The sequence below is a fragment of the Mizuhopecten yessoensis genome, unplaced genomic scaffold (assembly GCF_002113885.1).
Source record: "Mizuhopecten yessoensis strain PY_sf001 unplaced genomic scaffold, ASM211388v2 scaffold10401, whole genome shotgun sequence".
Lineage (NCBI taxonomy): Eukaryota > Metazoa > Mollusca > Bivalvia > Pectinida > Pectinidae > Mizuhopecten > Mizuhopecten yessoensis.
The window spans coordinates 35,354-97,187 of NW_018408528.1; the positions used below are offsets into that span (position 1 = coordinate 35,354).

The 61,834-nt window shown below is 37.3% G+C and overlaps 1 protein-coding gene across 3 annotated transcripts; it reads right to left on the reverse strand.

The window, feature by feature from the left end:
- Positions 1-29,212: 29,212 nt before the first annotated feature.
- On the reverse strand, positions 29,213-60,614 carry LOC110460445 (solute carrier family 26 member 10-like). Of its 3 annotated transcripts, XM_021513345.1 has the most exons (3): positions 60,528-60,614; positions 60,305-60,394; positions 29,213-32,535 (listed from the first exon to the last, which is right to left on the reverse strand). In XM_021513345.1, the coding sequence occupies exons 2-3, from the start codon at positions 60,324-60,326 to the stop codon at positions 30,455-30,457; spliced, it is 2,103 nt and encodes a 700-aa protein (XP_021369020.1). In that variant the 5' UTR covers positions 60,327-60,394; positions 60,528-60,614; the 3' UTR covers positions 29,213-30,454. The 3 variants fall into 3 exon arrangements, with proteins under 3 accessions (XP_021369020.1, XP_021369021.1, XP_021369022.1); XM_021513346.1 differs by lacking the exons at positions 60,305-60,394; positions 60,528-60,614 and adding an exon at positions 34,287-34,510; XM_021513347.1 differs by lacking the exons at positions 60,305-60,394; positions 60,528-60,614 and adding an exon at positions 32,634-32,702.
- Positions 60,615-61,834: the final 1,220 nt, after the last annotated feature.

The window sequence follows — 61,834 nt, forward strand, 5'->3', positions numbered from 1 at the left end:
CTATGACGTCATAATAATGGATTGTCGACGTGACGTCATTTTATTGTTTCCGTGATGTAATACAATTGTTGTGAATGGGGAATCATCCATCTCAACCGTAGTGCTTAGGGTTTGCCGGAAGAATAAGATCGATGTTTATTTCGACTTGAATTTGTTTATTTGTATGTATGTGAGAAAAATAACCAACCATGGGTCTGTTCAAATGACAGGGATATCTCAATCCTCGTGTAAGAGTTTTGCTTGTCAGCCAAACTCTTACCATCGGGTTGAGATATCCCTGTCCACGGAACAGACACATTTAATATTCTATTATTCTCTTACCCTGGACAGGTGTATCCGCAATTTTACCGATGTGAGATTTCCTTTTCTTGCATACTTTACCGAGATATTCGCATTTCCGGCGGTGCTGGAAAACTTTATCCGGCCCACGGGTCTATATCGCTTACACGCGCAGACTTGCTGGGGAATTATAACGACCTTTCGGGGTCACGCTATTGTTCGTGACGTAATTTTATCGGGATAAAATATTGAGCAAAAGGCCCTCGGCAAAGCCTCGGGTCTCCTGCTCAATATTTTATAACTTGGGTTTGAATAACCTTATCCATACCTCACATCAGGTATGGATTCTATTAATCCATACTCCACATCAGGGATGGATTCTATTAGCCTCACCCTAGGGTTGAGACGGGGGGATTCCTCTATTCATACCAATGGTATGACGTCACTTCAACAATACAATGACGTCACGTCAACAATCCATCAACGTCACGTCACGTAAACCCTGAATGTAACGAGTGTGTATATGATACACATTGGGAGAACAGGGTAAGAGAAAAAGAATCATTCAACTCCTTGTGGGTAAGATAGGAGAATTACTCAACCATCGGGGAAAGATTCTTAAGTTGCCAAACACTCGGCAAATCCTCGTGTTTGGCAACATTAGAATCTTCCCCCTCGGGTTGAGATTCCCCTATCTCACCTCCAAGGGGGTGAGAGATTCTATTAGTCCAGGGTAAGAAAGGGGTGTAGGAAATTTCTATCTTACACCCCATTTCACTTGACGTGACGTCACAATGGCTCGACAATGACGTCACGTCATGAATTTGGAACTATCTGATGTCGCAATGCGGAAAAATGCGACGTGATGAAATTAAAAACCTTTTACGATATATTTACCGTACATGTTAGAAAGATATGATTAAATTTCCTGCGCAAACTCTGTTTGCAAATATGGGATACGCTTAATCCGGCTGGCTGATTTGTTTTCGTCTAAAAAAACTCAAGGTGGGGATGGGGGTGGGGGTTGATATTTTCAAACTCGTTGGTGGCCAGTCCAAACGCATTTTCATGGTTTCTGAGCTTATTCTGGTGGTTGGAATGAGAGAAAAATATTCTTTCATGCCCAAGGGAGTAGGATAGGGAAATTCCACCCTCGGGATTTTCAAATTTGGCAAAACCCTTGGTTGGAATTTCCCTATCCTACACCACTGAGCATGAAAGAATCTTTTATTATTTCCTAGTTGCTTGCTTCGCAACACCTTATTTTTGGCTTTAATGTTGAGCGTTCGCCCAGGTGAGGAAAGCATTGGGTTCTGTCCCCAGGCCGGGACATACCATAGTCCTTAAAAATGGTGGTAGGAATTCCATTCTTAACGTTCAGCATTTAGGGGAATGGCAACAACTGGTTCACCTGTTGTCAGTATAATGTGACCGGGCGGGATGCTGTGCTAGGTGCGTTCGGCATGGTATTTCAGTGAGATATTTCAGTCGGCATTAGATCCGCGCTATCATAAGGAGGCAAGCACATCAACACACCGTGTCTCCTGCATACACACACACACAAGCACGCATACACTAAAACACATGGAGACACGTCCTTTAATGACATTAGCTGGTAATAGGACGTTAAACAAAATTAAACCACCCTAACATGACCGACTTTGCTCCCATCTTCAGGGAGCAAAGTCGGTCATGAAAGTCATAAAACTATACCATATATCTAATATTTTATAGTTTATATGAAATATCTTACGTAGTATATAAAATATCTTACGTTGTATATAAAATATCTTAAGTAGTATATGAAATATTTTATAAATGAGATCTCATTCAATTTTCTGTATTAGATATCTTATATAGTAAATATCCCATCAACTATATAAAATAGCTCTTATGACGTGAATCTCGTCACTATATAGAAACGGAATTAGTCAAAAATGAAGCCTTCCCAGCCGGTATCTCTCCAGGATCTAGTACATCGAAATATGTTGTCAACAACACGTGATCCAGTCGCCATCATGACAAACCTCACGGGTGCGGCCTATCTTAATGCCACGAAATTTTATTTTATATCAGATATCTCATAAAGTAACGAAATGTCAAAGTATAGAAAATATCTTATATAGTATAGCAGATATCTAATAGAGTATAGCAGATATCTTATATAGTCATTTAGGGGAATTATATAGTATAGCAGATACCTTATATAGTATAGCAGATATATTATATAGTATAGCAGATATCTTATATATTATAGCAGATACCTTATATAGTAAAGCAGATACCTTATATAGTATAGCAGATACCGTATATAGTATAGCAGATATCTTATATAGTGTAGCAGATATCTTATATAGTATAGCAGATACCTTATATAGTATAACAGATACCTTATATAGTATAGCAGATACCTTATATAGTATAGCAGATACATTATATAGTATAGCAGATACATTATATAGTATAGCAGATATATTATATAGCATAGCAGATATCTTATATAGTATAGCCTATACCTTATATAGTATAGCAGATACATTATATAGTATAGCAGATATATTATATAGTATAGCAGATATCTTATATAGTATAGCAGATATCTGCTATACTATATAAGGTATCTGCCATACTATATAAGGTATCTGCTTTACTATTATAAGGTATCTGCTATCCTATATAAGGTATCTGCCAAACTATATAAGGTTTCTGTTATACTATATAAGGTAACTGCTATACTATATAATATATCCGCTATACTATATAAGATATGTTGTATACTATATAAGGTATAGGCTAGACTATATAAGATATCTGCTATGCTATATAAGATATCTGCTATCCTATATAATACATCTGCTATACTATATAGTATAGCAGATATCTTAAATAGTATAGCAGAAACCTTATATAGTATACCACATATCTTATATAGTATAGACTATACCTTATATAGTATAACAGAAACCTTATATAGTATACCACATATCTTATATAGTATAGCGGATATCTTATATAGTATAGCATATATCTTATATAGTATAGCGGATATCTTATATAGTATAGCCTATACTTTATATAGTATAGCAGATACGTTATATAGTATAGCAGATGTATTATATAGTATAGCAGAAACCTTATATAGTAAAACAGATACCTTATATAGTATAACAGATACCTTATATAGTATGGCAGATACATTATATAGTATAGAAGATATCATATAATATAGCAGATACCTTATTTAGTACAGCAGATATCTTATATAGTCTAGCCTATACCTTATATAGTATGGCAGATACCTTAGATAGGATAGCAGATACCTTATATAGGATAGCAGATATCTTATATAGTATAGCAGATACCTTATATAGTATAGCAGAAACCTTATATAGTAAAACAGATACCTTATATAGTATAGCAGATACCTTATATAGTATAGCAGATACATTATATAGTATAGCAGATATATTATATAGTATAGCAGTTACCTTATATAGTATAGCAGATACCTTATATAGTATAGCAGATATCTTATATAGTATAGCAGATACCTTATATAGTGTAGCAGATACATTATATAGTATAGCAGATGTATTATATAGTATAGCAGATATCTTACATAGTATAGCAGATACCTTATATAGTATAACAGATACCTTATATAGTATAGCAGATACCGTATATAGTATAGCAGATATCTTATATAGTATATCAGATACCTTAAATAGTATATCAGATATCTTATATAGTATATCAGATATCTTATATAGTATAGCAGATACCTTATATAGTGTAGCAGATACATTATATAGTATAGCAGATACCTTATATAGTGTAGCAGATACATTATATAGTATAGCAGATACCTTATATAGTGTAGCAGATACATTATATAGTATAGCAGATACCTTATATAGTAAAGGAGATACCTTATATAGTATAGCAGATACCGTATATAGTATAGCAGATATCTTATATAGTATATCAGATACCTTAAATAGTATATCAGATATCTTATATAGTATAGCCTATACCTTATATAGTATAGCAGATACATTATATAGTATAGCAGATATATTATATAGTATAGCAGTTACCTTATATAGTATAGCAGATACCTTATATAGTATAGCAGATATATTATATAGTATAGCAGATATCTTATATAGTATATCAGATACCTTATATAGTATATCAGATATCTTATATAGTATAGCAGATACCTTATATAGTATAACAGATACCTTATATAGTATAGCAGATACCTTATATAGTATAGCAGATACCTTATATAGTATAGCAGATACCTTATTTAGTACAGCAGATATCTTATATAGTATACCAGATATCTTATATAGTATAGCAGATACCTTATATAGTATAGCAGATATCATATAATATAGCAGATACCTTATATAGTATAGCAGATATCTTATATAATATATATCTTATCATATGATATACATCATATCTTATATATTGAGATATCACATAGTATATAAGATATTTTTTATATTTTATAAGATCACTAAGATCGTTCATAAGATATCTCGTATATGATATGATATTATCTAATATAATATACAAGATATCTGATATAATTTGATGAAATATAGAATCATTGTTTCCTTTTTTTGACTTTCTACATCGACAAACTGATTGTTCAATAGAAATCTATTGAAGCCAGAACTTGTTAAATGGACACGTTATAGAAGGTTTTACACCAACTTTGATATTTCTATTACAATCCTTTAAAGTACCCCCTCTTAGCAGAAACGCACTTTCACAATCGAGTTAACCATGACGTTATATACTGACAGACATTGGAAGCTTGCACTACCAAGAGCACTCATAGAGGCATGCCGTTTCCCAGAGAGCATTTTCTACAGGAAGAAGTCACAGGGACAGTCTACAAATAGTCCAGGCAAACTAACTTTTGAAATGGAAAAAAATGCAACAGAATTTATTTTGGCACAGAGGTCTTCTATGAAGTGTCCTGAATAACATACTAAAAGTCCTAAGAAATTACTGTTGCGGAAATAGGTTAAATATGCAAAAATCCAAGATGGCCGCCATAAATATATAATGTCTCATATCTCCACTATCACAAGAGATATTTGAATTATTTAAAATGCTATTATACGGTTTTTGGACATAAGGAATAGTTTAGATTAGATTACGTTTTGATTGGATGCAATGGTCATGGACAAAAATCCAACATGGCCACCAAAAATCCATATCTGATCATATATTTGCGTGCAAATCTTCACCAATCACCAGTTTGCTATTAGACTTCGGGTATTTAATACTGAAATACGAATCACAAGATTACCTTCTATTTCTACTTTTAAATGGTACTGACCAACTTCAAGAGTTTGAAGATAAATGTCAGACGAGGAGTGAAACATGGAAAGAGATTGTTTTTATAAAGTAAAGAAATAAACTGGGTCCCAAAACTGACCCCTGGGGTACCCCGGAATGGACATCGACAAAATCAGACTTCTCCCCTTCAACTACTACTGTCTGAGTTCTACCTGGTGGTATCTATTTCCTTAAATGTATATGTAATGTCTTATTTTTGTTTCAAACTGACTGAAGAAGAGATATGTCAACAGTAACGAGACAGACGTGTTGCATATGTGAAGAATCAACCTGCGATGGAAAGCCGACCGTTATTCTACAAACGAAGGGCAGTGATGGGGTAAATCGTGCAAGTCTACAGCGTGGTAGTGATTTGAGAACTGTACCAGGGGAACTAGTACATGTGGAATGTCGCCGTACATATTGCAAACCAGCAAGCATCAGAAAATCGATCTGATCTCCGTTCATTGCAACCGGCATTCAATATTCAAGAACATTGCCTATTCTGTGGACAATCTGCAAAAAATGACAAGAAACGGAAAGACATTGATGTGTTTCCAGTCAGAACACATGAGTTTCAAGCCAGTGTGCTTCAAGCTTGTCGTTCTAGGAAAGACAAGTGGTCTGATGCGGTGTATGGCAGAATAGCATTTGTGAACGATCTGCACGCAGCAGACGCTATATATCACCAGCAGTGTAGTGTCAATTTCAGGACGGGGAAGAATATTCCCAATAAATTATCTGCTGACACTGCAGACACAACAAAAAGGTTCAAACGTGGAAGACCTTAGACCAAGCGAGCGGCAGCATTCCTGGAAGTCGCACAATTCTTAGAAGACAATGACGAGGGACAAGCTACCATCAGTGAACTTGTTACGAAAATGAATGAGGATCTCGTAGACACAGGGCAGGATCCGTACAGTGCCAAATACATGCAAATTAACTACACTACACTGCATTTCGTAACAGCTCAGGCGAAGCGATATGATGTCACTCCAGTCCTGACATTTGACCATCCCTTATATTGGAAAGCGATGATGATTATCCGGTCTCAGCCCGATGACAGTGATCTGAAGTGTATGGTTCTGAGGCTTGGTGGGTTCCATATGCAGATGAGCTTCTTAGGCAGTATCGGACACCTGATGGCCGATTCAGGACTACAGGAACTCCTCGAGATTGCATATGCTAGCAACACTGTTAGCCACATGTTGACTGGCAAAGCTGTGTCAAGGGCAGTCCGTGGTCACCTGCTGGTAGATGCTGCACTCAATACCATTCTTGTGGCCTATACATACAACGTTCCAGTACCAACTAAGCAGGAAGCTGATGACTCCGAAACTGTAGGTGTTCTACAAAATCCGGAACGGTCAGATGATGATGACGAGACACACGATTTAGACACAGACACCATCACGACTGACTTGACTGCAGCTGCGGAACTGTATGACAGAGCAATGTCGTGTTCATTCTCTGTGGAAGAGGTGTGTTCATCAGAAGCGTTAGTGCGACTCCAAAGTAAAGTGAATGCGAAGAAAGAAATGACAACTGGGCGCACAGCAACCTTATGGTTACAGTATCTGGAGATGGTGGATATCCTGCGAAGGTTTCTCAAAGCAGAGCGAACGGGAAACTGGAGATTGCATCTTCAGTCAGTACGTGAAATGCTACCCTTCTTTGCAGCAGCTGGACACAATTTTTATGCGAAGTCCGCATATGTATATCTGCAAACAATGACCCTGCTGCCCGAAACACACCCCGATGTCCATCAGAAATTCGAGGAAGGGTATCATGTAGTGAGGCGCAGTGACAGATACTGGGGAGGACTGTTCACAGATCTCATCATAGAGCAGGTGCTAATGAGGAGCGTAAAGACGCACGGAGGCCTGACACGAGGAAAGGGCATGACCGAAACTCAGCGCCTACTGTGGGTCATGTCCATGCCGGCATGTGCCAACATGAATGATGCCATGCAGAAGTTCACTGGTGTGTCATATGAGACCAGTGACCAACACAAGGATATGTCAAAGGCTAGACAGGCTAGAGATGTCAATGACACCCTGAATCTTATCAGCTACCTCGCACAGAGGGATCCATTCGTTGAGAATCCATCACTGTTCAACATCGCTAATGGCATGACGGCCCAAGAAGGAATCAACGTTGACCGATCAAGAGAAATTGGGGAAGACATTCTAGACTCCATGGTCGGGTTATCTGTAGACCAGGCCACGACACTTGGATCAAGATCAACAGTGAAGGTCAAAGGAGAATCTGTAACGGTGGATCCACAGTTGATATTTCAGAGGTTGGTAACTGTAGGACAGCGTTCAGAAGATGTTTCATTCTTATTCAAGTATGAGTTCTGCACTCATCCACCTGCACTGTTTGAATCAGCTGCACTTCCCCTGCAGGCAAATAAGGCAGCACTGGCCGATATGCTCTGGAAGTCTATGAAGGGAGAGCAACGAGAACCCAATGCAAATGTCCAGTATGTGCTAGATGGTGGTGCTCTACTTTATCGCATACCATGGCCAGAGGATCTAAATTTGACAGTGTGTGTCAAATGTATGTTGCGTACGTCACACAGAAGTATGGAGCTGCTGTCGTTGTCTTTGATGGGTACAAAGATGAGCCCGCAACTAAAGATGCCACACAACTGAGACGAACAGGGGCTTGTGCTGGTGTGACAGTACACTTCGATGGTGACATGATGATTCAATCAAAGAAAGAAGATTTCCTGAACAACAAGGAAAACAAGCAGCGATTCATCCATTATCTGAGCGACAAGCTGGAGAGAGCTGGCTGTAGCATAGACCAGGCAACGCACGACGCCGACGTGTTGATTGTTCAAACAGCAGTTGCTTCTGCCCAAACAAAAGACACTGTACTGATTGGGGATGACACAGACTTGCTGATTCTCCTACTGCACCATGTCGAAATGGACGCACACGAGTTGTTCATGGTACCAGAGCCTAAACAATTCACCAAAAAGAAGAGAGTCTGGTGCATAAAACAATCCAGGGAGTTGCTCGGTCCTAAACTTTGTGATCATCTGCTCTTTGTCCACGCCATTTCAGGCTGTGATACTACCTCTCGCCTGTTTGGTTTAGGGAAGGGCGTGGCAGTCAAGAAAATCAAGAATGACCCTGTCTTCTACAATCAGGCCAAATTGTTCAATCAACCTGATCAAGCGAAGGATGTGATCATTGCAGCAGGAGAGAAGGCATTGGTGTCAATGTATGGTGGTGCCGAAGACGAAGGACTAGACAGCTTACGATACCGGCGGTTCTGTGACAAGGTTTCAAAAAGCACCGCCGCCGTGGAACCCCACAGTCTACCACCAACCTCTGTCTCCTCTAAGTATCACAGCCTTCGTGTATATTATCAGGTTATGGATTGGAAAGATGCCTGCATCAATATGAGACCAGAGGATTTTGGATGGAACGTTGTTGACGGGAGATATCTGCCAAAACAGACCGACCAACCAGCCGCTCCATCAGAACTACTGGATGTCATCTGTTGTAGCTGTAAAAAGGACTGTACCACCCGGAGGTGCACATGCCGAATTTATGGCTTGCCTTGCACAAATGTGTGCAGAGAATGCCGTGGTGTAACAGTTACCAGACTTGTCAAATGCATATGATGACGACGGTTGAGTTGCACCCAGTCCAACGGTGTATCAACTACAATGATCAATCACTGTATTGACAATAGTATCATGTTGTGTCCCCTTTCTGTTATACTCTATATGTGATGTGTATGATTGATGTTGATGAGTGTATTACTAAAGTTCGATGTAGTGAATAAACTTACTTACTTGCCTTGATTATATTAGTATACAATTTCATTCAATGAAATATGTCGTATATCAGAGCAAATATATGATAAGAAATGGATTTTTGGTGGCCATATTGGTTTTTTTTCTATGATTATTGCATCCAACAAGTCGTAACCTATTCGAAATGATTCCTTATGTGCAAAAAACCGCAAAATAGCATTTTAAATCTTTCAAATGTCTCTTGTGATAGTGAAGATATGAGACATTATATATGTATGGCGGCCATCTTGGATTTTTGCATATTTAACCTATTTCCGCAACAGTAATTTCTTAGGACTTTTAGTATGTTATTCATGACATCTTATAGATGACCTCAGTGCCCAAATAAATTCTGTTGCATTTTTTTTCCATATTGAATGGTTAAATTGGCTAGATTGCCTGGACTAAAAGGCGATACACTATCCCATTGCCCGTTTGCGCGGGGGCTGCCTGGTGACAGAACTTACTGAATGGCCCTCGTACCGCGGACTAGTCCTAAATGGACGAAATGACCAGATGGCCAGTACAATGTTCACCTTGTTTGGCTTTCTGTATCGATACACTGAATATTAAATAGGCGCTTCCTTAATTCGTAAATAGAATCTGGTAATTATTAAATAGGCGCTTCCTTAATTCGTATTTCTGGTCATTATTAAATAGGCGCTTCCTCAATTCGTATTTCTGGTAATTATCAAATAGGCGCCTCCTTAATTCGTATTTCTGGTAATTATCAAATAGGCGCTCCCTTAATTCGTATTTCTGGAAATTATCAAATAGGCGCTCCCTAGGATTATCGAAAACCTTGTCCAGTGTGCTAGATCACAGGGAAGGGAATATCAAAAACCTTGTCCAGTGTGTAGACCACATGGAAGGGATTATCAAAAACATTGTCCACTGTGCTAGACCACAGGGAAGGGATTATCAAAAACCATGTACAGTGTGATAGACCACAGGGAAGGGATTATCAAAAACCTTGTCCAGTGTGATAGACCACAGGGAAGGGATTATCAAAAACACTGTCCTGTCCAGTGTGCTAGACCACAGGGAAGGGAATATCAAAAACCTTGTCCAGTGTGTAGACCACATGGAAGGGATTATCAAAAACATTGTCCAGTGTGCTAGACCACAGGGAAGGGATTATCAAAAACCATGTACAGTGTGATAGACCACAGGGAAGGGATTATCAAAATCCTTGTCCAGTGTGCTAGACCACAGGGAAGGGATTATCAAAAATCTTGTCCTGTGTACTAGACCACAGGGAAAGGATTATCAAAAACCTTGTCTAGTATGCTAGACCACAGGGAAGGGAAAAACCTTGTCCAGTGTGCTAGACCACAGGGAAAGGATTATCGAAAGCCTTGTCCAGTGTGCTAGACCACAAGGAAGGGATTATCAAAAACCTTGTCCAGTGTGCTTGACCACAGGGAAGGGATTATCAAAAACCTTGTCCAGTGTGCTCGACCACAGGGAAGGGATTATCGAAAACCTTGTCCAGTGTGCTAGACCACATGGAAGGGATTATCGAAAACCTTGTTCAGTGTGCTAGACCACAGGGAAGGGAAAAACCTTGTCCAGTGTGCTAGACCACAGGGAAAGGATTATCGGAAACCTTGTCCAGTGTGCTAGACCACAAGGAAGGGATTATCAAAAACCTTGTTCAGTGTGCTAGACCACAGGGAAGGGACTATCAAAAACCTTGTACAGTGTGCTAGACCACAGGGAAGGGATTATCGAAAACCTTGTCCAGTGTGCTAGACCAAAGGGAAGGGATTATCGAAAACCTTGTCCAGTGTGCTAGACCACAGGGAAGGGATTATCAAAAACCTTATCCAGTATACTAGACCACAGGGAAAGGATTATCAAAAACACTGTCCAGTGTGCTAGACCACATGGAAGGGATTATTAAAAACCTTGTCCAGTGTGATAGACCACAGGGAAGGGACGATCAAAATCCTTATCCAGTGTGCTAGACCACATGGAAGGAATTATCGAGAACCTTGTCCAGTGTGCTAGACCACAGGGAAGGAAATATCAAAGACCTTCTCCAGTGTGCTAGACCACAGGGAAGGAATTATCAAAAACCTTGTCCAGTGTGATAGACCAGAGGGAAGGGATTATCAAAAACCTTGTCCAGTGTGCTAGACCACAGGGAAGGGATTATCAAAAACCTTGTCCAGTGTGCTAGACCATAAGTAAGGGATTATCAAAGACCTTGTCCAGTGTGCTAGACCATAGGTAAGGGAATGTCCAAAACCGTGTCCAGTGTACTAGACACAACAGGAAAGGGATTATCGAAAACCTTGTCCAGTGTGCTAGACCACATGGAAGGGATTATCAAAAACCTTGTCCAGTGTGCTAGACTACTGCGAAGGGATTATCAAAAACCTTGTTCAGTGTGCTAGACCACAGGGAAGGGATTATCAAAAACCTTGTCCAGTGTGCTAGATCACAGGGAAGGAATTATCAAAAACCATTTTGCAGTGTGCTAGACCACAGGGAAGGCACTATCAAAACATTTTCGAGTGTGCTAGACCACAGGGAAAGGATTATCAAAAACCTTGTCCAGTGTGCTAGACCACAGGGAAGGGATTATCAAAAATCTTGTCCAGTGTACTAGACACAACAGGGAAGGGATTATCCAAAACCTTGTCCAGTGTGCTAGACAACAGGGAAGGGAGTTCCCAAAACCTTGTCCAGCACAACAAAACAACAGGAAACGGGAGTATCCAAAACCTGCCCAGCACACTAAACAATGGAGAAGGGAGCACCAAAAACTTTGCTTAGTGAGCTAGCGCTAGACAACAGGGAAAGGATTCCTGACAGGTACATATAGATTAACCTTGTAAACATACTAGACAACGGAGAAGGGAGCTCCCAAACCCTTGTTCAGTACAGACAACAGAGTTTTAAGTACCCAAAACCCTGTCCAATACACTATATAACAGGGAAGAGAATATCTAACTTTTTGTCCAGTATACTAGACATGAGTATCAATACAGTTTTAATTACATTTGTCTTTCTTTTTCCGATTAAGATAGAGGGAGGTCAGTTAAACAGAGAGAAAAAAAGTTTGGTTTGTTTGTGTTTTACGTTCTATTAACAGCTTTGGTCATCACTTAAATCAATTCACTGTAATGATATTTAACTTATAATTATGGTGTAATGCAGACTTGTTTGCAGTGTATTTATTAATATTTCTTAACTGCTCAAAATTATGCTGCATAATTATGCATCTGTCTGTCTGATTCAATGTATGTAAGTCTGTCTCAATGTATGTATGCATGTATGTACTGTCGGTCTGTGTCTTTGTCTGTCTGATTCAATGTATGTAAGTCTGTCTCAATGTATGTATGTATGTATGTACTGTCGGTCTGTCTGTCGGATTCAATGTATGTAAGTCTGTCTCAATGTATGTATGTATGTACTGTCGGTCTGTCTGTTTGTCTGTCTAATTCAATGTATGTAAGTCTGTCTCAATGTATGTATGCATGTATGTACTGTCGGTCTGTCTGTTTGTCTGTCTGTCTGTCTGATTCAATGTATGTAAGTCTGTCTCAATGTATGTATGTATGTATGTACTGTCGGTCTGTCTGTTGGTCTGTCTAATTCAATGTATGTAAGTCTGTCTCAATGTATGTATGTATGTATGTACTGTCGGTCTGTCTGTTTGTCGGTCTGTCTAATTCAATGTATGTAAGCCTGTCTCAATGTATGTATGTATGTACTGTCGGTCTGTCTGTTTGTCTGTCTGTTTCAATGTATATATGTATGTGTGTATGAGTATAAATGTAGATGTATTTCATGTGTATTATGTTACTTGTGTACACTAGTGCGTTGTTTATTTACCCAGCTTATCCTTGTTTGTAATATTATGTTGTATATGGAATTTGTTGGGGTGTGAAAGAAGTATGTTTTGTGTTCTTTTCCTGTTCTCTATTTGCAAACACTTTATTTTTTCCATTGCCCTTCCTTTTTATTTTATTTTTGACTGATGGATGTTGAATGGGAACCCTCCTGCGTGAGGACGTCATATTGTTCAGGGGCTCACTCCGGGGCTCCCCAACCCTGGCATCCCCTATCAAAAACGTGATCTTGATTTTGCTGTCCGACGTCTGCAAAAGAAAGTTTTTGTTTTATCATCAAAATATTCAAGAACTTTTAATGCACAAATAAACTTTAACAGGTATAGGTGGTTAAATGAGAGTATAATATATTAGGTAACTTGCATTGATTTTGAGAGACACATGCCATGATTATGACTTGTTTTACAATTTTCAGTACCAAAACAATTTGACAGGCTTTTCGCAAAACAGAAATTAGAGTTAAAACCTACGACAATATTACATCTGTAAAATGCTGGATGCTGTCTGTCTACTGCAGATATTAAAAGACGAAAGTCATTTGTTAAATGTTATGGAAATAAATCAGTTTCCAGACATTTTTTTATTTAAATCCAGTGACCTTGACTGAATGTCCATGTAATTTATTTTCATGACAACCTTGAATACCAGCAAAACACTGACAAAATATCAAGACTAGAGTAGTTCAATTAAAGACTAGAAAACGCCTCTAAGACATAACCCCCCAGCCTTGTGGTTCAGCTTTTAAAAGCAAGTGTCCTTGGCTTTGACCTTGGAACCCTGAAATATGAACTCACCCGAGGCACTCCAATATTTGACTTTTGTGCAAAACGATGAGGCACTCCAATGTTTGACTTTTGTACAAAACGATGAGGCACTCCAATGATTGACTTTTGTGCAAAACGACGAGGCACTCCAATGTTTGACGTTTGTATAAAACGATGAGGCACTACAATGTTTGACTTTTGTGCAAAACGAGGATGCACTCCATAGTTTGACTTTTGTATAAAACGATGAGACACTCTATGGTTTGACTTTTGTGCAAAACGATGAGGCACTCCAATGATTGACTTTTGTGCAAAACGAGGATGCACTCCATAGTTTGACTTTTGTATAAAACGATGAGGCTCTCCAATGTTTGACTTTTGTATAACACGATGAGGCACTCCAATGATTGACTTTTGTGCAAAACGAGGATGCACTCCATAGTTTGACTTTTGTATAAAACGATGAGGCACTCCAATGTTTGACTTTTGTACAAAACGATGAGGCACTCCAATGTTTGACTGTTGTACAAAACTTTGATGAAAATTTGTTCACTTGACAATGAACCACAACAGGGCGGGACACACATGGCTATAATGATATCCCCCCCTATCACCCTATAATGTAAGGGACATACAAAGCTGCAGTCAGAGAAATGCCAGGTAGATATACTGTGCCATCACAAAAGTGCAAAGGGATTTCCTGTTAGGTGAGTTAAAGCATTTTTTACTTACCAAGTAATAAAATTTGAGATTTTTCATAGGGGGTAATTTAAGGTCAGGGTATAAAAAGTATCCGGGGATACATTTTGGTCGGGTATATAAAAAGTATCCGGGGGTACATTTTGGTCGGGTGTATAAAAAGCATCCGGGGGTACATTTTGGTCGAGTGTATAAAAAGTATCCGGGGGTGGGGAGTTGAATATAGGTTGGGTAATGAGTATAACATAACTGTAAATGTTTTTATATGACTCCCCAAACCTAATTGTGTCCAGTGATTGAACATTATTTTGGCATAATTTCTTGGCCACAGGGGTGGTTATTGGTGGGGTAGGGGTGGATAAATATTCCCCTGTAATGTCCTGTTCAAGTTTTGAACTAAATTGGATAAAAAAATATTTAAATATAAGATTTTTCATAGGGGGGTACTTTTTGGTCAGGGTATAAAAAGTAAATGGGGGTACATTTTGGACATTACCTGACATTATTTTCTGCATCCAGATTTACAGTAAAAAGTATTGTAAATAGTATACGAGACGAGAGTGTCGTACTATGTAATCTGCATATCCTACCGAAAAACCCTGAATGGATTTGACAATAAAGTGATGCGCCCTCTCTAACATTAATATTTCTGTGTTTGTTAGATTCCAAAGTTCACAGCCGTACAAGGCTGAAGCATACACTTTAGTTTTAATTATTTTACCTGTATGTAGAGTGTTTAAAGCACTAGGATGACAACCAGAACGATTTAGACTCATTGTTCCACTACGAAGCTTATTACATGCACGAAGTGTGCGTTACATACTATTGAATTTATTATTTAACATTACTCCAACATGCGTTACGTTGTCAACTTCCGGAAGGGGGCAACTATAAAGATGAAAGATCCTATTTGCATCAATTTTCTTTCTCCTTGAAAATTTACAATGCTACTTTTTGTCGAAGAAAAAATAAGTCTCCATGTTTTGCTGTAGTTCTCGCATAACTGTAACATATGTTGTAAATCAGTACGCTTAGTGCTCACTAGGCAGATGTCATCTGCTTGGGTTGGAATATTCACTCTTAAATCTGCAATAATTGCCCCTTTCTGACATTGTTCAACTGTATTTAACAAATCATTAATGAATACTAGGTACATTTTTGCCTACGATGCGCTCCCTTGTAAGATTCCCCTCTCCATCACAATCCATCTGGATAGATTGCCATTACTCACTACACAACTAGTAAAATTTGTATAAATTGCTTTCATAACCATCCACAACTCCGATTTCAACCCCATCTTATACAGTTTATATAACAAGCCACCATGCCACACTGTGTCAAATGCCTTACAGCTATCAAGGAAACTTACATACATATTTTCTCCTCTCTCAATATTATAATTCACACATTCTTGTAAGTTAAATGACGTTAGCATACTACATAAACCTGCCTGATAGGCAGACTGGTGGACATCAGGAAAAGAGCTCGAATTTAGGACTGGATCTATTCTCTTCGTTAATATCATTTCAAATATCTTAAAAATGACGGACAAGAGAGTAACCCCACGGTAGCTATTCGGATCATCTCTCGGTTTTCCATTACCTTTGTGTATAGTTACAATTACACCCTTTTTACGATCACCTGGTATGTAATGATATTTGATTAAAGAATTAAACAATTTGGACAAGTGACGATAGCGTAGGAGCTTCCCATATCTTAAATGTTCATAGACTACATTATCAAATCCCCCTGTTTTCTTTGCTCTTAATTTTTCACATACATTCTTAACCTCTGTTTCCGTGATTGGTTCGTCCAAAAATTCGTTTCCATCGTTTAAAGTCGTTTTTTTCAATTAAGGCAACTTGTCTCAAAATTTGCTTTTCAAAATTTGCATCAAACATTGAGTTTGGCTTACTTTTAAACAGCTCTTCAAAATGATCAGCCCATTTCTCGCTGATAACTCTAGGGTCTCTCCGCTATATTTAATTCCGGTTTGTGTATGAACAGATACCAAAATAGCTTTTGGTCCATCTCGCTCGATTTATCAATTTCCAACAACTGCTTACCCATGTATCCGTCAAACGCTTGTCTAAGAGTTTTTCTAAACAAAGATTGTACGTTTTTATAATTCTTAACACTATCAGAAACATCACCTCTAGGCCTCCCCTCGTTTACCCATATTTTCCTTAATTGTTTAATATCCTTATGAATAATTTTTAAATCATTGTTCCAGTAAGGTTTCAGATATTTTCTGTACTTAGCCACAGGGACAGTTTCCTTTGAAGCAGAAATTATTGCAGAAACAATATCATCGTAATAAATATATTTATTTGTCCCCGAGTGACGGCACTCTCTGGTAGCCTTATGTTAGAAAGTTTGTCATATAACGCTCTCTGGTAACATACAAATCAAGTTAGTAGCCAAAGCTTTCTTCCAATTAAATTTTAAGGAATTGTTTACTTTGGCATGAAAAACACTTGCTGGTATATTCATCGAGCATAAAACAGAAACTGCTCTGACAGGTTGGAATCACACTTTTCAAATATAGACACATTTTCAACCAGGTCAAATATACTAGATTCCACAATTATGTGATCTATCAGTGTACAGTTTCCAGTCTCGGGGGAAAAACGTAAAGAATGGCCCTATACACTTAGTTTGTACATTAGTCGATAAGAGATGACATCTATTTAAAAAAATGAAAATACGCTGACCTTTCAGTTGTGCAAAATTGACATCGTGATCCTTTGACTTTTACATTCATATCTCCTATGAACAAGACATTTCCTCTTTCAGAATATATAGAGTATAAACTTTCTATCAATTCTACGTGTTCACTAAACACTTCAAATGCCCTTGACGACGCAGGCATATAAACTACAAAACAATACAAAGTGAAATCATCGGAAATACATATCTCAGCCCCAACAATCCTTGGGCTGTCGACCTGTATCTCCTGTACTTCTAAGGTTTTCTTATAGAGAAGAGCACCACCACCTCTTATACTGCATTTGTACTTAAATGGATCTATCTCGAATACAGGTTTTGCTATAGCATCATTACCTATCGCTTGAAATGTTTCAAAAAATGACATATGAAACTCCCGTAGCCAATGCTATGATATACCACACAAAAATATATCATGCTTTTTTAAACAATCAAGTAGGTAAGGTGTGCCCGACATAATTCCTTCAATATTCCAACACAGTAGTACATTAAACAGTTTAGCCATATTTATGATTACTCAGAAAAACCTCTCTTGGCTCCTAGCTGCGAACACTCATGCCCGCAGGCCGATAGTGTTCATCTTTAACAATATATTCATCCTCAGCCAAGATATTCAGTTGCGCAGAGGCCGTATTCTTCCCCTTACTCTCAAAGTATCTCAAGAATGTTATTCCTACATTAGCTCTGATCAGGAAATTCTTCATTGCTGATTCAGATGAAACATTTCTGTTCATTCCATGCACGTAGAACCGACTGATCTTTCGGGTTTTTTTGCTTACGATACATGTAACCTACGAATCTGTCTGCTAGGTTGTATTTAGGAATTGGCTTACATAATGAGGAAGTAAATGTGATTTAGGAGGGTAAAGTTTGTATAGGAAGTAAAGGTGATGTAAGAAGGTATATGTGGTATATGAAGTAAAGTTGATGTCGGAAGTATAGTTGATGTAGGAGGCTATAGGTGGTTTAGGAAGTATAGATGACGTAAGAGGTATAGGTGGGTTAGGAAGTATAGGTGATGTATGAGGGTATAGGTGGTATATGAAGTTAAGGTGACGTATGAAGGTATAGAAAGTAAAGGTGACGTAGAATGGTATTGGTGGTATATGACGTGTAGGTGATGTAGGAGGATATAGGTGGTATAAGACGTATAGGTGATGTAGAAGGGTTGTTGTGGTATAGTAGGTAAAGGTGATATAGAAGGGTATATGTTGTATAGGAAGTAAAGGTGATGTAGAAGGGTTATTGTAGTATAGTAAGGAAAGGTGATGTAGGAGGGTATAGGTTGCATAGGAAGTAAAGTTGATGCAAGTAGGTATCGGTGGTATATGAAGTAAAGCCGATGTAGGAAGTATAGTTGGTGTAGGAGGGTATAGGTGGTTTAGGAAGTATAGATGATGTAGAAGGGTATAAGTGGTGTAGGAGGGTATAGATGGAATATGGAGTAAATGTGATGTATGAGGACAAAAGGGTATAGGAAGTAAGGGTGATGTAGGAGGGCAAAGGGGTATAGGACGTATAGGTGATGTAGGAGGGTATATGTGATATAGGACGTGTAGGTGATGTAGGAGGGTATGTGATATAGGAAGTAAATGTGATGTAGGAGGTTATAGGTGATGAAGGAAGGTATAGGTGGTTTAGAAAGTATATATAGATGATGAAGAAGGGTATAGTTGGTATAGGACGTATAGTTACTGTAGTAGGGTATAGGTGATATAGGAAGTATAGATGATATAGGTGGTAAAGGAAGTTATGGTACATTAATACAGCACCTGAGCTTTCTTTATGAATTAATATACTTCAGCTTATACATTTCTAGAAGTAGTATATATATAAAAATGTTTCAATCCGCTGAGGTATAGAAAAGAGAGAGAGAATATCGAAGTATAATTCGAATTCGACATCGATAACTAGAGAAAAATATGAACCTGAGGAATATTAGCAGAGACTTTTGTTGTTGTTTAACTTGACATAACTTGACGTAATTCAGTCCAAATGTGTCCACAAAATTGGAAATCTGGAATGGTGATCCCGCCCCCGATTAGCAGTTATGTGGTAAGTCCCGGAAAGGATTTGAAACAATTCATTGCATGTAATCTTCTTATATAGCTTGTACTTATTTTGAAATAGTGTATATCTGCTATATTGTATTCCATAAAGGGTACATACTGGTTTCTATTGGTATAAATCGACGTGTCCAGTACACAAACCAACAGCCACGCCGTTGACCTCAGGTATGCAGGTGCTATTTTTTATAGTATTCAAGCGGTTCCTGATTATTTTGCACGATTACTAGTTTACCATATAATACACAATATAATACGTATTACTGTATCTTACAAGGAAATTACATAATGGGGAATGTTGTCTGCGAATAGAAATCGAAATGTAAGAGTTTATTTGTATCAAAACTGCAAATGTCTCATGATTTAGCCGTTGCTGTTTTACGTAAACCGGTCTGTTCTGGTTAGCATAGCCAGGTAAATTAGCAAAAAGAATTTGATATAAGATGACTTCACACGTTAGGATTTACATTGTGATTTTGCTGAAATAAGATATAAATGATATGTTTTATTTCCTATCAAAATACCTCTTTGTTGCATATTTAAGAAAGGAATTTCTGAAAAATAAAACTGTTACATGTATGTATGTAAGACAATTATTTTAAAAGAAATGATGCCGTCATTCATTAGATACTGGAGGCGGCATTGATGACATCGGTATCGCCCAACCCCTCCCCCACACAATTTTTATTTTTTTACGGTATACTAGTGATCTAATCTCATTTGAATGAAATTGATATAAAATACATAAAGCACATTCAGACATAATTATAGCGTTATTTCAAATAATAAACACTAATCCAACCCCCTAATCCCTTGAAGTCCTTTGTTATCTATGCCTCACAACCGTACATTTCCGACGCATAATGAAAAGGGCATTAAGTGTTACTCATCTTCATTCTTCATTATTATATACCCGAAGTTACACACCCCCGTGCACGGTGGTCGTCTTTATATACTTTCCCTGTTCAATATTTTAATTAAATTAAAACGATACGTAAAATTCAATCAGAGACGTATAAAAGTAGTATAAGCTATTTAATTAGTTACAATAATGTTTGTTAGGACTTATCCTGATATGTCGGAGTAATCATTCTCCCCAAGTGTTGGTTGAGATACGTCTCATTTATACTTCCTAAATTCTCAGATTTCGTTGGAGAAATGTAATCTAGATACGTCGACAAAGGACGTATCTGCGTCCACAGGGACCCGAGAGTCTTAAAGTGTACCCTGAATGAAAACAGACACTAATATATTATTATTCTACAAATGTATATTATCCAAAAACAAAACTGTTGAAAACCGCATAAAAACCGGTCGTAATCGTAACTCGCGGTGAATGGGACCCTATATCGGCTGTGACGTCACAAGTTCAACGCCTCTAGCAGTTTAGAGAACAGCGTCAGATCGCGGATTCATATATTTTTTTAGTTTTGATGAATCAGATTGTGCTGAAGATAACATTATGAAGATTGTATTCAGCCATATAAAATGTGCCAGTATTTCCAGACAGTGAGTTTGATTGATATCAAACTGACGACTCTGAATAGGGCGGATTGGTTAACACTTCGGCCTTCCACGCAGGCGGCCGGGGTTCGGTCCCACGCAGGCGGCCGGTGTTCGATCCTCGAACTCGTCGCACGCATTGAATATCAGAGAAAGTGTTTTTCTCCTGCCCACACAACTCCAACAACCCGGGTGGAGTATAAAATGAAAATGGTCTGGGCTTGATGTTGCGGTATCTGTGCTGTAGCATTAAAGTGAGGTGGCACTTTACATGATGCCGTTGGAAGCACAGTTCCACTACAAACAGAACACATCACACGCAGGCATACACACATAAGGAGATATTAGCCAGGTGGCATAGGACTAGAAGTTAGCGCCTGATAAGGCAGCTCCTGCGAATTCCTCAAAATTGAATTGCTAATTGTATTAATTGTGTATCTATGTACTGTAAAGCGCTTTAGAGTGGCTTATATGTTAACTAGATAGGGCGCTATATCAAATGCTGTATATTATTATTATTAACACACCCTGGAAGCATTGCGTGTCCTGATTCTGAGCACTGATGAGAAATTTCTCGAATAAACGAGTTTGTGGGAAATTAAACGCAAATACTCTCAATGTTGTCGATCAAAAATGATTCTTTATTTTAGCTGGAAAGTCAGTTTGCAATTATTTTCTTTACACAGAGATGTATACACTTTATATTCTCTGCTCTACAGTCACATACTGTGGCACCGCTACGGTCCAAAAAAACCCACCGGAAATGTATCATTGAAATTTTTTTACAAAATAACTTTAACGTTGGTATATGCTGTTTTTGAACGTCAATAAAATGTATGGCATATTTTCAGTATTACCGTTTATTCCTTATGTTAGGTAAGAGACATATAAAGCCAGTAGTATATACGGCTCTGGTTAGGTCGACTCTCCAAATAAACAGTAAAATACCGACACACATTAATGTTTATACAATACGATACTTCTGTATGCGATGGTAAATTACAATGTATATCACGGACTTAGAAATCTAATTCCGTAATTATTTTTATCTCAAAAATATAATTGAATTATGAGATTCAAACTTTTTCTCTTCATATAAATGTTATATACTCAAGTTATAATTTAACATCTTGGTTCAATAATGAAAATCATCTCGATCCACTCCCTTAGCCTACTTAGGTGTGACATTTGTGTACAGGTAAATAACACTAAACACACCCGTGTCCAGTGCTGACAGCAGGTATGACATCAAAGGGATGTTAGCAGGTGGGCTAGGGGGGACCTAAAGTTAGTATACTTATAAATAAACCATATCTTTGCTAAAATATGCTCATTTTATCATGGTATCATATAAACATATTCATGCGATAAAGCAGTTAGAAATATAATAATCAGTATGTAGATTGGTGTAGATTATGTGTCTTCCTCAGTCTAGATAACGGGGAAATGTATAAGCAGAGACGTATATATTACGTCTCTGGTATAAGGATCAATTTCAAGGAAAAGATAAATAAATAAAATGTGTAAGTACTGCCAAAGACTCGTATTATATGCAAATCAAAATCAGTACAACTGCATCACCGGACAGATGAAAGTCAGTAAAAAGGCACCAAATAATGCTGGACCCTGTTATGCACATTATGTATTACTAATCTTTGTGAGACTTGAACGGACCGGTTCACTCTCTGCAAGATTTTTTTTTAAATTGGTGTGTTTATCTATTATGTGTTAAATTCCATGGATTGCATAAAGAATAAAAAAATGTTTCAAGATTTTATAACTGGGGGTAAAAATACTCGGGTTGCTGCTCAATTTGAGTATAAATTATCGTACCGGTGCATGTTTTCGTCTATTTCAATCGTATATCTACATATTGTAAAGAAAGGGGTGGGGTGCGCCTACGTTAATTTGACTCAATTTTTACTCAATTGCTTTGTATTGTATATAGGTACTCATCAAATGTTCTTGAGATCAATTAAATAATAAAAAGCATAATATTTACATTCACTAGATTAACGAATTATGTAAAAACAGGGATTCATTTAGATAGCATCCGCATGTGTGTTCGGACACCTGCATACAGCGCATCGTTTGCCTCTTCAGTAGGAACTAATTTCATCATTAAAATTGTAAAATAAAATGATTCATATGTATGTAGTACTTAAAGTATTACCTACACAAGTAAGTGACGACGAAATATATCATATAAGTAGCTAAAAATGCTCACATATCGAACGCACGATCGAAGCTTCCCGGTACATCCCTATATAGAGCTGTTTCGACAGCGTTGAACTTGTGACGTCACAGATGTGGGCTACCAATATCGAGGCGATCGCCGCAGAGCCAAATGTGTGTTTTTCAGATAATATCTCGGAAACAGAGTCAACTACGATTTTTGCACCTTTTATTACATTACATGAAGTATTTTCATAGCTTGATATAGCAAAACGTTCAGGGTACACTATCTACATTGTTTCAAATGTAAGAGTTACATCCCCTGGGCTATTTTTTCTTCATTTCCGAACCATTTTCGAATGACGTACGATACAGTTGGAAATATTCAAAAAGTAACTTTAAAGATAAATATCAAGTATGTTGTTACTATTTCCACGGACTTAGATAACACGGACTTAGAAAGCATCTAATTCCGTGCTAGTTCTACACATTTTTACCCCTGTTTCCCGTCCACTAATAGCTATGACATATTACACCTCTCCACCAGACAGTTAGGATAGGTCAAATTTAACACTGGTAAATGGACAAAATCAGTAATTTTCTCCATTTCTACTCGAGTAAGAGCGCTGTTAATCAACATTAAAAATAAGTGATATCTAAAATGATACAAGTTTTTTTATAAAAAGGTTCCGACGCTTTTATATTTCTAGATTCCTTACGGACGAAGAAATATTATAAAAAGAAACAACGAGTCTTTAGTACTTTCATCTCTTCTAGGAGATTCTTTAGTCTGAAGAATTTCCTAGAAGAGATGAAAGTACTAAAGTTTCGTTGTTAAGAATTTTTCTTTTTATAATATATATATATATATTAAGCAGGTGTCAACATTACCAATTGTCCTTTTTCAACCAATCAGATCCGCGGGTTGATGCCCTGTAAGGTATTACCCGAGCTGACGTGTTTGTTGGGTGTTGTCTCACGTAGCATACATTTGGTATTTTCCTATGGACAGGTAAGGTGTTTGGTGTATGCTAGGTGAGATTTGGTGTCAGAGAACAATAGGATTTAATTACAGGTAAACTATAGTCTGTACTATAAAGTGTCTTACCATATGAATATGAACGTATACATAGGATTGATTTTAAGACTTTAATAACATACTGTAATAAAGGTATCCTTTTTAGGTTTTTTGAAATTCATATCATCTACTGCCACGTGTCACTATAGTTCTTTACAAATATAAATGGAATATTTCTCTGATTAAAGTAGGCATAAGTTCTTAATAATAATATGTATTACACTACAATCTACATCATTTTGAAACAGACTTTAACCAAATTGTAATCAGGTGTGAAAATTGAAATGTATGCTAGGGGAGACTAGGTATTTTAGAGATATATGCTAGGTGAGACTAAACCGTTTGTTGTATGGAGTACTCTCCTATTGGTTAATGCTATATATCTCTGCTTAGGTATTATAACCTTTCGCCAACTGCATTAATGTGATACGTATCCCTAGAAAACAATTGTGATGCTAGTTCTCTGACTTTACCGAGAATCACATCAGAATCAGTTTATAATTGATAACTTACCTAATAAAATATAGAACTATTTAAACAGCTTGGGATTCATGTTTCAATGTTATTAATTATTATTAATGTACTATAGTAATAAAAATAGTGATCTATTTTAAAAGCCACGTGAATTATAATCGAAACTTGTTTTTTATTCTACAACTTGAGATTTATATTCGACATTGTGTAACGTTTATTTGAAGTCTTGTAATTCATTTTCGAAATGTTATTTATATTCAATACTCTAATCCTGTTATTTGTATTATAAATCAAACTTATGATTTGTTTTATAATACAAATCACAAATGTTCAAATATTGCAATATAGCTATACTATAGCAAAGCACAGGTTGTCAATTATTTTCGAGTTTGTTCGTTTAAAGTTTTTGTTAATATTGAAGTATAACGCTCGTCATCACATGATTTCCTTCTATGAACTTCGATGTGACCTAGTCGTGGCTGACCTTCACACGTCTCTACTTTAGGGTTCTCCCTGGTATTTTGTGCAGGTTTACGATATTTTTCGTTTTGTTGTGACATTTTCTCGTCTCATGTCGCCTTTTTATATCGATATTTAACTTTTATATGTCTTTGTCAGTTGTCACTGTTTTATTTGTTTATGTTCTAATTTTACTGTCGTAACCTAACGATGTCCGTGAATGTGTTCCAAAGTGCATATAAGGGATAATTAGCGACAGATTGCCAGTTAAACTCATATAAAGGTTTATGTATGTACTCACGTAAGTCAATAACACAATTTTATTAACACATTATTTCAAAAAGCGGTACAATAAAAGCATATATAACTCATAAAAGTACAACATATTTCTTAATTATACGTATAAATCAACTATACTACATATATACATCAACTGTACTTCATATATAAATCAAACGAACTACATGTATGAATCAACTGAACTACATGTGACCTTCTACTGAACCACATATATATATATATATATTTTCACCTGCTATACTTCAAATATACTGAAGTATACTTCTACTGAACTACATATTTACTTCTACTAAACTTCAAATATACTTCTACTGAACTTCAAGTATACTTCTACTGAACTACATATTTACTTCTACTGAGCTTCAAGTATACTTCTACTGAACTTCATATTTACTTCTACTGAGCTTTAAGTATACTTCTACTGAACTTAAAATATACTTCTACTGAGCTTCAAGTATACTTCTACTGAATTTCACATTTACTTCTACTGAGCTTCAAGTATACTTCTACTGAACTTAAAATATACTTCTACTGAGCTTCAAGTATACTTCTACTGAACTTAAAATATATTTCTACTGAGCTTCAAGTATACTTCTACTGAACTTGAAATATACTTCTACTGAGCTTCAAGTATACTTCTAATGAACTTCATATTTACTTCTACTGAGCTTCAAGTATACTTCTACTGAACTTAAAATATACTTCTACTGAGCTTCAAGTATACTTCTACTGAACTTCAAGTATACTTCTACTGAACTACATTTTTACTTCTACTTAATTACATATTTACTTCGACTGAACTTCAAGTATACTTCTACTGAACTACATATTTACATCTACTGTACTTCAAGTAACATTCTACTAAACTTCAAATATACGTCTACTAAGCTAAAAGTGTACATATACATGTAGTTAAGCTATTTGTATATTAAAGTTTAATTCTACTGAACAAGTACACCTAAACTCAATTTCAAGTATACCTCTACTCAATTTCAAGTATACCTCTACTCAATTTCAAGTATACTTCTGCTTAACTTCGAGTGTACTTCTACTGACCTTCAGGTATACTTTAGCTGAACTACACGTTAACATCTAGTAAAGGTATTTGTATAAAACAATCATTTAAGGTAACATCGTTAAACATCCGTTAGCAAGAGTGTATTAAATAAACATGTACGAAAGTAAGCACCCTTTAATTATTAAACAATTTCTATCCAAGATAACGTGTTTTCAATAGGATTACTATGTATATGACACACTGAAGATTACAAAATAATCACACAAAAGTATTTGTTCAGTTCTACCCAGGAAGGTTTATACCGTTTGCTATTGAACACGTTGTTGTGTGGTTATTAGCTATCTACCAATGTATTGTCTTTCTGTGTATCTTTATCACTGTCCTCGTTCCACATACAAGTTCGAAGTATTTACACAAAAAAAACATTGATAGCCAATTGCATGTTATGAAGCACATCTTTCTAAAGAGAGACTTTCAAAGAAAAGCTTGTTTACACGATCGTCATTAGGTTGCAGAGATTCCAGTTACCGCAGGGTATATGCCTTTCAACCTAGACCAAGGAATGTTTACATGCGTAAATAGCGTCGTTGAGGTCCAGGAAAACCCGGTTGTCTGTGAACACGTCCGAGAGTATCGATGTCTCTAGACTTTTTAACATATAACGTTACGTGAACACCGCGCTAAGACAACCGTGACATTCACCTTTCGGAACTCCTTGGTGATTTGAGCTAAGACTTTCATCCCGTTTATATCGACGTAGCTGACAAGTGAGCAGTCTATCACCAGGTATTTAAGTTCCCGTTGAGGACGTTTGGTAACATCTTCATCTCCTCCATTTTCGGTATATTCAATCCCATTTTTCTTTTCCATTTCAGCCGATTTTGCAAGTTGTCTAGGGTCACAGACCTCTTTATACAATTTATTTTTGAATATAGCCGACGTTGCAAAATAAAGGGATGCTTCCATTCGGAAGATGCGTATGTTTGGTAGTTGATGTAGATAACGATGCATTGAAGAGTCCAAATATATATCCTCGTCTTTGGGTGTAGAGAGCGTATAGCTAGCCGATCTCTGACTCTGCACGGCAATCGTTAACAGACCAAGCCGCACACCAGCGTACAAGCCGTACGGGATATCAATGAACACTCCACACAGACAGGTTCCCATCCATATGACGAAATCATATCCATTTATCCTCCAGAAATTTGGTAGTTCTGTCACGTGGCTGACCTACACACGTCTCTACTTTAGGGTTCTCACTGGTATTTTGTGCAGGTTTTCGATATTTTTCGTTTTGTTGTGACATTTTCTCGTTTCATGTCGCCTTTTTGTATCGACATTTAACTTTTATATTGTCTTTGTCAGTTGGCACTGTTTTATTTGTTTATGTTCTAATTTTACTATCGTAACCTAACGATGTCCGTGAATGTGTTCCAAAGTGCATATAAGGGATAATTAGCGACAGATTGCCAGTTAAACTCATATATTTACATTTGGTGTGGCAAAGCCCTTCTATATTACTACTAACGTAGTGTCAATAGCAGCTTCATCTTATGAGATTATAACTGAAGTTGGTCTTTGCACCTCCGAGCGACTTAACAGTGTCACTACCGAACTGATCAGTATCTTCTGCTTTGATCCCGAACACGAGCTGCCTGTCTCAAGTGTCTGTGTGATCAACAAACAATTGTATGCCTGGATTTTTCACCAATTCAACCTTCTCCGGTTTCACGATCAACATCAACAACATGCCGGACTTCAAATATAACTCTGACCTGATTACTGCAGACTTCCGTTGAGTGCGTGCGCCGGATATAGGTCGCAATAAAATCGGAAAATGTTTTACGACACTTGATTAGTTACTTACAAAATGTTATTTTTTACTAATTATGAATCGAGAATATGATATATATATAAATTAAAAACAAATGAATTATTAAAGAAAGTTGCGGAGTCATTTCAATTGTGCATGGGAAATAGTGCCCGACGTCAGCTGTTATCTTTGTGCCGTTCTAGATATTGACCTGACATGACGGTAATAAGCGGGAAATTTGAAATTTGGAAAAGACATAAATTATTTTTTGCGAATTCTCATTATGGAAATATAAATATAAGCAATAAACTGCATAGATGTGGCAGACCAACTGGTATAACTGCCACATGTGTCACAGACAAACTTATCATGGTGCCCTAGCGCGCACCATTCAGTTTTTCTGTGACACATGTGGCAGTTATACCAGTTGGTCTGCCACATCTATGCAGTTTATTGCTTAAATAAAGGTTTATGTATGTACTCACGTAAGTCAAAAACACAATTTTATTAACAAATTATTTTAAAAAGCGATACAATAAAAACATATATAACTCATAAAAGTACAACATATTTCTTAATTATATGTATAAATCAACTATATTACATAAATACATCAAATGTACTAAAGATATAAATCAAATGAACTACATGTATGAATCAACTGAACTACATGTGACCTTCTACTGAACCACATATATATATATATATATAAACAAACATCAATATAAATAAACATCAATCCGCCTGAAGAAGCCCTAGAAGGCAGAAAGGCCTAGCGGACGATCTGAAAAATTTGTTTTTATTCTATATATATATATATATTTTCACCTGCTAAACTTCAAATATACTGAAGTATACTTCTACTGAACTACATATTTACTTCTACTAAACTTCAAATATACTTCTACTAAACTTCAAGTATACTTCTACTGAACTACATATTTACTTCTACTGAGCTTCAAGTATACTTCTACTGAACTTCATATTTACTTCTACTGAGCTTTAAGTATACTTCTACTGAACTTAAAATATACTTCTACTGAGCTTCAAGTATACTTCTACTGAACTTAAAATATGCTTCTACTGAGCTTCAAGTATACTTCTACTGAACTTCATATTTACTTCTACGGAGCTTCAAGTATACTTCTACTGAACTTAAAATATATTTCTACTGAGCTTCAAGTATACTTCTACTGAACTTCAACTATACTTCTACTGAACTACATTTTTACTTCTACTTAATTACATATTTACTTCGACTGAACTTCAAGTATACTTCTACTGAACTACATATTTACATCTACTGTACTTCAAGTAACATTCTACTAAACTTCAAATATACGTCTACTAAGCTAAAAGTGTACATATACATGTAGTTAAGCTATTTGTATATTAAAGTTTAATTCTGATGAACTTCAAGTACACCTAAACTCAATTTCAAGTATACCTCTACTCAATTTCAAGTATACCTCTACTCAATTTCAAGTATACTTCTGCTTAACTTCGAGTGTACTTCTACTGACCTTCAGGTATACTTTAGCTGAACTACACGTTAACATGTAGTTAAGGTATTTGTATAAAACAATCATTTAAGGTAACATCGTTAAACATCCGTTAGCAAGAGTGTATTAAATATACATAAGCAATTTGCTACTTTATAAACATGTACGAAAGTAAGCACCCTTTAATTATTAAACACTTTCTATCCAAGATAACTTGTTTTCAATAGGATTACTATGTATATGACACACTGAAGATTACAAAATAATCACACAAAAGTATTTGTTCAGTTCTACCTAGGAAGGCTTCTGCCGTTTGCTATTGAACACGTTGTTGTGTGGTTATTAGCTATCTACCAATGTATTGTCTTTCTGTGTATCTTTATCACTGTCCTCGTTCCACATACAAGTTCGAAGTATTTACACACAAAAAAACATTGATAGCCAATTGCATGTTATGAAGCACATCTTTCTAAAGAGACACTTTCAAAGAAAAGCTTGTTTACATGATCGTCATTAGGTTGCAGAGATTCTAGTTACCGCAGGGTATATGCCTTTCAACCTAGACCAAGGAATGTTTACATGCGTAAATAGCGTCGTTGAGGTCCAGGAAAACCCGGTTGTCTGTGAACACGTCCGAGAGTATCGATGTATCTAGACTTTTTAACATATAACGTGAACACCGCGCTAAGACAACCGTGACATTCACCTTTCGGAACTCCTTCGTGATTTGAGCTAAGACTTTCATCCCGTTTATATCGACGTAGCTGACAAGTGAACAGTCTATCACCAGGTATTTAAGTTCTTGTTGGGGACGTTTGGTAACATCTTCATCTCCTCCATTTTCGGTATATTCAATCCCATTTTTCTTTTCCATTTCAGCCGATTTTGCAAGTTGTCTAGGGTCACAGACCTCTTTATACAATTTATTTTTGAATATAGCCGACGTTGCAAAATAAAGGGATGCTTCCATTCGGAAGATGCGTATGTTTGGTAGTTGATGTAGATTACGATGCATTGAAGAGTCCAAATATATATCCTCGTCTTTGGGTGTAGAGAGCGTATAGCTAGCCGATCTCTGACTCTGCACGGCAATCGTTAACAGCCCAAGCCCCACACCAGCGTACAAGCCGTACGGGATATCAATGAACACTCCACACAGACAGGTTCCCATCCATATGACGAAATCATATCCATTTATCCTCCAGAAATTCGGTAGTTCTGTCACGTGCAGCAGGAGATCCTTCACCGCAATGATGACCATCGCAGAAAGAACCGGAAGCGGAAGTGACTCAAACAACTGTCCTATCACCATCAGCACAAGTAGCATGACCACGGCGGAAAACAGGCCGTTCAAGGTTGTTTTGGCGTCCATCAAACTCAGGAGCATTGTTCGGGGAGGCGCAGTACAGGATGGAAAACATTGAAAAAATGAACTTCCTAAGTTGGAAATTCCATAAGCAACAAGTTCTTGGTTATCGTCGATTTGGTAGTCATGCTTTAGTTCGCAGGTTCGCGCCATTGCAATTGACAGGACAAACACCAAAATGGCGACTATGATTGCTGTTCCTACGTAATCAGAGGAAAGAACTGGAAGACGAGGGGCGGGGATTCCACTAGGAATGTTACCAACCACAGGCACTGCGAAGACATCTTTAAAGTTTGCAAAGTGAGATATGATGGTTGCGATGACAATAAGGATAAGGTCTATAGGAATTGGCATTTTCATCTTGTCTTTAAACCGTTTATTGATGCATTCTTTCACTAACAATAAGATTGCCATTGACAAGATTGTAATAATGAGCGAAGCAACATTGATATTTGGAATTGCTTTGAATATTTCTATGTATGACAGAACTAATTTTCCAGGTCCAGTAAATAATGGGATTGATATACCCAAGGCTTTCGGAATCTGACTTGTTGCGATGTGAAATGCACTGGCACACACGAATGCGTGTATGAAAGACGACGACATATAGGAGGTGAGAAATCCTAAACGGAGTATACCCATGACCAGAAGTACGATCCCTACAATGAGAGATGCTCCGGAGGCTGCCATCACTTTCATCTCCATTATGGCGTCGTCGTCAAGTCCTTCAACCGTTTGAGTGTCATTTCCTGTCACGTTTGCTACAGGTGTCTGTCTTACAAGACCACTGACTTGGGCCTCAACTATCTCTGCCGTAAAAAGGGCGATGACAGCATTTGTACCGAACGATGTGTGATGAGATGTTCCGAAAAACATATATAATACGATTGGAAAGAACGAGGTGTACAGGCCGAACGCTGGGGCAAGAGAGGCTAGGATTCCGAATGCAAGTCCCTGAGGGAAATGTAAACACGCCGCTGTAATTCCACTGAGGATATCCCCAAGTATGTATTCCCTCAGCTTGTATGTCCTGATAACGTTGATGAACGGGATGTAAGACAGAAAAGTACGTAGACAGGTTGTACCGGAACATTTGAACTTTTCTCTCAGCCTGTCCTTCCATGAGACAATGACCTTCTCCTTGCCGTAGGTATCCCGGATTTGTTTCTGGGTATGTAGGAAGCGAGTGACATCTATCCTTTTCTCAGAATTGACCAGTAGTAATTCCTCGTCCTCCATTTTTTTCTCAGATACAACAGCTGGCAAAGGTATGTCTGGAAAATAATACAAAATGAGCACTTTGAATATTACTGAAAAATGAATGTAATGCAAAACAGCATGAAACTTATGGTCGAACGGCACTCGTACTTACTTCCTGGTATACAACATAACCAGGTTGCTATAACCGAGATAAGCTACAGAATCCAGGTATGTGTAAAACTGTAGGCTCACACATGCTATCAAGGGGCGGTTACCCAACCACGTACAGGTAACCTACACTCGTTGATACTGCACCGAAACACAGTTTATTTTTAAAAATGACTAAGACGTATCTACTTGGCTGGGCTGATTTCCTGGTGACATACCTCGCTCCATAATTCCTTCATTCGAACACTCATTGAAGATGATTTCATGTTTATTTAATTAGTAATATCTACGACCGTTATACTAAAACAATAATGAAAAGGGAAATGGTGAAGATGGATTTTCTGGGGAGTTATAATCCCCTCGATTGAGATCAGAGGCGGTATTATAATGACGTTCGTCAGTCCATTAGCCCGTCCATCTGGGAAAATGGCAGTGAAAGTACTATCAGTAGAAAACCGGTTTCCATACAATAATTTCAGTTTCCGTGGACTAACCAGACTCAAACTGCACGATGCATCCTACAGATAGCTCTCACCATGCACTACTTTCTTACGGAAATTTCAGAGCTATAGGTTAAAGGTTATGGCTATTGGTACTGTTGAACACTCCAACTTTTCTTACAGAACATATTTGGTCTGGATTGTTTTTTTAGGTCTGAAGGTCAAAGATTAAGGTAACTGTTACTATTAACCAACACAATATTTAAACTTGAATGCTGGAGTTACATGTGTTATGTCCTATCAACTCAATTTTCATATAATGGTTCGTTAAGAAAACAATGCTTGCTTATGACTGCTTCCTGAAAAATTATAGTTAGAGAATTCGTTTCCGTACAACAAGTCAGGTGTGCCGAAATCATTAAAACATTCACTGCTTCTTTACGGAAAATGTTTGCTAGGAATTGCTTTTCATATTCAAATGTCAAGGCCCCTATTACTGTTAAAAGCGTTAGATTTCGCGTTACCATATATACATATAGTGATACACATGCCACCGGTTGCTCAGTTTTAATACCAAAATACGGACAAGTTGTGTATGGAAATATTTGTGTTTACTAACTCCGAGAAAATACATTCACCCTCACATATACATGCAATAAATACTACACAACTTCCGCGCCGACCGAGGTACCGGACCTCTGAATACAGACCGCTATAAATATATTACTTAAAATAGCTAAATGTTACAATCACACGATAGTTATTACATTAATACTGTTACACATACCGGGTAATAGCTTGCTAATAAATGCTGGCGGCAATGTGTCTTTACTAAGTATTTACCCAGTAGCCAGAATATAGTGGTGGGAATATAGGGTGCTTTATTCGTGCAAGGGGGCAGCAGGTCCAAGATCTACGTCGTAAGTACAATTCAGTCAAAATGTTAAAAAATAACATAATAACACAGGTACATGCATTCCGAACTGATGACGTCACATACACTGTTCACCAGACGGAACAACACACGTGGACACAAACCATATATATATATATATATATACGGGTTACACACATACACGAACTGTGGGTTAAGGATCTTAGCCGCGTCCCTCAAGTTCTGTCCTCAAACGCAGCTGAAAAGTCACATCGACAATATATTAATTCTGCATTACAAGAGTGAACCTTTCTCGACTAACCGGTCACATGTGTCGACTAACCTGTCACATGTCAATAATTGCACAGTAATCCTTCCTTCACTGAGGTAACCACCACTCAATGCGATGTCTGCCATTACACAAATAACCTTCCTTGACCAACGGTCAGATGTCCAGTAGAAAACAGTGACCCTTATCGGACAAACTTTTCATGCGTCCATCATTTTGTGTGCTAGTATTGTACTTGGTATAACATAAAGGTCGTACAGTCATAGAGCTCTGTTGGTATATATGACTAACTGTAGTAGTCCCGTCTATTAATAGCACCGATACACCATAAGCCACACTATCAGGTAAGCACCTACACTGATTACCTTAGTGTCGTCCTTACTCTACATAATAATTACGTGTATATGTTGGTCATATGGCAGCCGACTAATCAGTACTAAACCACAGAGTTGACATGTCCTAGTTGCTGACATTGATTTGTTGTGAGTGTCGATAACAGCAATCTACTCCTGAACTGTAGTTAGTCTCTACTTTAATACAGCTCGAAGCACACTTAACTTGGTAGTCTAGTGCACTGGAGTAAACAAGTAGAGTACACTACAGTGCACTAGCTTGAATACTAGAGTTAACAAGCCTGTGCACTGGAGTTCACATCCTTGTGTACTGTAGTTAACACCATAGTGCACTTGAGTTCACATCCTTGTGTACGGTAGTTAACAGTGTAGTGCACTGGAGTTCACATCCTTGTGTACTGTAGTTAACACCATAGTGCACTGGAGTTCACATCCCTGTGTACTGGAGTTAACACTGCAGTGCACTTGAGTTCACATCCTTGTGTACTGTAGTTAACACTGTAGTGCACTGGAGTTCACATCCTTGTGTACTGTAGTTAACACCGTAGTGCACTGGAGTTCACATCCCTGTGTACTGGAGTTAACACTCTAGTGCACTGGAGTTCACATCCTTGTGTACTGTAGTTAACACTGTAGTGCACTTGAGTTCACATCCTTGTGTACTGTAGTTAACACCATAGTGCACTTGAGTTCACATCCTTGTGTACTGTAGTTAACACTGCAGTGCACTGGAGTTCACATCCTTGTGTACTGTAGTTAACACTGTAGTGCATTGGAGTTCACATCCTTGTGCACTGAAGTTAACACTGTAGTGCACTGGAGGTCACATCCTTGTGTACTTGAGTTAACACTGTAGTGCACTGGAGTTCACATCCTTGTGCACTGTAGTTAACACCGTAGTGCACTGGAGTTCACATCCTTGTGTATTGGAGTTAACACTGTAGTGCATTTTAGTTCACATCCTTGTGTACTGTAGTTAACACTGTAGTGCACTGGAGCTCACATCCTTGTGTACTGTAGTTAACACTGTCGTGCACTTAAGTTCACATCCTTTTGTATTGGAGTTAACACCGTAGTGCACTGGAGATCACATCCTTGTGCACTGTAGTTAACACCGTAGTGCACTGGAGTTCACATCCTTGTGTACTGTAGTTAACAACGTAGTGCACTGGAGTTCACATCCTTGTGTACTGTAGTTAATACTTTAGTGCACTGGAGTTCACATCCTTGTGCACTGTAGTTAACACTCTAGTGCACAGGAGTTCACATCCTTGTGTACTGTAGTTAACACTCTAGTGCACTGGAGTTCACATCCTTGTGTACTGTAGTTAACACTCTAGTGCACTGGAGTTCACATCCTTGTGTACTATTGTTAACACTGTAGTGCACTGGAGTTCACATCATTGTGTACTGTAGTTAACACTCTAGTGCACTGGAGTTCACATCCTTGTGCACTGTAGTTAACACCGTAGTGCACTGTAGTTAACACCGTAGTGCACTTGAGTTCACATTCTTGTTCACTGACGTTAACACCGTAGTGCACTTGAGTTCACATTCTTGTGCACTGACGTTAACTACACAGCACAAGGATATTTTCTTTATCATATTATATATGTGGCCCTTTCTTCAGTTGACACTTATCATGGTTCAACCCACCCCACCCCCATTGTCCTGCTCCAAAAAATAAACATATAAATAAATAGATAAAATCTTTGATGTTACATATAAAGCGCGATAACCTATTCGATTATTAGCACATGTATTGTAGTGAACTGGAGTACTACAAGTGTAAGTTGTGTAAGTGCACTTCATACGGTTGTACTACAAAGGACACTAGATACCAAGTTAAGTTTGCCGCCATCTGTAATGGAAAGGATCCCGCTTATTTTATTTTCCAGTTTATTATTTGTATAGATTTTGTATGTTTAGGACCAGAACAATCTTTTACTACGGGGCAGCCATTTGAGGAATCAAAATAAATATCATATAAAACGTTGAACTCGGAGAGTTAGAATAGTACAATGGGGTAAACTATCAAAAATTAGTTAAAAATATCGTGTAAAAATTGCATTGGAAAAATAAATGATGAATACCGTTAAAATAAAGGAGAGTCCTGTAGGTTAATTAAATCAAAGTTTATAAATCAGACCAATGTCTTTTATATAATTGGCTAATGTCTCCAAGTCTACGGAAGTGAAAAGAGTTTTTACGTCCGTGACATTAGAGCATGTTTTATGAATGTACCTTAAATCTGATCATTCTATTAAAAAGTGCTCCTCTGTACATGGAGAGTCACATGTGTGGCATGCAATTTGTACGGATATATCTTTTGGTGTCAAATGTGCTTTAAATTAATGACCAGTTTTAAAATAACTCAATTAAAATTAAAATATAGCATTAAAAGTTAATTTAGAATTTAACATCTTATTGATTGACAGTCACGATATCTCTGCACCGAATGTCCATACATTTTACTTTAAGTACAGCTTACCATCGATATGCTGCAATTACTTGTGTATCCTTTGTTCGGTGAGAAACGTTGACCGTATAGGCTTAAAGCAATTGGCAATTTAGTTAAAAATGGAACTTTGAAAAAACGTTAATTTAAAAATTGTTATATCGAGTTTTTACGGTTGATCTCTATCATATTTTAAACTTTGATGCATAATTTGTTTTGTTTCTATTTGTTCTAAATGAAATCTCTAGTCTCTTTTCTAATTTGAGCTTAGATTCTTTTCTAAATTTTGTAATGAGTTCACATTGTGACCTTTCCAGTATTCTGGTACTAAAAAAATAAAAAATTATTTTCAAAATAGGATCCCTCTTTAATCATTGAACTAATTTTCGTAACATGTTAATTTTCTTCATGACAGATTAATAGTTCTGCTCTGCATGATTGTTCAACTTAACACGAGTTGAAAAGAACTTCTTAATCCCCATGACTAGTTGTACAAACTCATAATCATAATCATTTAAACTAAACGAATTTGTTTACGTTAAAATTCCATTCACAATTGCTGTGTTTTGCACCATGCAGTGTACCTATAATGATTGTTATTTTATACCTTATTATTTGCCAGTCATAATTTTGTGTTAATCATACCTGTTGTGTTGTGTTTTGTACTTGTGCTAGTTAACCAGTATGTAAAATCAAAGTTTCACCTGGGACTATTTGTCTAACCTCGCATTTCAATTTTGTGTCTGGCCAATCAAAAGGCTGAAAAATAGCAGAAATACTGTACTGAAATATTTTGTAAGCAACTGTTTACCACTTCTATAAACATGGATAGGAATAAACACCAGATATTCCAATTTCATCTACGAGTAAATATGATTTTTTTTTTAATTATTTATATTTTAGAGTTTCCCTGATGAACCTCTTAAGAGGAGAAAGCGCTAGGGAAGTCGAATAAACATCTGTCTTTTGTTTTATATATATACATACACGCCCTAATTATACTATATTTATCCATTACAATCGAATCTTCAGCAGAGACTAAATTTGAAAACCATCACACGTAAGTGTATATGCGACATTTGAAGCGACACTCAGCTACTCCTGAAGTTCAGTCATCATTTGTTGAGATAATTGTGTATACCGATCATAAAACGTTCCCAGATTATAATACGCTTCTATTACCTAATGTAACAAGGAACTGCTGCTCGTCCTACGAATAGGAGAAATGCACATAATCTGTCACTTCAAGTATTTTTACAATCCTGTCAAATATATACTAGCGGAAAAAAGAAACTGTGCATGCCTAAAATGTGTTATAAAAATAAATTTGTATGACGTATAACAACAAGGTTTTCAGGGGCAATTTATTTGTTATTTATTAACAGTTGCATTCCATTTTCCACGTTATGGAATCAATAAGTTCCGCTCAGGAGTGACGTAAACACAGCAGGGGTTAATACTGAGTTCACAAAGTTAATACCTCGTATGTCCACCGTTTGCCTGAATGCAAGCCTGGTAACGTCGACGCATGGAGCCTACAGACGGTTCAAGAATGCTTCTGGGATGGCATTCCAGATCTGTACCAACGCTGCAGCCAAATCAGCCAACATCACCGGTTGATTAGGCAATGCCCGTAATCTGCGCTTCATTTCATCCCAGACGTGTTTAATGGGTGACAGATCGGGGGATATAGCAGGCCAGGACAACATGTCAACGATCTGCTGGGCCAGAAAGTCCATAGCGACACGAGCTGTGTGTGGTCTGGCGTTGTCCTGCTGTAGCGTAATGTGACGTTGCTGCCCTTGCACGAATGGAACGGCGTGGGTTCGGAGGATCTCGTCACGGTAACGTAGCGCGTTCAAATTTCCGTTAACAACCACGGTTGTGATGCCGCCCCGAATCATAACGCTGCCTCCGCCGAAAGAACGTCGTTGTACTACACACGCGTCACGGAAACGTTCTCCAACGCGACGATACACTCTTCAATGGCCGTCACTACTATCCAGGTGGACTCGCGACTCGTCCGTAAACAAAATGCCTGCCCAATCCCGTCGAGTAAATCGCAGATGCCTTCTGCACCAGTCCAGACGTGCTACACGATGACGTGGCAGAAGAACTTGGCGGATTGCAGGACGTCGCGGACGGATAGCTCGTTCACGCAATCGGTTCCGTACAGTTCTCGGGCTTATTGGTAGCAACCCAGGGATTGTTCGTGCAGTCAAACTTGCGGTTTGGAAGCGATTTCTCAAATGGACAAGCCGAATATGGTTGTCCTGTTGACGTGACGTTACACGTGGACGTCCCGCACGAGGTCGATCGCCGACGTGGCCAAACTGTTGATGTCGTCTCCACAAATTCCGGATTGTGTTTCGATGGACATGAAAACGTGTAGAGACAACGGCTTGGCCCATACCAGCTTGAAGCATACCAATAATCCGGAGGCGGTCATTTTCATTGAGCCTCGGCATAGCATTAATCACAAATTAAGCGTTATGATGCTGTTTTTACTGTTCATTGGTCTCTACAGAGTGACCCAACAGTTGAAAAATAAACTTTCATTGTCAAATTAGATGGCTGGACGAGAAAAACGTGCAAACTGGTCATCGCCTATAGAGAGCAAACTGCACGGGAAAAACTGTCAATGACACCAGATAGTGTGTATGTGTCATACCCGGTCATGTGTGTGAATTTTCATGTATATACAGTTTGTAATACATGTTCTATAACAATTCTCCGCATGCACAGTTTCTTTTTTCCGCTAGTATAGTATACATTGTTTGATAAAGCCTTGGACATTCTAGTACAAAATTGGTACCAATATCATTTGTCTGTTTTTCAAATAATTCCACTGACAAGAATATTAATATGCTGTAATGAAAACATAATAATCGTCTTGGTTTACCTGCCACAAAATTGAAATGTCGATACACATTTTTTTGTTTTTGAATAAAAAATAAAAAATAAGAAAAAAACACTGTTTCAAAAAATTAAAACACAAATACAGAGACGACACAAAAGAAAGACATGTTGGACCTCTCCAATATTGCATCTTATACAAATTCAAAAGGAATTGGGCAACAGGCATAATGCCTTTACAAGCGCTCTCCTATGGTATGGACAATACATTGTATACTATATATATTGTGAAATAATTTAAAAGTTTTCTTCATCTAGGACAGAAGTCATCGACCAGAGCTCCCACGCAGTGACTCGTTAATTTAAGTTATTTTAGTTATATTTGCGTTATTGGAGTTCTCTCCCCTACCCCTACAGAGGTGGCTGTGTACAGATCAGTAAAGCATCTCTTTACCTTGAGGGCAGACGACCATAGGCTTAGCAGGATTTTAACTTTAAGAAGGATTTCATTCACATATAATTGGAGTTTCAACTAGAGAATAAATCTACTTGAGAGTCCAGATGGATAACATGATGAAGAACGTAGGATGCAAGATATAAGAGGAGATGTATAGTTGGCAAGTTGATTCTGGGTCACCACGTGGAGCTCGAAGCCATTATCATTCTATCCCCGATGACACTGCTGTCCATGGGATGCCAAGCTAAATTCCTAGTGGGTAGCGCAAAACACACGGCATGCCCGCTATTCAATGTCGGTACAGTGTTTCTACGATAGGGGACAAACTTACTTGTATGATAGTTCATGGCCTATCATTATCATGTCAGACACCTGAGTCCAGTTTTCAAGCTTGCCAGGCTGATGATCGGAGATCTGAACAGAGCCTGCCATTTTCTCTAACTTTTGTGACCTCGGTGCTGATTGGTCCGTTTAATTTAGAAGTCAATCATCGTCGAGGTTACATAAAGTTTTTGTGTTTTTGCTACATCAGTCAACCAAACTTACACCATAGATTCATCTTAGGTAGTACATCTCAACCCATGCATCAAATGCTGGATGCGGCCTACCTATCATGGTCCATTGACTTATTCAGCATCCCCATCAACATTAAGTGTTTGCGTTTAAGTTAGTTTTTCTGAAGTGTAATTGCTAGATCAACCAAACTTGCACCATATGCATCTTAGGTAGTACATCTCAACCCATGCATCAAATGCTGGATGCGGCCTTCCTATCATGGTCCATTGACTTATTCAGCATCCCCATCAACATTAAGTTTTTGTGTTTAAGTTAGTTTCTCCGGTATGTGTATTGATGGCCAAAGCGGAGCATAGACGAGATATCAATCCGAATGGCTTGTTATTATGTTTTGGTTATTAGATAACATGACATCAATGCTTGTAGCGGATGTTCGTGTGGGTTCATTTATATCATTCGTTATGCAATATAATTGAAAATACGCTTTAATTGGGAATTGGGGTTAAAACTCAAGACATTCTGATTTATATCACCTGCAACTATATACTCTTTTATTAGTTTAGAAATCTTATTAAGGTTATTATCAAGCGAATCCCAGTATGGTACAGACCCTGGACCGCTTTTCTTGTCCGTTTAAACGCAAACGCAACGCAAACGGAACGCAAACGGAACGCAAACGCAACGGAAACGCAACGGAAACTCAACGCAAACGGAACGCAAACGCAACGCAAACGCAACGGAAACTCAACGGAAACGCATACAGGCCGTTTGGTTAAACACGCTCCTAAAACGCAGTACATAGCAGACAAATAACGGACTTAGATTTAGATGTACTTGCTCGCGGAAGCGTGTCGGTTTCTGACCCTAACTCTGACTTGTATTTACCTATACAGCGCTCGCGTGTTATTTGCACAGCGGCGGATGCAGATGTACTTATAGGCAACATTTTCCCCGTCAGCACCAACAAAATAATTTGGAATGATGATTTGTCCCCCGATTTTTTCGTGAATATTGATAATTCATTTTGAAATGGAATTAAACTTCTAATGGCATCCGTTTGGAACTCAACAGTACATTACATTTAACATCTAATCATTAAATCTACACGACGTAAAAACACATACCTTTTTATGAATTCATAAGATTAAAAGTATATTTGATGTTGGTGGTTTCTCACTTATCTTTTATTTTAATTTCTATATTTTCCCCAAATATTATTTCAAGGTGAAGCTACGGGAATAGTCTTGAACAATGCTTCTTCGACATCAACAATACATATGGATAAGTCTAGTGGGTAGTTCATTTTTTTAGTCTCAAATTCTAAAAAGTATTTAATCAATTTGTCAAAAAATAATAAACAACCCAAACTAAATAACGTACGTGTAATTGTTTGTTTTTATTTAAACTAGGCGATCGCAAATGTTCAAAAGGAGATGAAATATGAAACTTTTGTTTGGAAAATATTGGATATGAATATCATCATATGTATAAAACAAGTGAATGTGATGTGTTTGCATAGAGTATTATTCCTGTATCATCTTACAAATCCAACTGAAATGCTGCAAGCGAATTCATGTAATTATTGGGTTTTTTCTCTTAAAATTGTACTTCTCTACTTATATCTCAAACAGGTATAATTCTTATGATATTCTCTTTAGTGGTATTATTTGATAATTATAATCAGTATTTATATGAATGATATTGAAGCCGGAGCGTTAGTTATATGTATCTTATCTATACATCTTACAACACAACATACATGTATACATTCTATGCACCCTGTTACGCTTAATCATACTCATTGCTGTACCCACGGACTCAAATAATCTAATTCCGTGCTGTACCCTCAAGTTACACATTTTCATTTGTCTGAGTGATGAAAACATAATCTGAAATCTGAATTACTTGTGTAATTCCCTCCTTAAAACAGCCTTGAACCAAAGTTTTTTTTATTGCTTACTCTTGACAGTCATTTTGAAAAGTATATTGCACAAACAGCACTGATATTACTATCCTAAACAATAGCGAATTTATCCCAACTATCATATTATGGTCTTTGCTTTTGCCTGGCCTTACATTTATTATTGTTAGGTATTGACTACCTGTGGTTTCAGGCACAGGGACCCGGGAATTTGCTACAGTTGTTTGTTTGGACCTATCGCGCCGTATAGTAATATTAGATGTTCTTCTTCTTTTTCTTGTGATAAGGCGTCATGTAGATAAGCTTAATCTGAGAATTTAGGAAGTATAAATTAGATGTTTTAGTGGTTGACACTATTTCTCGAAATAATTGCCACTCCTCCTTCTAACCGCCCCCAAGAAATGTACCCTGGACGTTTTGCTATATCAAGTTATGAAAATACTTCGTTTAAGCTAAGAAAGTGCGAACGTCGTAGTTGACTTCGTTTCCGAGATATTGTGATTTATCTGAAAAACACACCGTTGGCTCAGCGGCGATCGCCTCGATATGGGTAGCCCACATATGTGACGTCACAAGTTCAACGCTGTCAAAACATGACAGCCCTATACCGTGAAGCATTGATCGTGCGTTCGATATGTGAGCTTTTTAGCTACTTATATGATATATTCCGTCGTCACTTGCTTGTGTAGGTAATATTTAAAGTACTACATACATATATTTTGTTTTCCCCGTTACACACATGCGGATGCTATCTAAATGAATCCGCAATTGTGTAAAAATTGAGTCAAACTAACGTAGGAGCACCCCACCCTTTTCTTTACAATATGTAGATATACGATAGAAACAGACGAAAACATGCACCGGTACAATCATTAATGCTCAAATTGAGCAGCAAACCGAGTACTTTTACCCACAGTTATAAAATCTTGAAACTTTATTTTTATTCTTTATGCAATCCATGGAATTTAACACATGATAGATATACACACCTATTTAAAACAATCTTGCAGAGGGAGAACCGGTCCGTTCAAGTCTCACAAAGATTAGTACACTGTAATATATAATGTGCATAACAGGGTCCAGCATTATTTGCCTTGTTACTGACTTTCATCTGTCCGGTTGTGCAGTTGTACTGACTTTGATTTGCATATAATGTGACTCTTTGGAAGTACTTACACATTTTATTTATCTTTTTCTTGAAATTGATCCTTATACCAGAGACGTAATATATACGTCTCTGCTTATACATTTCCCTGTTATCTAGACTGAGGACATTGCAGTTAAATGGAAAATTGGAAGACACATAATCTACACCAATCTACATACTGATTAATTTATTTCTAACTGTTTTATCGCATGAATATGTTTATATGATTCCATGATAAAATGAGCATATTTTAGCAAAGATATGGTTTATTTATAAGTTTATATTTTAGATGAATTATGTGATAATTTACTATTGTAAATTAAATATTTATAGTGTTGATAAATATGTTTAACATGTGTGTATTCTAATGTTGATTTAGGCAGTTATGAATGTAATATGCAATGATTTGAGACGTAAATGATGTAAATAAATCAATATAAATATACTAGCTTTAGGTACCCCCTAGCCCACCTGCGGATGTCATACCTGGACACAGGTATATTGGTGCGTCTTGGGCCTCCTGCTGTCAGCACTGGACATGGGTGTTGTTTAGTGTTATTTACATGTACACAAATGTCACACCTAAGTAGGCTAAGGGAGTGGATCGAGACGATTTTCAATATTGAACCAAGATGTTAAATTATAACTTGGATTTATTACATGTATATGAAGAGAAAAAAATTGAATCTTAAAATTCAATTCTATTTTTGAGATAAATATAATCACGGAATTAGATTGTCTAAGTCCGTCATATAATTTAGCATCGCATACAGAAGTACTGTATTGTATAAAAATAAATGTGTGTCGGTATTTTGCTTTTTAATTGAAGTGTCGACCTAACCAGAGAAGTATATACTACTGGCTTTATATGTCTCTTACTTAACATAAGGAAGACACAATAACGTCAATTTGTAATTAAACGGTAATACTGAAAATATGCCATGCATTTTATTGACATTCAAAAACAGCATATACCAACGTTGAAGTTATTTTGTAAACATTTTTCAATGATACATTTCCGGGGTTTTTTGGACCGTAGCGGTGCCACAGTATGTGACTGTAGAGCAGAGAATATAAAGTGTATACCTCTGTGTAAAGAAAATAATTGCAAACTGACTTTCCAGCCTNGCAATGCTTCCAGTGTGTGTTAATAATAATATACAGCATTTGATATAGCGCTCTATCTAGCTAACATATAAGCCACTCTAAAGCGCTTTACAGTACATATATATACAATTAATACAATTAGCATTTACATTAATCAATTCAATTTTGAGGAATTCATAGGAGCTGCCTTATCAGGCGCTAACTACGAGTCCTATGCCACCTGGCTAATATCTCCCTATGTATGTATGCTGGAGATGTGATGTGTTCTGTTTGTAGTGGGACCGTGCTTCCAACGGCATCATTTAAAGTGACACCTCACTTGAATGCTACAGCACAGATACCGCAACATCCACCCAGACAATGTTATACTACACCTGGGTTGTTGGAGTTGTGTGGGCATGAGAAAAACACTTTTTTTATATTCCATGCGTCCGACGACTACGAGGATCGAACCCCGGCCGCCTGCGTGGAAGGCCGAAGTGTCCGTCCTATTCAGAGTCGTCAGTTTGATATCAATTAAACTCACTGTCTGGAAGTTCTGACAAATTTTATATGGCTGAATACCATCTACATAATGTTATCTTCAGCACAATATGATTCCTCAAAACCAAAAAAAAATATTAATCCGCGATCTGACGCTGTATGGCCATGGCTGTTCTCTAACTCGCCTATTCCTGCCATGATGACTGCTAGAGGCGTTGAACTTGTGACGTCACAGCCGATAGGATCCCATTCACCGCGAGTTACGATTACGACCGGTTTTTATGCGGTTTTCGACATTTTTGTTTTTGGATAATACAGAATAATAATATATTAGTTTCTATTTTTATTCAGGGTACACTTTGATACTCTCGGGTCCCTGTGGACGCAGATACGTCCTTTGTCGACGTATCTAGATTAAATTTCTCCAACGAAATCTGAGAATTTATGAAGAATAAATTAGATGTATCTCAACCAACAGGGGGTTTAACTTCGTGTATATAATAATGAAGAATGAAGATGAGTAACACTTAATGTCCTTTTCATTATGCGTCGGAAACGTATGGTTGTGAGGCATAGATAACAAATGACTTCAAAGGATTAGGGGGTTGGATTAGTGTTATAATTTGAAATAACGCTATGATTATGTCTGAATGTGCTTGATGCTAATTTCATTCAAATGAGATTTAGATCACTATTACCGTAAACATTAAAAAGTGTGTGGGGGAGGGGTTGGGCGGTACCGATGCCATCAACGCCGACTTCAGTATCTGACGAATGACGGCATCATTTCTTTTAAAATAATTTTCTAACATACATAATAGTTATATTGTTCAGAAATTCCTTAATTAAATCTGCAACAAAGAGGTATTTTGATAGGAAATAAAATTTATCATTTATATCTTATAATTGGCACAAACATGTCCAGTATATAAAACCGTCCTTTTGTATGGTGACCATGTGTAACTTCTTTCAGATATAAGATAAGCAACTGTTTCGTGTGTCAAGAGGTTGAATGAGTTTAGTATTCATTCCGAATTTCAAAAGAACAAATCAAACTTTACACTGTATCTATCTAAAAAAAATCATATTTTTCAACTTCTTTTATATCTCTAAGCACATTTTATTCTACTTAAAAATCATAAATTTATGTTTCTAGTTGTAACTATTTTATGATAATTTCAGCAAAATCTCAATGTAAATCCGAACGTGTGAAGTCATCTTTATATCAAACCCTTTTTGCTAATTTACCTGGATATGTAAACCAGAGCAGACCGGTGTGTTAGTTACGATGACCATGATCGCTATCAGGGTTGACCTTAGCTCAGCGGGGGTGCACTACCTCTCACCGGTACCTCACGTTTAGCCCCATGGGCATCCCCATTTCAGTAAAGCCAGAGCACACCCACGCATGTACGTACTGCTTGGTCGTCTACTGAAAGGTCGTGAGGCCGTACGTATAATAGCGGACGTAAAACCATCAAAATCTGGCTCTTATTAAGATTCAGTTACCGTTTTTTGTCAGCACGTCAGACCAGAAACGTAAACGTCTCTGATCAGACACTTTGTTTTAAAAAATAAACATCGGGCGGTTCAAACAGAGGCGTAAAAACCCAGGATATACGCAGTACATACGCTATATTATAGTAACTCGGTAGCGAAGCGGACGTAAAACCTATCAATCAATCAATTAAGTAAGTATAGTATAGTATATATGTCTCTGGTTAAAGGATTTTAAAAGGGGATGGCCGGGGGAGTTTTTGGAAGTAATCTCTTCTGAGTTGTGGTCCTTACGCCAAAGGTACGAACTTTTTTATGTGGCTCTAGATGTAAATTGAAGAATTTCGTCGGTATCGCCCGGGTGTTACGGCACGATTTCTCACCCCGACACGATTTCTCACCCGGGAGAGACATCGTGCTAAAAGTGCTCCGGTCGCAACACGATTTCTCACCCTAGCACGATTTCTCACCCGGTAGAGAAATCGTGCAAAACATATGGGCATAGGTGACACGTTTTCTCACCCGGCACGATATCTCGCCCCAACTCTCAATTAGGGATGGAGTTTGTCCGTGGTGTCTAAAACTTGCCTTAGTGTACATGTAATATATGAGCTGACATGATTTCAAATGAGTAGTAGTTCAATGTACAACATGCCTTATATTTATTGGTTGATTTATCTATCAATCTATTCATTCATATATTATTATATAATGTATTGCTTTTTACCGAAAGTCGATCTAAACCCCTACAACATATAAAAATTACATTTTATGACTACTTGTTTCTATGCTATGACTATTTTCAAGGCTTTGTCTATATAAATAAATGCACTTCTGTTGTTTATAGAATATACAAGTTATTTTGTTATATAATGTTGTTTGAAACGTTTAACATGTAAGATTACAGTTATCTTAAAAGTAAGTCAAGTGTGCTGCAACCGTTCAAGGTATCTGCGGGTCAAATATTAAGACTACTTGGCACAGGTGGGACATAAAAATAGTTGATAGACTACTGACGTACGATACCACAGCATAGCATTACAGACACTTAGATGTAGGAGAGTAAAAATATTTGATAAACAATGAAATATAGTAACTTGAAACTAAATAAAAAGACCACAACAGGATCCGAGAAGAGACAAATAAACACACCAGTGTTAAAAAATTAATGAGACTGTGATAGGTGTTGCGGAAAGTTAAACGCATTTTACATCATATTATGTAATACCTGTCGTAATGTCTGTCACCTTGTTGAAGGTCAACAGCTTTCTAAACTCAAGTGAATATGTTTTTGTTTTGTTATATAATGTTGTTTGAAACGTTTAACATGTAAGATTTCAATTATCTTAAAAGTAAGTCAAGTGTGCTGCAACCGTTCAAGGTATCTGCTGATCAAATATTAAGACTACTTGGCACAGGTGGTACATAGAAATAGTTGATAAGACTACTGACGTACGATACCACAGCATAGCATTACAGACACTTCGAGGCAGGTGCAAACAAAATCCGATACTCGTTGTTATGATAAAGTGAACCTTATTTTTTAATCATACCATAAGTATTTTGTTCACATAGATTCAGTGAGGCGACAAACCGGTAGCCCGTTAGAGCTATAATATGAAAATGATTTATCAAAAACTGCCACTACTTTATCTGGAAACGAGGCCGCCAATTGCTTATCACACGAAAGTTTATAAAAAATCTATAATTTATTCACTTACTTTTGAAATGCGCAACAGAAGTCTTAAAAAACAATCTTCACAGATTCAATTAGACTATGTAAAATAAAACTGTTGCCCGACTCATACAATGCACGTGCGCGCACCTTTTTAAACACATTCAAACGCAATCCGGTTACCTAAATTAATCCGTTACGATACTTCAACACGGATTCCGACATCATCAGTATCGTACTAGAATCTGCATGTCATCAAGCCAACAACAGCTGGTCGCTGTAAGTAATTTATTCCTTTGACCTAGTGTCCTTAATCTGTCGCTCGGTGCCCGAATAATATATAATTGGTTTAATGAAAATCTCCGCGTAGAAAACAGAACCGTAGAAAAGCAGAGAAACAGTGGCGAAGGACCAAAATAACCGTTAATTAACAGATGTATAGGGAACAATGTCGGCTAATTGGTTCACTTCTCATTCAGTCAAAGAGGGCTTATTATTTCGAAACAATTGAAGAATGTGGTAAGGACCATAGACAGCTTTTTAGACTCATTAAAACTTAATGGTTCAGAAAGGTGAAATTGTCCTACCAAGCTGTCATTCTGAAAAAGACTTGTCGAACAAGTTCAGTGTTACTTTCTGAATAAAATCAGCTCGAGCAGGAAAAATATGTCGGAAGTGAACTCTACTGCTGACAATGATATCTCTGTCATGATTGCTGACATTAAATTTGATGGGGAACCATAGACAAAGCTCTCACCAACAACCCAGGACGAGTTGCGCAATATCATTGTGACCTCGCAATCGAAGTCCTGTGAGCTTGATCCACTGCCTACAGACCTATTAAATCAATGTCGGGAAGCACTGCTTACCTTGAATACCTCAATCATGAACAAATCAATGGCTGAGTCAAAGGTTCCATGGTGTTTCAAGAAGGTACATGTAAGACCATTGTTGAAGAAGTCTGGAATGGACAAGGAGGAATTGAAGAACTATCGCCCAGTATCAAATCTGCCTTTTCTATCTTAGATCTTGGAGAAGGTTGTGTCCCGGCATTTAGAGGTTCATCTCCATGCAAACAGTCTCCATGACAACCTGCAATCGGCCTACCTCATGGGACACTAATGAGACGACCCCCTATGTGTACGTAATGACATAGCTTCTGCATTGGATAACAAGTGCAGAGCGGTGCTTGTCATGCTGGATTTGTCAGCTGCATTTGACGTCATCGACCATGACATACTTTATAAACGTCTTGAGTACTCTTATGGAGTGATTGATACCGCACTATGCTGGATATAGTCTTATCTGAGTTAACGACAACAGTGTGTTGCCATCAGATGTACCACCTCACAAGAAAACAATACTAGATTTCAGGGTTTCTCAAGGGTCGGTGTTAGGACCACGAAAATATTGCCTGTACTATAATCCGATCGGAGAGATTTGTCCTCGCCAAAGCCTTCGCTATCATTGCTTTGCTGATGACACACACATTTACATGGTCATCAAACCACAGGAAAGTTGGGATACAATTACAGAAAACCTGAAAGCTTGTTTGACAGATATCAGTAACTGGATGAACGCAAACATTATAAAGCCTTATCCGGAAAAGACGAAACTATTCGTCTTTTCCCCAAAGTTTCAGCAAACAATGGCTCTCCAGCTCAAGGTCGGTGCCAGAACTATTAAGACTGTCCAATCTGTTAAAAACCTAGGGGTATACTTTGATTGAACGCTATTGCCAAATCCTGTTACTACCAGATCAGGAACATCGACTGTATCCGACAGTTTATAACTGCAGATGCATGCAGTGTGTTGGTGCATTCACGTGTTACCTGTCGATTGGATTATGGTAACGCCCTGCTCTGTGGTATATCCGACAAACTAACTAGTCGTCTGCAGAGGGTCCAGAACACTGAAGCCCGGCTGGTTACTCGAAAGAGAGAGCACATCACACCTGTGCTATATTCCTTGCACTGGTTACCTGTACGATAAAGGGTCGGAGTCAGAATCATTGTTGTGTGTCCCAAAATCTCGTGCCCTGGCAAAATTCAAGATAGACATCAAAACTCACCTCTTCATGTTTTGACTCTTTGCAAAGACGTTATGTAAATACCACCCTTTGTTTATTCATTTATATGCACATTGCTATGATTTTCTGCTTGCTTAATGTATAAAAGTGATAATAAGCCTTTGTTTTTGTTCCACAATTATAACTAATTATATATAATACTAGTATCCATATGGTGTAAAGCGCTTTAGAGTAATTTTATAAATTATATAAATGTTGTATATTATTTATTATTATTATTATTAGAGAATTAACACATATTTATCTATTTATCTATTATTCGTATACTTTTAATTCCATTAAATATCCTAAACATAGAGACGTTTTCAAAAGTCAATTTGCGCGAGATACACCGTATACAAAATAATTTGGAAGTCCTATCTAACAAAGGACACCTTTCTTTGGCCAAAGGAACAAAGGACACGAATTTGTACACAACACGAACTCACTACAAAGCAGATGTGACATCATTGCTCTGGAAGGGTACATGCATTTTTATAACCGGTTTCTCGAACAATTTGGTAGTCAAACAAGCAAATTCGTGGAATTTATAACCCCCGCTTGCAGGACATATTGTAGGTTAACATTATTGAGGTTAGGTTTAAACATGTGAGTATCGTGCTGTTGAGACATAATGTATAGCTTAAAACTTAAAAGCAATATACCTCACTGATTATCCGTAAATATGCACAAATCACATCGGTTGGCAAACTTAGCATGAGTTAAATGTGCATAAGGAATTTGGTTGCAACATCTTAACAATATCTACAGCAACACGTACTAATTGTAATGGGGGACCATTACAGATGTCCCCCAAACTGCCCCCATAGTCGCAAAGATGCATCAGAAAAGGATCGCATTGCCATAGTACACCTACAATGTACATACTATATTTCTAAATTTCGACCAATCAAAATCCTTTGTGTAGTTGCTATGGCACCGGAACGTATGCGATTGAATTTGCATTCCCCTAATACCCCTATATACCAATCTTCATCGAAATCAAACAATATCTCAATTGCGACCAATCAGAAGCCTCCGTGTGGTTACTATGGTAACGAAACTTAAGCGGTTTTATTCGCAGTCCCTATATACCTCTATGTACCAATTTTCATCAAAATCAAATAATATCTTAATTTCCACCAGTCAGAAGCCTTTGTGTGGTTGCTATGGCAACGAAACGTATGCGGTTGAATAAGCAGTCCCCTAATATCCCTATATACAAATTTCCATCAAAATCTTACAATATCTAAATTTCGACCAATCAGAAGCCTCCGTGTGTGAGCTATGGCAACGAAACCGATGCAGTTGAATTCGCAGTTCCCTTATATCCATGTATACCAATTTTCATCAAAATCGAACCAAGTTTGAAGAAAATCGGTTAACATTTGTTGTAGTTATTCCACGGAAACGAAGCGAGGCAGATTATGACTATTTTCATTATTCAAGGGGCCATAACTCCGCCAAATGGGGTCCGCTGAAAGTGGTCATCGAACTTGGCCGAGCCCTTAATGCATATGTTGTAGTTATTGCACGGAAACGAAGCATGACAGACGGACGGACGGACGGACGGACGAACCCATATTAATATCCCCCGTTTCGGAGAAAGCGGGGGATAATAATAAACAGCAACAAATACATTATATGTTTGGAAAATGTTCTATCTAAAACGTATTTACACCACAAATATACATGTATATATTAAATAGCATGATCGTTTACTCGTGTATTTCAATATCATTCTTTAGAACAAAATTTGCTTGACAAACGTTTCAAGACAAGCTTGCTCATTCAAGTGTGTACTCTTCATATTACCTTTACATCTCGCATGCAAAGGCGCGTTCTATCTGAAATTTGATATATCACAGCTTTGTATTCTGGCTTCCTTTTAAATTGTTTTCAGATTTTTTATGGTGTTTGCGACATCCCTTTGTCAGTATTTAAATTAGAGTACAAAATTAACAGTAACATGTAATCTCTGAACACTGTTTTATTACAAAACTATCCAATTTCGGTCGCATCTATACAAATGCAGATAGTTCTAAGCCAGGGAAACATGGGGCTCCCAAAAGGGGTAGGTGAATGTCCGACTTTTCGGTTAAGGATTTTGGTAACCGGTTCGCGGTCTTTCGCCCGAGTAACCGGATAACCGGCTTACCGTTGACAACCGTACATAATACATCTACATACCAAATCTATAACATCGGTCAATATCTAAATGTCGACCAATCAGGACCCGACATAACACGGGCATTTTGTCAAATAAAAAAATCAACGCAGATCGCAGTAGTGTTCGTAGTGACACTGCACACTTTTACATAGTGACATTGGACCATGCATACATTTTGACTTATCAGAAGCCAGTCTGCAGCGGCCATTTTGCGGAGGATGTTGGCCTTTTTTCCCATCTTCAAGAACACGATTAAAATATTCAATTAAACAACATATATTGTGGTCCATAAATCTGAGCAGAAATTGTTATAGCCTGAAATGACTTAGCAAGTGATAGGCCATGATTTAGATCCGTTCGCAAACTTAGCATCGAATATCATTAGAGACTACATGTATTATACAGTATGTAACTGCAGTACACCTCTATTACTATGATACTTGTATTCCTCTGTACAACCATGCATGCTTATACATTAAATCTGTGTATGTTACATATCTTTGTATACCATTGTAAGTCAAAGATGATAAGATAAAATAAAACATCACCTGGATAATTAAGCAACCATGGGATATTATTCTTATTACAAACAATCCATCCAATGGTACAGAAGAAGAAGTATTTTAAAGAATTAAACCTCAAATTCCCTTTTTGAGCCCCGCAACTCTTCACCCAAAGGAGCCACACCTATCATTTATACAAAATTAAGACCCCTTTGCACAAGGATATTTCAGGCCAAATTCGGATAAAATTCCTCAAATGGTACATGAGAAGGATTTTAAAGATTTCAACCTCAGTTTTCCTTTTGGGCCCCACCCTCAGCACCCAAAGGGGCCACACCCACCGTTTATACAAGATCAAGACCTTTTTGCCCAAGGATGCTCCGACTAAATTACGATAAAAAACCCCATTACCCCTACGGTAGAAGCAGGGTTTTAAAGGTTTTACCTCCATTGCCTCTATTGGGCCCCGCCCCTCTCCGTCCAGGGGGTCCAACCCCACCATTTTAACAAGATTGATCCCCTTTTGCCCAAGGATGCTCCAGACTGAATTGGGACGAAATCCCTAAATCTATGTGGTAGACGAAGGATTTCAAAGGTTTTACCTCTATTTCCCCTATGGGGCCCGTCCCTCTGCCACCAGGTGGGAGGCACACCCACCGTTTATGCAAAATTTAGTGCCCTTGGCCAAAGGAAGTTACAGACTGAATTGGGATGAAATTACTTCATCACTATGGTAGAAGAAGGATTTTACAGGTTTTACCTCTATTTCCCCTATTTGTACCAGTCTATCTGCCCCAAGGGGAGGGGGCACACCCATCGTTTATACAAAATTGAGTCCCTTGGTCTAAGGATCTACTGGGTCGTTCAGGACAGGTGGCATTTAAAGAAAAAGTTGACGGACGGACGACGGACGTTGCGATATGGCATAAACTCACAATGTTCCTTCGCACCGGGTGAGCTAAATATTGAAGTTCGAACAAGTTTGGAGTTTGTGGAGTAGTAAACAAGTCTAAATATACCACAATCCCCCAAAATCAATTTCAGTGTTCGTACTCATGGCAACGAGCAATATGCCTACTCCTAACACGATTTCTCACCCGGGTGAGAAATCGTGCAGAGGTGAGAAATCGTGTTGCGAACTAAGCTATTTTAGCACGATTTCTCACCTGGGTAAGAAATCGTGTCGGGTTGAGAAATCGTGCCGTAACACCCGGGACAGATTTTAAGTACAATTTATTTTTTTAGGTTTCTTCAATGTTAATCGTTTTTTAATATATGAAGCATAACTTGTACAATGGAAACATAGTGATGCTTATAATTATTTCACTATGATTAACAATACAGTAAAACCTCACTCCGGACACTAAGTCTAGTTGACATTTCCTGTTGTCTGCAATATTAGTGAGGAAATATAGACAACCCGAAACTTTTGAACCCCACCGTTGTTTCCGTCTCTGCCTCTAGACTCGTTGATGGGGGCATTTTAATCCAAAATGAAATTCGTCATCGACGTCAATTTGAATGGACAAAGTCTAACGAACGGAACCTACATTCCGATTTTTTCAAGATTCAATTAAAACTGTGTTTACATTGTCCTCCATGTTAGATAAAAAGCCGGACTGACCGCTCCGTTAGTTGTAGCGATTGTTTAAGATCCCCGATGTACACGAGAGTACTATGTACGTGTGTGAAAAAGGGTTGGAGGAATGAAACACTGCTGGGGTGGCTCAACCCGAATACAGTTTATAAAAGGCGTTTGAAAAAATACAATTAAATCATCTCTATATTTGTAACTAAATCTGTGTCGCTTTACGTAAAACAGCAACGGCGAAATCATGAGACATTTGCAGTTTTGATACAAATAAACTTTTATATTTCGATTTCTATTCGCAGACAATATTCCCCATTATGTAATTTTCTTGTGAGATACAATAATACGTATTTTATTGTGTATTATATGGTAAACTAGTATTCGTGCAAAATAATCAGGAACCGCTTGAATACTATAACAAAATAGCACCTCCATACCTGAGGCACGTGTCAACGTCGTAGCTGTTGGTTTGTGTACTGGACACGTCGATCCCTTTATGAAATACGATATAGCAGATATAAATATTTCAAAATAAGTACAAGCTATATAGGAAGACTGCATGCAATGACTTGTTTCTAAGCCTTTCCGGGACTTACCACATAACTGCTAATCAGGGACGGGATCACCATTCCAGATTTCGAATTTTGTGGATACATTTGGACTGAATCACGTCAGGTTACGTCAAGTTAAACCACCAAAAACGTCTCTAATATTCCGCAGGTTCATATTTTCCTCTAGTTATCGATGTCGAATTCGAATTATACTTCGATATTCTCTATCTCTTTTCTATACCTCAGCGGATTGAAACATTGTTATTATATATAATACTTCTAGAAATGTATAAGCTGTAGTATATCAATTCATAAAGAAAGCTCAATTGCTGTATTAATGTACCATTACTTCCTTTACCACCTGTACCATCCTATAGCATCTATACTTCCTATATCACCTATACCCTCTTACAGTAACTATACGTCCTATACCACCTATACCCTTCTTCATCATCTGTACTTCCTAAACCACCTATACCTTCCTTCATCACCTATACGTCATATACCACCTATACCCTCCTTTATCACCTTTACTTCCTATATCACATATACCCTCCTACATCACCTATACACGTCATATACCACCTATACCCTCCAACATCACCTATACGTCCTATACCCCTTTGCCCTCCAACATGATATTTACTTTCTATTCCATCTATACCCTCCTTCATCACCTATACGTCCTTTACCACCTATACTCTTCTAGATCATCTTTACCTCCTAAACAATCTATATCTTCCTAAACCATCTATACCCTCCTACATCGACTATACTTCCGATATCGGCTTTACTTCAAATACCACCTATGCCTATCACATACCCTTTACTTCCTATACAACCTATACCATCCTACATAACCTTTACCTACTATACCACCTATACCCTACTACATCATCTATACCCTTTTACACCACCTATACCCTCCTACGTCATCTATACTTCATATACCACCTAAACCCTCCTATGTCATCTATAGTTCCTAAACCACCTATAACGTCCTATACCACCTTTACCATCCTACATCATCTTTACTTCATATACCACCTATACTCTCCTACATCACATTTACTTCCTATACCACCTATACCCTCCTACATCACCTATACTTTCTATACATTCCTACGTCACCTTAACGTCATATACCACCATAACCTTCTACATCACCTTTACTTCCTATACCACATATACTCTCCTACATCACATATACTTCCTATAACCACCAATACCCTCCTACATCATATAAACCCTCTTACACCACCTATACCCTAATACATCATCTATACCCTCTTACACCACCTATATCATCCTACATCACCTTTACTTTCTATACCTTCATACGTCACCTTAACTTCATATACCACCTATACTCTCCTACGTCATCTATACTTCCTATACCACTTATACTTCCCATACCATCTATACCCTCCTACGTCATCTATACTTCCTATACCAAATATACACTCCTACGTCATCTATACTTCCTATACCACATATACCCTCCTGAATCAGCTTTATTAACTATATCCTCCTACATCACCTATACTCTGTTACACCACCTATACCCCCTACATCACCTTTACTTCCTATAACCACCAACTCTCCTACAGCACCTTCACTTTCTATACTTCTTACGTAACCTTAACTTCCTGTACCACATATACCCTCCTACATCACCTTGACTTCCTATACCACCTAAAGCCTCCTACATCAACTATACTTCCGACATCACCTTTACTTCCTATACCACATATACCTTCCTACATCACCTTTATTTCCTATACAAACCTTACCCTCCTACATCACCTTTACTTCCTATACCATCTATACCCTCCTACCTCACCTTTATTTTTTATACCCTCCTACGTCACCTTAACTTCATTTACAACCTATATCCTCATGCATCAACTTTACTTTATATACCACTAATACCCTCCTACGTCATATATACTTACTATACCACCTATACCTCCCATACCACCTATACCCTCCTACATCATCTATACTTCCTATACCACCTATACTGCATATACCACCTATACCCTCCTACGTCATCTATGCTTCCTATACCACCTATACTTCCTATACTACATATACTTCCTATACCATATATACCCTCTTACATCAGCTATATTAACTATATCCTCCTACATCACCTATACTCTGTTACACTACCTATACCCCCTACATCACCTTTATTTCCTATAATCACCAACTCTCCTACATCACCTTCACTTTCTATACCTTCTTACGTAATCTTAACTTCCTGTACCACCTATGCCCTCCTACATCACCTATACTTCCTATACCACCTTTACCATCCTACATCATGTTTACTTCATATACTATATATACCCTCCTACATCACCTTGACTTCCTATACCACCTATACCCTCCTACATCAACTATACTTCCGACATCCCCTTACTTCCTATACAACCCTACCCTCCTACATCACCTTTACTTCCTATACCACCAATACCTTCCTACCTCACCTTTACTTTCTATATCCCTCCTACGTCACCTTAACTTCATTTGCTTTAATGCGGTCAGAACCCTTATATACACGTCACGCTTAGGTTTACGTCTTGTCTGTACTGTAATATTCACGCATCACAGGGCCCTGACACATCACGATTGTTTGGTTGTAATACCTAATAATATCTTATATAGACAGACGAGGCCTGTTTCAATTCTTAATACTAAATGTTCGCCATCGTTAATATTTTACCTATTGAGACCTGGACGTAAACAAAACCCACAATATACACAATAGATGTAGCGAAAAAGCATACACACATAGAGATAAAACTACAAATATTTTATAAAATGAAACTCGCCGTTTAGACGCACTGATTATAAGCCTCTCTTCAATCCAGACTACCCTGGTGTCGTTACGAAACCATCAGCCCATGCGTGCAGTGATAGAAGTATTTGTAGATTTAGTTGAATTCGATTCATATATTCATATGAACAGAATGATATAAGTATGAACATTAAATATCTAGAATATACAAATAACTAATTACTCAATTATTTTCTACTTATAATTTCACTGGCCAATTAAGGTACGTGTATAGACATGCATCCATCAATCAGCACACGACGCAGCCCAAATATTCAAATATAGATATAAGTCATTGATAAACTTCCACCAATTATTTCATGTATTTATCTATTTTATTTGTATACTTATTTTCTATTTAATTTGCGAACTTTGTTATACATATATAACTATTTTTTTATATAAAAACATTTCAGCACTCTTAAAATAACCTGTAAATAGCCATCGATCGTTTTCTTAAATAACAAGAAAGCGCATATTCAACGCACATTCAACGCTAAATTTAAAACGCACATCAAACGCAACGCACTTTTGGTAAAGAAAAACGGTCCAGGGTCTGTATCAAAGAGTTTGGTGGTCGGTATAGATATCCAATAAGGATAATTTTGCTATTTAATTTCAATTCAAGCCATAGTAATTCAAGAGTATCACCTTCTAAGTCAAATCTTCGTTTGGCATACATATTATTATTGATATAAATAAGAACACCACCTCCTCTTTGATTTGCCCTGTCTTTTCTGAAAAGTTTGTGGCTCTCTAATAATAGGTCACTATCAGAAACACTATCATTTAGGTGAGTGTCAGTGAGGCATATTTTATCAAAACGGGAACATTCACTTTCTACAATAACAAGTTTATTTCTAAGGGAGCAGATATTTATATTCAGCAATGAAATATTTGCAAATCGGTACTTATCATTATTTATATTAGAGAGTGGACCCGGGTTGGGATGAACATCCATAGATATGATTAGTAGGTTCATTTTAATTACAAGGTAGTATGCTAGATATAACAGAATGTACCATGTGAGTCCCTTTTGGAAGTAGTTGTTCCTATTCTCGTTGCTGCATCCATGCATCATGGATCAAAGACAAATGTACATAAACATGCATAAGAGTTACATGTATGGATATATATATATATATATATGGCAACACACACAAACAAAAACGTACTAAACATTCAATTAACATAGACATATATATATACAAATTTCACAGTATGGGATAACTGATGGAATAATAAATGTAGACAGGTAAGATCTTGTAATTTTACTTGAACGTGTTTGAAATATTAGCTATATTCATGTTATTATTCAAATTCCTTCATTATGAATGAAAGAGTGACTGAGATCATACTACATACAGCTATATATAAACATGTGTATGTGCGTAGATAAGTAACACTGTTTATTATGTCATATTTATAATATTTTATAAATATAAGTATATCTTTACACACATGATTATAAGATAGGTATTAGTTAGATATGAATCCCTGTTGATACTCCATCTACCATTATTATATATAATAATACAGACAGCTGGTTACATGTGTATGTATATAGTAAACTTTCTAGTAAACAGTGTAGATATAAGTTTATGTCTTCATATATATAATATTTGATAAATGAAAGTATATCTTTACACACATGATTATAAGATAGGTATTAGTTAGATATGAATCCCTGTTGATACTCCATCTACCATTATTATATATAATAATACAGACAGCTGGTTACATGTGTATATATATAAATAATATCATATTAATAGCCACTTGTCTATTATTTGATTTAGGTACTACGTACATTGTAACAGCACACAGGTTTACATCAGCAATACTGACCTATTACAACACGATCGTGTACCTACCTGAACTAGTTTTATTGGCCATCACCACCTGGAGTCTGCCCACAGTTTATCCCCGGCCTGGATTGGCGAACCTTGCTTGGATGACAATATCTGCAATGATATTATAAAGAAAGGTTTTATACCCGACTCTAGCAGCTTGTCTGGGTAAAAACGCACGGCAGACGTAATACATGGACTAGTCCTGCTTTTTTATTAGACACACTGTTATACATAACACACAAACCTGTCCTGCTTATTTGGTATTAAATCTGCAACTCGACACACATGTACCAGCCCAGTCACATGTGCGGTGCGGAGGCGTGCTTACAGGTTATATGTATACTACATTAGTGCGTTATGTGCTTTTACTGTTATCATGCGAGTATTTCTGTATCTAACCCCGGTTACTTCTTATCTCATTAGGTCAACACAAATGTTCTAAAAACACCGGCATACAAAGGCAAAAGTTCTTTTTAGTTATTTATGAATATGTTTATGATCCATAAAACAACAGCCCCTTATGATATTCCCTGGCAGAGGTCATGGTGCATAGAGCAATTATCGAAAGATATTTTAGAGATACTTTTTTTTTAAATTGAAACCTTTTGAGGTGTTGGTAGAGATAACTTCAACCACCTTAATTTCATTAGATCATCCAGCCACCTTTCTTTTTATTTGATAATATAACGAGCTTAACTATCAGTATTGAAATCAGCTCATGAACAACAGTTCTATATGCTTGCAGTTCCAATAAAAATAAACCTGCTAAATACTGTGCCTCCGAGATATATACAAATCTTTAGTTAAAGGTATCATTTTGAATAATTGAAATCTATAGATATATAACCCTCCCGAAACACCTGGTCTAATTATCCTTGTACTTCTCTAAGAGTATTTCCTTTGTTCATATTTTGGCTTTTATGACGATTTAGAGTTCGAAATATTGTTGTGATTACACTTCAGGAGATCTATTTCAGTATTTTAAAAATGTATTTGATGCAGGCGTGGCATGTAAAAACGCTAGAAAGGAAATTCATATCCTATGTCGAAGGTTTCTCTTTTTCTCTTTGCAAAAAAACCTTGCAGATTGTTGTCATATTGAATAACGCACACAGCGTAATATCTGTTCAGCATGATATTGTCTGAAACAGCTGTCTGAGTCGCGATCCTAATACTCTGTCAGCTTTAAAGAAATGTTAGGTTTGTTCCACAAATATTCTTTTCTGGAAACTTGTGATTGTAGAAATAATAAGTTGTAAGCTAGATTCAACTTAATATTTGTGAAATAATTTTCTCCCACTATCAGCTACATATTTGAACTACAGTCTTTTAAGGTTTGTTGGTGAACATACAATGTACAAATGTAAGTGTAAAGCGGGCGCTGCGTTGAACAGCTGTCTAAAGGTGGATTCTTTCGCTAATCCTCCTGTAACCTGGCAATGCTTTACATGTGTGTTATTAAAATGTCGTTCACCTCTTTTATATATACATTATTTCAATTCTATAATACTTTCGATTTATTTCAAATTCCTCGTGGCTGATCGACAAAAT

What these genes read in the sequence shown, in the direction of transcription:
- LOC110460445 (XM_021513345.1), bottom strand. Translation starts at nt 60,326, where the DNA reads ATGGCCAATAAAACTAGTTCAG. An exon ending in GGCCAATAAAACTAGTTCAG is followed by an intron (nt 32,536 to 60,304) that starts GTAGGTACACGA and finishes ATTATTTTCCAG; the next exon opens with ACATACCTTTGCCAGCTGTT.